The 72089-nt window shown below is 33.0% G+C and overlaps 6 protein-coding genes, 1 long non-coding RNA gene and 1 pseudogene across 9 annotated transcripts; 1 reads left to right on the top strand and 7 right to left on the bottom strand.

The window, feature by feature from the left end:
• Positions 1–927: 927 nt before the first annotated feature.
• LOC112491582 (loganic acid O-methyltransferase-like) lies at positions 928–3276 on the bottom strand. The gene is made up of 3 exons (XM_048474126.2): positions 3100–3276; positions 2024–2680; positions 928–1529 (listed from the first exon to the last, which is right to left on the bottom strand). Exons 1-3 carry the CDS (start codon positions 3259–3261, stop codon positions 1203–1205), a joined length of 1146 nt encoding a protein of 381 aa, XP_048330083.1. The 5' UTR covers positions 3262–3276; the 3' UTR covers positions 928–1202.
• Positions 3277–17267: 13991 nt separating this feature from the next.
• Positions 17268–18059, bottom strand: LOC125422624 (loganic acid O-methyltransferase-like). The gene is made up of 2 exons (XM_060815026.1): positions 17947–18059; positions 17268–17702 (listed from the first exon to the last, which is right to left on the bottom strand). The coding sequence occupies exons 1-2, from the start codon at positions 18019–18021 to the stop codon at positions 17289–17291; spliced, it is 489 nt and encodes a 162-aa protein (XP_060671009.1). The 5' UTR covers positions 18022–18059; the 3' UTR covers positions 17268–17288.
• Positions 18060–19385: 1326 nt separating this feature from the next.
• LOC112491558 (loganic acid O-methyltransferase-like) lies at positions 19386–21739 on the bottom strand. The gene is made up of 3 exons (XM_048473727.2): positions 21470–21739; positions 20496–21158; positions 19386–19788 (listed from the first exon to the last, which is right to left on the bottom strand). The coding sequence occupies exons 1-3, from the start codon at positions 21542–21544 to the stop codon at positions 19462–19464; spliced, it is 1065 nt and encodes a 354-aa protein (XP_048329684.2). The 5' UTR covers positions 21545–21739; the 3' UTR covers positions 19386–19461.
• Positions 21740–26557: 4818 nt separating this feature from the next.
• LOC125418283 (uncharacterized) lies at positions 26558–31637 on the bottom strand (annotated as a pseudogene).
• On the bottom strand, positions 31261–34842 carry LOC107418641 (loganic acid O-methyltransferase-like). 3 transcript variants are annotated; one of them, XR_007241002.2, is made up of 4 exons: positions 34621–34842; positions 33684–34346; positions 31576–32059; positions 31261–31399 (listed from the first exon to the last, which is right to left on the bottom strand). XR_007241002.2 is itself a non-coding variant. In XM_048473867.2 (3 exons), the coding sequence occupies exons 1-3, from the start codon at positions 34693–34695 to the stop codon at positions 32697–32699; spliced, it is 1065 nt and encodes a 354-aa protein (XP_048329824.1). In that variant the 5' UTR covers positions 34696–34827; the 3' UTR covers positions 32491–32696. The 3 variants fall into 3 exon arrangements, 1 of the variants encoding a protein (XP_048329824.1); XR_007241003.2 differs by having other exon boundaries at positions 31272–31411; XM_048473867.2 differs by lacking the exons at positions 31261–31399; positions 31576–32059 and adding an exon at positions 32491–33023 and having other exon boundaries at positions 34621–34827.
• A 10319-nt stretch (positions 34843–45161) lies between these two features.
• On the bottom strand, positions 45162–48546 carry LOC107418639 (loganic acid O-methyltransferase-like). The gene is made up of 2 exons (XM_016027338.4): positions 48395–48546; positions 45162–45596 (listed from the first exon to the last, which is right to left on the bottom strand). The coding sequence occupies exons 1-2, from the start codon at positions 48452–48454 to the stop codon at positions 45162–45164; spliced, it is 495 nt and encodes a 164-aa protein (XP_015882824.3). The 5' UTR covers positions 48455–48546.
• A 56-nt stretch (positions 48547–48602) lies between these two features.
• Positions 48603–50883, top strand: LOC112491597 (uncharacterized). Its single transcript, XR_007240737.2, has 4 exons — positions 48603–49212; positions 49298–49373; positions 50225–50258; positions 50630–50883. It is a non-coding gene; the product is annotated as an uncharacterized LOC112491597 (long non-coding RNA).
• Positions 50884–70204: 19321 nt separating this feature from the next.
• Positions 70205–71118, bottom strand: LOC107418638 (loganic acid O-methyltransferase-like). The gene is made up of 3 exons (XM_060814989.1): positions 70888–71118; positions 70753–70824; positions 70205–70477 (listed from the first exon to the last, which is right to left on the bottom strand). The coding sequence occupies exons 1-3, from the start codon at positions 71116–71118 to the stop codon at positions 70205–70207; spliced, it is 576 nt and encodes a 191-aa protein (XP_060670972.1).
• Positions 71119–72089: the final 971 nt, after the last annotated feature.

The raw sequence follows: 72089 nt of genomic DNA, 5'->3' as shown, positions 1-72089 counted from the left end.
GTTTGACTCTTTAGATTTGGAGAGTCAAAATCCTACTTTTTATTTTAATTTTTCAATTTAAAAAATGCATCAGAGTTATTGAAAAGATGTTTAACTCCTCAAAATAGAGAAGAAAAGGCTTTTAAAGAGCATGTTGAAAATGCTCTTAATAAGTATTGTTAATTGAGTTTCAAAATAATTGTGTAATTGTTAAATGAAAAACATCGCTTTTTTGATCGATTATAAAAATAAAAACTAACTTTTTTTTTTTTTTTAATTACAATATGGGTGTGGGGAGACTTTGACCTAACTCACAATTTTAACTTTGGATCTGGAGTTGTACTCGTAGTGGTTTCACAGTTAGGCCAAGCCAATAATGAGTACATACAAATAACTTCTATACCGAATGTATTTAGCTAGAGTTAGAAAATATTGGAAGATACCTACAAAGTTAAATTTTAAAAATTTAAAATTAAACAAAATAACAATTAAATTAAAAATAGGAATTTTAAAAAAAAAATCTAAAACTAACAAATTCAAATTAAAGAATCAGAATTCAAAAAATAAATAAATAAATAAATATTAAGCATGAATAATTGTCAATTAATGCAAATTAAACTACGAATATGAATTAATATATAATATTTAAAGGGATAAAGTCTAAAATTTAGAATAAATTTTACAATAAATCCAAATTTTTGTAGATAAGTTGATATGGGTGGAGGAGGGCAATTATCCATTTAATTAGTGCACTTAAGTAGATCAATTAATTAGTTATTTAAACTTAATCATTGGAAATTGTTTTTAAAGGCGGTTGTTTCGTTGAGCAATGATTTGAATTCCCCCACCTCCAATATAAAGATAAATTAAAAGAAAAATGTATTAGATGAATTAACACACACTATTTATTATATAATTTCTCATTATGGGATAACTAGGAAGTTCATATGTAACAACAATGGAGTTTATTCAAATTCAAAGAAGAAAATTTAATACTAATTGCACCTCACACTTTTATTTAGTGCCTTGAACTGCCTAAACATGCTAAAAGCTGGACTCCTTGTTCATCTTCTCTTCAGCTTAAAAGCCAATTCAGGCTGAATCTGGACTGGAATATATATATATATATATATAGCTTTCATGAACTCGAAATCTTAAAAATACAATCGCACTAATATTAAAGAACTTGTATCTCCTTGTTCATCCCCCAAAACCCACATTTTCTAAATTGCTTTGCGTTTGAGTAGAACAAATAGAGAGACATTTGTTTCCTCAGGATCAATGATAGAGAACGAATCTTCAAATCTCTTGCATAATAGATCAAACAGCTCGTCTAAAATCTCAGGTCCAAAATGTCTCTCTATCAGTGGTCCTAAGCCAGCTCTGAGTACAGAGGAGAAGACCATAGGTGATGGCTTTTCAAAAGGTAAGGTCTCCATTATTTCTATGCTGAAACATCCATTTCGATCCAGAATTTCTTCCACTTGTTCAAAAGTTGCATTGTATTGTGGTTGGTTAAAACTGTCTATTTCCTCTTCACTGATAATACCCTGTTTCAGGAAGTTAGCAACATAAATATCAGGAGAGCCAAGTATTTTTCAAACATAAAAAATAAAATGAAAAAAAAAAAAAAAACAAATCACAAAATAAGAAGATCTACCACTTTCATAGACATTAGAAAGACATGCAAAAAAAAAAAAAAAAAAAAAAGTTTAAATGTTTAAACGATGCTAAATCCAAAAGATACTCTTTTTTCCCAATAGTTTGACTAGCTGTTAAAGAAGCATTATGATTATTTAGGAAGCAATTTGTTTATCAAATTTACCAAATATAGTAATAAATATATTATAATAGTTTATATGTATTACAAGAAGTTTTAAGTTTCCTCTATTATAAATTGGACCTAAATCATGTAAACAAAGGAGACACTTGGCATATTTGTTTGGAGAGAATATTAGTTTCAAATAATTAATAATTTTAAAAAAAAAGTTTAATCGAGAATATATGAAAGAAGGTAATCATAATTCATATAAATATTCCTTACTCTTTTGGCCACGTCCAAGAGGCAAAGCCCAAGAAGTTCAGTCGTTTTGTTGAGAAAAACTTGAGAATGAGGGGTTCCATTAGGGCAAACAGGAAGAATAAGAGCCATCATGCCCCCACGCAAAATCTCATGGGCCCGAGCATTAAGAAACCTCTGCATGTCGTTGTAAAACTGAGCCTCATAAGATTTTCGAACTTCGATAGCAGAGTTCGAGTAGTGAATCCTCCCTTTGTTCCAAGCAGGAGAGGTCTTGTCCACCAACTCTTTTGGAATTCTTGAAAGCCATTGAGCGGCATAGGAAGAGTGGACAAAATGCAGAGAAGAAGCCGGGAATAGTCGATCATGGAAAGAACCCGGCACGCCTGTAGCATAGTATCTCCTTTTCTGAGGAAGCGTGGTGAAAAGCTGGTTGAAATCATTGGAGGCATGATCGTTAAAGAAGACTTGGAACTCGGGAAGAAGGTAACCGAGTCCTTGGCGTTTGTACTTGAGCTCCACGGAATCAACTATGTTTTCGACGGCTAGGAATGTGTTCGGTCCAACTGAGCAACCCAAATCGGCCACTCGAAAGGCCTTTGATGAAGGAAACTTGCTGAGGTCAAGCTTCTCAGCAATTCCTTTGTTGATCAGTTCTGCAGCGAGCTCAACTCCCTTTCTCTGCAAATACACAACCATGTATATCAAACTAACAAATCATACATATTACACGTATCAAAACTCCTATGTGTCATCGCGTGTCAATCTATTAACAATGAAGGAAAGAAGTCAGATGTTAAACATGCGTAAATATAGGGAGCATTTGAGATCTTTGTACCATTTTTTCTTATTCAACCGGTGATATGATGCCACCCCTTATTTAAAAAAGCATACAGATTGATACAGTAGTTTAAGTGAGATGACATGTTATATGACCGGTGGAAAAGGATATTGAGGACAAAAGATTTTACCAAAAGTCTAAACTGATAAGGAGCGAGCATAATTATATATATCATGTTAACAGATTACAATATAAACAAAGGTATTCAAATGATTCATGGTTTTTGAAAGAGAAAAATGAACTAGTTAAAGAGATGTACTTGAAAGGTGGAGTTTCTGCCGTAGCTATGGAGACCAGATCCACCATTCATTGGAAATATTGCCAGTTCTGCCATCTCTCTCTCTCTAAAATAGATATGTATGGTTTCTTTGAATGATGATGAAGAAGAAGAAGTAGCTTGATACCCGAAGTCCATGGCCATCTAGCTATATATATACACATAGACAACTTGCATGCATCTGCATGAATGATTGAAGATATTTTTCTTTCTTTCATTAAATTTATTTCTTAATAATTTGAGTAAGACTAACTCTCACATTAATTCCGCGAAGAATTATTGGCTCGCGTTTTTATTTTGTTCAACATTTTGACCATGCTAATAATAAAATCATGTACCAGGTTAGGTCACATGTTCCATTAATAATTATATGCATTCAAATAGAATAAGAGGATATATAAATATATATATATATATGTATATATATATATATGTATATAAAAATATTCTATTAGGCGATGTATTACATTGTCAAACGGCCCGTTAATTACATATAATTTATCCATAAATTACATATTATTAGCCCATTAATTATTTATAATTCATCCATAAATTTCATATTATTAATTATTATCGAATAAGATAATGTCTTTGATATCACCTAGTAGAAAACAATTATGTATATCTCTATTATTCGCTTTTTTTTTTTTTTTGGCAATACTATTATTCAATTTTATATTCATATTTAAAGTACATAATATATATAATACTATAGAAGGCTTCTTATTATAATCTTCACTTGTCATTTGACCCCAAAAAAAGACATGATTTCTCCAATGTTTTTCATTTGTATTTCTCCACTTTTGCTCTAATGATCTTGTGTTGATCTTTCATTCAACATGAAAGAAACATTCAACATTAAAAAATTTAAGATTTGGCTTATGAGTTAACGAATATATTTTTTCATATTGAATTAAACATTGTTACGGAATTGGGAGAAAAACAAATAGCAACGGAAACAAAGAAAGCGAAGAACAAACACACAATTTACGTGAAAACCCTTGACGAGAAAAACCACGGGCAGGGAGAAGCAAATCCAATATCGAAAAATTAGTACAAAGGTGAGTAAAATTGCGCGATATTTTAAAACCCCAATTACAGCCGAAAAACCCCAAAAGCATCAAAATATATATTATACGGAAGACACCTTAAAATTGAACCGGTCCGCAGAGCCCCAAATTTTTCTCCAAAATTAGTTTAACCAAATGGGTCGCACCGCGAGCTTTTCGGGTCGGGTCAACAAAAATTCGGATCACTAACTCTAACAAACATGAATAATAATATTAAAGCAAAAGAAAGAAAATCGAAAAAGAAATCATGTTTTTTTGGGTTACATGACCAGTGAAACTCACATTAAGCATTTTGTTTACAATAAGAAGCTTGCTATAGCAAAACTCATATAAATAAATACTATTTCTCATTACTTGCCAAAGGAAAAAAAATAGTAATAATAATAACTTTAATATATCATATAACCCAAACTTCCACTTAGTATGGTGTCATTCATTTCGAGAAATGCCACTCGGAATCAGGATCTTCTGTCTCATTTGTCTATCCTATTTATGTCCCACTAATGGTATGATGTAATTTAAAAAGCAGTACTAAGAAAGACCCCGAAAAAAAATAAATAAATAAAAAATAATTGTCTTTTAAATAAATAGACAATATATTATGCTTGGAAATGAGAACACAAAAGTTGGACAGAATCCATAAATAAAACTCAATTAAAACAAGTTATTAAATATTCGAGATCATTACTTAGTGTCGGGTATTATTAGTAAACTTATTTCTCTCTCTCTATCTCTTTCTTCTTAACAAGTTTCTTCTTATAACTATGGAGTAGATGACACGCATTTTTTATTTTTTATTTGTTTTTTTATCAATTTTTTTAATATTATAAATTATTCTAAATCTTTTATCCCTATAACTCGAACACATGCTTTTATGGTATAGGCAGAGGTGCTCAATCATTAGAATTATTTTTTTCGTCTATTATTTTATCATTAAAAATTAGATCTACTGATAAAATAAGAATTTTTTTGTCCTTTCTATCCTACTAGTGATAAAATTTTATTTTAGTTTTCATAGTTATTTTTTAAAACCTCATTTCTTAGTACAATATGATTGCGGAACATGAATACTAGCAATAAAAATAAAAATAAAAATGAGAAGAGAAAATGCCGATCCCTGTCAATGGAGAAATCCGTTAGTGTTGGTAGCGTAGCAGTTGAAATGTTGAGGCATGTAAAAAGAAACAGTTTAGTACATAGAGAAAGATATTTGATTCAAATTCACAACTATCATTTTGCTAAAGGAAAAAAAATATTTTTAAAAAATATTATTTGCAGCCATTATTAATCATTATTCATGGAATCCATATATGATATGGTAATTTAAGTGGTTATCTAATAACATTTTCAATAGTGAATATACAGTACTGTCTATGTGGCATAAAATTTGAAAGTATTGATATTTAGATTGTACAAATTTATATACTTCATTAGGTAAAAGAAATTAATATTTAAAAAAAAATATTAGTTGTCATCACTATTAGCCATTATTAGTAAGATTTATATATCACCTGCTAATTTAAGTGGCTGTTAATAGCACTTTCAATGATTAATGTGGATTATTATCTATGTGGTAAAAAAATTAACAGTGTTGATATTTAGGTTATATTAATTTATAGCTAATTCAAAAATTATTCTCCAATTATATTGTGTAAAAATTCAATTAATAATAATTAATTAATTACATAATTACATATTTTATTATTATTTTCTTTTAGAATAAATTAACTTTTTTTAAAAAAAAATATTGCTTTTAAATAAAAAAGCCTCTATAAGTAAACATTGTCTAAGTCACATTAGTTTGACTTTTATTATAAACATTAGCATATTACCAATCACGGTATTACTAATCATTATCACATGTTATAAAATAGCAAAACTCATAGTTTGACTTTATCTTTGTTTTGATGTTTAGTGGCAGCAAGAAAGTTACCAGCAATCTCTGTTTCTCTCACTTTTTTTTTTTTTATTGAAAAGTATTACCATAAAGTCTATTAAGTAATATTGCCAAACGTGTACGTAATACAAAAAATATTTTATAACAAATTTTAAAACTTTTCATCAAGATAAGACTTTTTTTAAAAATAAAAAATAAAAAAAGAGAACCGTAGTCAAACTCATATTTTAACTACTTTTTATCTTTGTTTTGATGGTTGTGGCGGCAAGAAAAGCAACAGCAATCCCTGTCTCTCTCACTTATTATTGTTATTATTTCTTATTGAAAGTATTAATATAAAGTCTATTATAGTATTAAGTAATAGAGCCAAATACAAAAAAAAAAATATTTTATAAGAATTTTTATGTAACTTTTAAATTACTAAGGAAAAACAAAACAAACAAAAGGAAATGACGTCTCCAGATATCCAATTAACTTTATAAAATCAGAATCTAGCCAAAAAAAAAAAAAAAACTTTATAAAATTAGAAATCAAAATTCAAACTTGACGGCCGCTACTGTTTTCGTCAAAAAAATAATAAATAAATAAATATAATCGAAAGAAAACAAAAGAAGACGAAAGGAAAAGAAAATTACTGCTACTGTTTGGTTGCATGGGTAAGATAAAAATACAGAACTTTCATTCCAAAGCCAGGAGCGTATCGAGTATTATTAATTACCAGATTGTGTGACGTGGGTAAATTATTACTTTTTTTAAAGAAGATGTATCATTATTTTTTTTAATATTTTGATTATTTTTGAGTTTTTAAATATATATATATATATATATATATTTTTTTATTTGATATTGAGCAATGTTCTAAAATGGTTTTGTGATTTTCATAATTTAAGTTTAAAAACTAGCATCTAGAGCCAAACACATTGTCCAAAACTATTGCTTATTATTTTCATAATAAAAATATATATAGAGCCTAGCATACCTGTCAAAATTTTTTTCTTATAACACAAAAATAATCACATCTAAAACAAAAATAATCTAAAAAATTAATATTTACACTTTCAAACTGCAACTTTTTCATGTCATCAATTAAAACGGTTTTTATTAGAGACATTCAAATGTGGAAAAATTACCCCCCCACGCCCCCCCCCCCCCCCCCTCCCTTTTTGTTTAAACAATGATTTTATATTTAACTCTTGATGTCCGTTATCAATAAAAAAAAATATGTCAACCGGAAACCAAATAATAAAGATTGCTATTGATCCAAGATATAAATCTTATCTTCAATTATATAATTTTTATTAATCAAAATCATTATCATACAGTCTAATTTCATGCTTCGTATTAGACAAGGCTTTAATTGCTAGTTGCAACTGAGTTTTGGATGGTCGGTTGGCAGGAATTATTAATGCATATTCCAATTCCACGACCCAACTAATTGGGTGATGGCGATGTCTACGGATGAAGATCGATAAATTAAAGCATGCATGACGACAATTAGTTTACTGTTAAATTCGAACTTTTTTTTTTTGGTAATAACTTTCACCGTTTCAAACCTTTTTGGGTTATAGCTTTGCTGTTTCGAACCTGGAGAAAATTGTTCTATATGAAAAGTCTAGATATCAAAATAAAATAAAATAATGTTATAAATAATAATAAAAATTTGAAGGAGAAAATAGTTTATTGTATATATCTTTTAAGTTTGAATTTTGTCTCCCTCAATTGAAACATTATAGTATTTTTCTATACATAAAGAAAGCTTCAGAGAATCTCGGATGATTTTGTGATAAAATATATATTGCTTTATTTATCATATACATATATATATATATATATTTGATTGAGCAAGTGGGATTTAATTATTTTTTTATTATTCTTGGTGATTTATATTATGTTAAATAATAATCATATTGTACAATCATAATTCCATGGACATATACTGCTATGGTCAGTGGCGGCTTTTGAAAAAAAAAAAGGAAAGTCAAAATTATTAATATTGACCAAATAACGTCTAACAGCCTTGCAATTGCATTATTAATTATTGGGTCAAATTTAATTTTATTAGAGTATTTTTTATTTATAAAATTTTACAAGTTAGATTTTTGATTTTTGTATGTTGTAATTGAAACTTTCAATTTTTAAATTTGTAGATTGATTTAATTGTAAATTTTGATTAAACAAATTGATAATGGTTATGCTCTCTTTTCATTGGTCAACATGGTATATATATATATATATATATAATTTTGCTATAAAAAGAACTAAATTTATTTTATAAGATAAAAATCTAATATCAAATATCATTTTGAAATGATTAATTTGTTTTAGAATGAACTCTTTATCATACAATAAATTAGATTTGTCTATTTTGAATAACTAACCATTTTAAAATGATGTTTGATATTATAAAATAAAACAATCTTTTATATAACAAATCCGTATATATATATATATATATATAATTTAAAAATCAATATAAATCCTAATTGTGACCATAAGCTGTGACAAATACCTTTACTCGGTAGGGTAAAGAAAATGTTAGGTATTTTGTTTTTAGAAAAAAACTCCCACCTTCATTAATGTAACATCAATTATTGTACCGATACCAAGTGAGTGTTTGCATTTAAGAAGGGAACATCAAGAGCACGACTGCTTGCAATGCTTGCAAGCAGATCATATACGTATATACATAATAATTAATGGAGTCACAGAGCCGACAATTTTGAAGGATTGATGCTAAATATTAATGGAGCAATTTTGCAAAGACTATTATTATTGTTATTATTATTATTATTATTTTGAAACAGAAAAGGCTACTTGAAACACTGATAATTGTGATCTTGTACTTACATCAGATTATAAATTGGATATGTTATAGCAAAAAAAAATATCATAAATTGGATACACACTCGTATTATCATCATTGACCCACTGTCATACAGCTGAACACTTGAAGTTACTGGGTTAATGTGATTTTAAAGAATTTGAAAATTATAGGCCAATGAGAGCTGGACAATATTGTGTAACAAAAACATATTCTAGTCACAAAGCAAAAAAAAAAAAAAACATAATCTAGTCGTGCAAAAAGAATTACTCCCAATAAAAATGGACATGATTTAAAATAGCCCAGTTCATTATTTTGCATATGGAACAGCCACAACCATTCAGATTTCTGGTGTCATTGGTTTGGCCCACTTTCTAAGCCCAAAATCTACTACAAGTTTCTCATGGGGTTTCTTTCAGGCCTAAAATGTTGGGCCTCCAAAATTGGATAGACCTGTTTTTTTTTTTTTTTTTTTTTTTTTTTTTTTTTTTTTGGGGATAAAATTGGAAAGACGTTGGAAAAAATGTGTAATTTTAGATGATCAAATTTTTTAAATAAAATTTTGATATTGAGTGATTTTACATTATTTCATTGGTTTTCCCTTTTATGAATGTATGGTATTATTAATTTAACAATTATTAATAAACTATCACATCATTAATTATCAAAATTTGGTTATTAAATTTGGTACATAACATTATCTATGGCAGTTAGTTATTTATTTTTTTTCAATTTTCTTTTTTCCTGAAAATTTTCCATGGTAATTGAAGATAATTAATTAACATTGATATGAAAAAAATTCATTTTAAAGGACTTGCAGTGATATATTCTTTATAATGCATTTTTTGTTTTCTTCGAAGTACTACTAAAGCACATGGTTTATTCATCTTTTATTTCAAAAAAAAAATAAAAATAAAATAAATAAAAAAGAAAAAGTAAAAAAAATAATAAAGCACATGGTTTATGATTAATAAGAAAGAAAAATCTTATTAATCTACCTAATTAAGCACAACATTTTTTTGTAGCATCTCTATCATAACAAATCCAAATCTTTAAATTGGTTCTACATCTTTTGTTGTTGGTCTAAAACACTAAAATCACATCACCAAATTGTTTCTTTACCAGTCCCTCTGTCTCAGTTGTTATATTTGCGTTTGAGTAAAACAAGTAGATAGCTTTCTACCTCTCGCTCAAAGCTGGATAATAATTCTTCGCATTTCTTGCAAAATAAATCAAACAGCTCTTCTAAAATCTCAGATCCAAAATGATGCATTATCATGCTCTCCAAGCTAGCTCTAAGGGTAGATGACATCATTTTGGGATTCGCCTTCTCTTGAGGTAGGCTCTTCATTATTTCTATACTGAAACATCCATTTCGTTTCACAATCGCTTCCACTTGTTGCAGAGATGCATAGAAAGTTGGTACGTTAAATGAGTCAACTGTTTCTTCACGTATCATACCCTGTAGTCTCATGGAAAAAGAGCAACATGAACACATGTGTATGAGCCAGCTTAAGTAGCATATCTTACACACATTTTGGTTTTCATCTAGTCCTTAAGTTCAGGATTTGGTATGGACCAACATCCCGCAACATGTTACGAGAAAAAATTTATCCCATAACATGTTGGATGACCTTGATATGCACCAAATCCTAAATTTAAGGACCTAATCTAAGCATGATCCATCTTATACAATACTTTACCTGTCAGGACCCGTCCAGAATTCCTTCCCCAGAATCCTAGACAAGCCCTGATCCCAGGGAAAACCCTACCGAACCCTCCAACGGAAAATCCGACAGAGCCTCCCCTAAGGGATTTACTTACCACAAATTACCTGCACTGAAAACACACTTCTATAATTGTCCCCTTATTTCTCCCACAGTACTACATGTTGATTCCACAAATTTCAGCACTTCAAAAGAAACAACAGCAGCAACTCAGTGCATAAAGAACAACCACACGTCCAATACAGTATACAAAGCATTATACAGTTACATGCGGAATTTATAAAATGACAGATACGGAAACAATACAAGATAGAGAGGAAAAAGGGAAGAAAAACTTCTTGAACCTTCGGCAACGAACTGAGACGTCGGGCTCGCCCCGGACAATCAACGTCTCCAACCTGGACCTAGGGGAACGAAATTTAAGAGTATGAGATGCTAATCATCTCAGTGAGTGACCCTATCTACTATACAATATAATATCACGGTAATAAGTATATAAATAATAATTAATTGGAAATAATAATTTCTCTCAAAACCCTTACAATTCTCTCAGTTGGAAAAGTTCCCCTTTTAAAACCTTTTCACAAAACCCTTTGTTCGTATTCCCCGAAAACCAAGACATCAAATAAATACCAGAACAGTAATAATTAATTTTAATTCCAATACAATTTCCAAACATTTATTTTTAAAACACAGTTCCGAAAACCAGTTGATGCACCCACTATATACCAGTGGCGCCAACAGTACCCAGCATCCCGAGGTACCGCCAGACAGGAGGTTATAGAAAGAAACCGGCATACGGTCGCGTGGCGTCCCACTGCGCCGCTGCTAACCTGGTGTCCCGGCCATGGGGGGTGGCCTACCCTCATCCGATGGCAACCACAGGACAACCTCGTAATATCAACCGCGCGCTACTCACACCCACCTGCGCGCTAATCACAACCGCGCGCTACTCACACCCACCTGCGCGCTAATCACAACCATGTGCACACTAACCATATCACATATAAACAGAACACCAGTACGTGCACGGTGCATCTAAAAATCATAAAATCCACAAATTTAAATTATAAAACAAATTTCACATTTTTCATAAGCATAGCGGGCATAAATATAGCTGGTATATTCCATCCGCTTGAACCAGGGAAATTCTCCACAATTTCTTTATAATCAATGCCGTAAATTCCATGATTTTCAAATCCACCAACTCCCAAATCCATCAATTCAAATATCCACATTTTTCCAAGCATAAATAATTTCTCGAAATATCATAATCAAATCTCATAATATTCCATGGGCATATTTTATAAAAATTGAAATCACCAACATAACCAAATATTTTCTTTGAAATATTTGAAAATCAATTCATGCCCAATTTAATATTAAAACCACACCAATTTCAAAATCCTCAAAACCATGAAATAATTTCACATGGCATAATTTTGTAAAATGCCCATTTTCTTAAATCCAATAAATTCACAAATAATTTCACAATAAATCAAATAAATATTTGGCACATAGAAATTAAATTCTAAATATTTAAATCACACATAATATATTCACCAATTAAATTCCCAAAATTAATTTGAAGGTGGGTCACTCACCTGGAGCACGCAATTAACCTACGATCCACTACGGGATCAATTTCACGACTCACCGGTGCTCCTAGAACAAAATTCACAGACAGTCAAATAAATTAATATTTTAATCGGGTAAATAATACCCGGTACCCGGGGGGTCAAACACAAACTTTAACCAAAATAGGCGAATAATATACCGAATCGAAGCTCGTGGAACGAGGATCACCAATCCGGTCTCCATCGACCCCAATTCCGCCGGAGGTGGCCGGAATTTGATCGGGAAGTTTCGGCCGGTTTTGATCTTGAGGGATCTTTCAAACGGTGGGGATTTTGGGCAAACTAACCCCGAAAATGGACTCAGAGGGGTCGAAAATAGTGGGATAGAGGTATGGGACGGGCTGGGTTGGTCGGAAACGGCGAGAATCGCCGGAAAAATTTCACCTCGCCGCCGTAACTTCGCCGGCCCGATCTGGGCGCGTCCGGCGGCGGCTGGCCGGGAGATTTGGTGGCTGAGTTCGCGGCGGGACGGGCTACACCGGTGGCCGGCCCGTGTAGCATTCCGGCGACTGAAATCCGGCGAAACGCCGGTCAAACAGAGAGGGTGGAGAGTCAAAGGAGAGAGAAAGGGAGAAAAAGCTTGCTGCGTGTTTTGATGCTCGGGGAAGAAGAAGGAAAAAAGAAGAAAAAAAAAAGAAAAAAAGAAAGAAAAAGAAGGGTGTTTTCCCACGTGGGGAAAAAGAAAAAGAAAAAGAAAAAGAAAAGAAAATAAAATAAAATATATAAAAATAATTAAATAATATTAATAATAATATTATTATTTAAAATAATAATAAAAATAATTTGATTTTAACACATGGTTGACATGTGGCTTCTCAACATGGTGACACATGGCCACCTTCATTGAGTCACACGTGGCACATCGTTATATGTTCAAAAATAATATTAAAATAATACAGTATTTGAAAAACTTTACACGTCCATAACTTTTAAACCACATGTCCAAATCGGACGTGCCACTAGTCTGCGGACTCGTATCGACGAGCACTTCACAACCATGCATGAGTCAAAGCTCAACCTTGCATGAATAAAAAGTCAACTCCGGCACCCCTTGGACAGTTTGGACCTCAACTCGTTTTGCTCAAAACTTTCAAACCGTAGCTCTGTTTTCAACGTGCTACCAGTCTACGAACTCGTGCCAACGTGTACTCCGTAACGGTACCTCAGTCAACCTAGAATTCCAACCGGATCAAAAAGTCAACTTTTGACCCCTTCGATCAACGGTCAACAGTCAACGGTGAACCTCGGTCAACGTGCAAAAATTTCCGACATGGTTCGGGACGGGGTGTTACATTACCTCATTTTTTTTGTTTTTTTTTTAAGTTCTATTCACTGCTTATATTTTCTTTTGCTTTCACTTTGTCTAAAATATGGTCATTCTTATAGCTTGATTATCATTTTGTAAAATTAACATTTGTTTATGAACATGTTTTATATTACTGCAAATTTTTTAGTGACGAATTGTGTTATTATGGCTAAAACCATTGTAACACCCCGTCCCAAAGTACAACGAAAATTTTTCAACTTTGACCGAGATTGACCGTTAACCGAGATTGACCAAAAGGGTCAAAAGTTGACTTTTTGACTCGAATGGAATTCTAGGTTGACTGAGGTACCGTTACGAAGTACACGTTGGCATGAGTTCGTAGACTAGTAGCATGTCGAAAACGGAGCTACGGTTTGAAAGTTATGGGCCAAACAAGTCGAGATTCAAACTGTCCAAAAGGTGGCAGGAGTTGACTTTTTATGGTTGTAGAATTTTGGTTTGACTTTTGTATGGCTGTAAAGTGCTCGTCGATATGAGTTCATAGACTAGTGGCACGTTTAAATTGGACATCTGGTTAAAAAGTTATAGACGTGTGAAGTTTTTCGACTACCGTAATATTTTATTATATCTGGCTTAAGTGAACATTGATGCCACGTGTCGACATCTGAGAGGTCCACGTTGGTGAACAGTGTCACCCATGGTGGCTTTTATTTTGGCAAAACGGCAGGAGAGGAAAGAGAAAGAGGGAGAGGAGAGAGAGCTAGAGAGAGAACCGACCTGCCACCGCCACTCAACCATTTTCTGGCCGAATCTTGCCACACGCGTTGGCTAGGCAGGAGCGCCTCTCCATTCCTGGCCAACCCCCAAAATTTCACAGCCAACCGACCGGCGACGCGCCCGGATCGGAGCGTTTTCTGACGACGGTGATTTTTCCCCTCCACCACCGGCCACTGCCCTTTAACCCATTTCCGGCCACTTTCAGGCCACACGCACCAACCACCCCTCACCATCTCTTCATTTTCGGCCAGCCCACCAAATTTCAAGGCTACCGGACCTCCGACATGCCTGGATCGAAGTATTTTTCGGCGAGGGGCCGAAAATCTTCAAACCCAGATCTCTTCGCCGTCTGGCCTCCATTTGCCTCACCGCAGGCCCCGTTGGAATCCTCTCCCCTTGATCTACAAAACCGCCAAAAATCTCAGCCATTGGCCACCGGTCGCGCCGCCACCGGCGACGGTTACAGGTGACCGCTGCAACTCGCCAGAGAAATTACTATTCCGGCGAGTACCCAGTTGCACTGCCGGTCCCTCCCCACTAATTTCGACCCCTGAACCCAGATTGGGTGTCCTTTTCCTCCAATTCGCGATGGTTTGAGAGAATCGAAGAGTTGAATCCCAAAAGCTTTCCAGCGAGATTCCGGCCACCTCGGGTCCGATCTCCGGGAAGTAAGACCGGATTCGTAATCCTCGTCACTCAAGCTTCGATTCGGTATATTACTCGTCAATTTTGGTTAACGTTTGTGTTTAACCCTCCGGGTACCGGGCATTATTTATCCGAATAAAATATTAATTTATTTGAGTTGTGTAATGTTGTTGTTCTAGGAGCACGGGTGCATCGTGGAATTGATCCCATAAAAGATCTTGGATTAATTGGATGCTCCAGGTGAGTGACCCACCTTTAAAAATTATTTTGGGGTGATTAATTATATTTATGTCGTGTTAATTTGATATCTAGAATCATGCTCATGTGGTGGAATTGAATTATAATTGTGGAAAAAATATTATTTTATATATCTTTATATACCCTTTGATTCTAAACGGAATTTTGGGTTATTAAGAAATTGCCGATTATTATTATTGTGATTTAATTGTATTTATTATGCATGAGCAAGGTATTTTCATTTATTAATTGTATCTGGATTTTAATATTATTTTTGGGCATGATTGGTTTAAATATTTCAAGGAAAATATTGGTTTAAATTAGTGGTTTCAATTTTTATAATCATGCCCATGGAACATTATTTGTTGGACCTCGTGTTACGAGAAAAATTATTTGTATATTGTTATCGGTGGTTTTGTACCGGAAATGTTAAAGGAAAATGTGGAATGATGAATATGAAAAATGGTATAATTCCCACGGAAAATTTTTGAAAAATTGGGTTATTTATTTTAGACGCACTCATACAGTATTGGTGTTCTGGTTGTATATGTGGATTAGCGCGCAAGTTATTATGTCTCCCGTGAGTTGCCATTGGACCGAGGGCAGGCAAGTTTGATATTAGCCATAGCCGCCCCCCCTCCATGGTCGGGATAATGGTTTCAGCAGCGGCGCTGTCGGGACGCCGAAGTGCCATATGCAAGTTTCTCTCTTTAACCTCCCCGCCAGTCGATGCTCGGGACGCTGGGTATCGGAGGGCATCACTGGTATATGGTGTGGTGCGTCAAGTATAAATTTTCAGATAGAAATTTCAAACCCTAAAGTGTTTTAGAATTATTTATTATATTTTATTACATTTTATTTATATTTGGATTATTTAATCATTATTTATTGAATTAATGATTCCTTGATTTTGGGCATACGAACAATCGGGTTTTGCAAAAATGCTTTAAAAGGGGAACATTTCCAACGGAGTGAATAGTGAAGGTTTTGAGAGAAATTATTACTTTCAAATGTTTATTATTATTTATTTATTTAACTGTTTGGTATTGAGTAATTAAATCCCTTTATTTGTTATATTATTAATATTAAAAGTGTACAGTAGATAGGGTCACTCACTGAGATGATTAGCATCTCATATTTTTAAATTCCGTTCCCCTAGGTTCAGGTTGGGAGACGTTGATCGTCCGGGACGAGCCCGACGTCTCAGTTCATTGCCAAAAGTCCAAGGAGCATTTCTTCCCTTTTTCCTCTCCATTTTGTATTACTTCTTTATCTGTCATCATATTAATTTCATATTTATTTGTATAATGCTCTGTATACTGTATTGGACATTTAGTTATTAATTATGCACTGATTTACTGTTATTTATTTTGAAGTGCTGCAATTTATGGAATTGTATTGCAGTAATGTAGGAGGAATAAGGGGATGAATATAGAAGTGTGTTTTCAGTGCAGGAAATTTGTAGTAAGTCTAACCCTTAGGGGAGGTTCTGCCGGATTTTCCATTGGAGGGTCCGGTAGGGTTTCCCTAGGATCAGGACTTGTCTAGGGTTCCGGTGAGGAATTTTGGACGGGTCCTGACAATTTTTTGACCACAACGGTTAGATTTATGTACGAAGAATTGTTCTAGCTAAAAGTTTTTAGCTACAGGGTTTTTGGCCCCAACATGATAACAACAGTTCTTATGATTAAGAACTTTTGGCTACAACATTGGTTGTAGTTTGACACCCTAACTTTTTGCAGTGAGGCTTCTTTAATGGTGTCTTTCATAACCTTTAGGTTCTCAAAATCTAGAGTAGCACTTGAAAAAGAGGGTCATCTTTGGTTACCTTTTTGGCCATTTCCACTAAGCAAGATCCCAAAACATGTACTTTCCTGTTCATAAGAGCTTCAGAATAGTGCGTTTCATTAGGGAAACTTGGAAGAATAAGGGCCAAAAGTCCTCCATACACAATCTCTTCTGCACTAGCAATTAGAAACCTCTCCATGTCCTTCACATACTGAGCTTCATAAGCACTGAGCTTCATAAGCCCTGAAAACCTCATCTGAAGCTTTTGAGTAGTGGATACTCCCTCTATTCCAAGCAGGAGAGGTCTAGTCCTCCACGTCTTTTGGCACTCTAGAAAGCCAGTGGACAGCATAAGAAGAGTGGAAAAAGTGTATAGATGCCTTCGGAAACAAGCGACCATGGAAAGAGCCTGGCACGCCCATGGCAAAGTATCTCCTTTCTGGAGGAAGAGATGTGAAAAGCTGGTTGAAATCATTGGAGATATGATCATTTAAGAAGACTTGGAACTCAAGAAATTGCTGAGAATCGAGACGTCTTTGGCTTTGATACTTGAGCTCCACAGCATCAATTACATTTTGGACAGCCAAGAATGTGTTAGGTCCAACTGAGCACCCCAAATCAGCCAATTGAAAGGTTTTTAAAGAAGAAAAGTTATTGATTTCAAGTTTCTCAGCAATTGCCTTGTTGATTAGTTCTTCTGCAGCCTCTATGGCTTTTCTCTGCCAATTAAACAGAACATTTGGTTTACTATTAGGCTTTTTTGAATATGGAAATCTAGAAAAAAAGGAAGACCATGATAAATTATTTCTACATCCAAAATCAGGAAACCCGAAAGAGACAATTAGATTTCAACATTTCAATGTTAAACATGAACCTTGCTTAGATTTTTTATTTTTTTATTTTTTCAAAGTCTAAATAACTTGAAAAAATGAGTTGGATTGGAGTCTGTAATTCAATATAAACCTGAATGGCTGAGTTTCTGGTGTAGCTGTAGAGGCCAGATCCTTCATTCATTGGAGCTGCAACCATTTCATCCATCTTCTCTTTTCTCTCTTGGTACCCAACTTTTGGATCTGTTCTCCGATAATTAGAATCAACCAACAAAGTCAATCTGTCGCTTTAAATATAAATATAAGGAAAAATATTCACCTTAATTTTGTAAATTGAGAGAACAAGTATAAAGCAGCTAGGATCAAAGTTTGTTGTTGTTGGATTTATTTTCTTTATTTTTTTTTCCTATTATATATATTTATATTTTACAATTCAGATGCCATGTTTTACTATTTGATCCAATTAATATATCAATACTGATAAAGATTCTGTATATAAAAAACAAAACAGAAAGGAATAAAAAAAATTTCTGCTTGCAAGTTGTGATAAACTATTTAATTTTTCAAATAATACAAATACAAATCAAGACCGTATGTACATAAGACAAACAAAACACCTGTATTGGTTCACTTATTTTGATAAATTATACAGTCAATATTATGTATATAATTTAAACAGGGTAATAGTACAAAAAAGATCAATTAAATTTGCCAAATTGTCGATATCAAATAAATGACCGTGTGATAACGATTAAATTTAAAATTAACTACATTATAACGAATTAAGTGAGAGAAAATATATGCTGTTATAAAACTAACCAATACAAGAGAGTACAGAAAGGATATATAGATTTTTATAATATTATGGTTATCTTTTCTTCATCTCAAAGCCTCTATTAGGAAGCTCATTCATCGATATAGGTAACAAAGATGACTAATGATAAATCAATGACAAAGTTGAGTTTCACATTTGTTGCTAATGATGATAAAGTATGGAGTGCGTTGAGTTTTGCACTTCTAAAAGAAACTATTGAGCCATATCTGATTTTTTTTTATTTTTTGATACAAAAGAATGCTTTATAGGGATTTAGATTGATCTTGAACCGCAAAATTTCTTGAGTGATTCTACATTATTTCATTGGTTTTCCTCACTTGAATGTATGGCATTATTAATAAATTGCCACATCATTAATTAACAAAAATTTTGTTATTAAATTTGCTACATATAACATTGTCGGGTAAAAATTATCCAAGGCAGTTATTTATTTATTTATTTATTTATTTTTAAATTTTCTCTTTTGTTGAAAATTTTCCATGGTAGTTGAAGATAATTAATTAACATGGTTATGATATATTATATAAGAGTCATCTCAAAAGACTTGCAATGATATATACCTTGTAATGCATTTTTGTTTTCTCCAAAATACTACTAAAGCACATGGTTTATTCATCTAAAATAATAATAATAATAATAATAAAGCACATGGTTTATTATTAGTAAGAAAGAAAACTTATTAATTTACGTAATTAAGCACAACATTTTTTGCAGCGTCTCTATCATAATAATAAATTGGTTCTGCATTTTTTGTAGATGGTCTAAAACACTAAAATCACATCACCAAAATATTCCTTTACCAGTCCCTCTGTCTCAATTGTCATATTTGCGTTTGAGTAAAACGAATAGACTGCTTTCTATCTCTGGCTCAAAGTTGGATAATAATTCTTCGCATTTCTTGCAAAATAAATCAAATAGCTCTTCTAAAATCTCATATCCAAAATGCTGCATTATCATGCCCTCCGAGCTAGCTCTCATGGTAGAAGATAGAATTTTGGGATTAGGCTTTTCTTGAGGTAGGCTCTTCATCATTTCTATACTGAAACATCCATTTCGTTTCACAATTGCTTCCACTAGTTGTAGAGAGGCATGGAAAGTTGGTATGTTAAATGAGTCAACTTTTTCTTCACTTATCATACCCTGTAGTCTCATGGAAAATAAGCAACATTAACATGTGTATGTGCCAGTTTAAGTAGCATACCTTATACACAGTCTGGCTCTCATCTGGTCTTTAAGTTCAAGATTTGGGTCAGGCCAATATCTTGCAATATGTTACCAGAAAAAATTTGTCCCACAACATATTAGAAGACGTTGATCCGCATCAAGCCTTAAATTGAAGGATCTGATCTAAGCCTGATTCATCTTATACAATATTCAACTTCACTGCTTTTTATTTTTTAGGTTCAATTCACTCTTTATCTTAAACATATATATATATATATATATATTTAAAATGAAATGTTAATTTTCTTTTTCTTTCACTTTGTCTAACATATGGATCAGTCTTATAGCTTGATTATCATTTTGTAAAATTAACATTTGTTTATGAACAAGTTTGCAAATTTTTTAGCCACAATAAATTGTTATGGCTAAAACCATTTTTTGACCACAACAATTAGATTTATGTTCGAAGAATTGTTCTTGCTAAAAGTTTTTAGCTACAGGGTATTTGGCCGCCCCAGCATGATAACAACTTCTTATGATTAAGAACTTTTTAGCTACAACATTTGTTGCAGTTTGATACCCTAACTTTTTGTATTGAGGCTTGTTTAATGGTAACTTTTCATAACCTTTAGATTCTACAAAATCTAGATTAGTACTTAAAAAAGAGGGTCATCTTCGGTTACCTTTTTGGCCATTTCCACTAAGCAAGATCCCAAAAGATGTACTGCCCTGTTCATAAAAGCTTCAGAATAGTGCTTTTCATTAGGGAAACCTGGAAAAATAAGGGCCAAAAGTCCTCCACACACAATCTCTTCTGCTCTAGCAATTAGAAACCTCTCCATGTCCTTCACATATTGAGCTTCATAAGCCCTGAAAACCTCGTCTGAAGCTTTTGAGTAGTGGATACTCCCTTTGTTCCAAGCAGGAGAGGTCTTATCCACAACCTCTTTTGGCACTCTAGAAAGCCATTGCACAGCATAAGAAGAGTGGAAAAAGTGTAGAGATGCCTTCGGAAACAAGCGACCATGGAAAGAGCCTGGCACGCCCATTGCAAAGTATCTCCTTTCTGGAGGAAGAGATGTGAATAGCTGGTTAAAATCATTGGACATATGATCATTGAAGAAGACTTGGAACTCAAGAAATTGCTGAGAATGGAGACGTCCTTGGCTTTGATACTTGAGCTCCACAGCATCAACTATGTTTTGGACAGTCAAGAATGTGTTAGGTCCAACTGAGCACCCCAGATCAGCCAATTGAAAGGTTTTTAAAGATAAAAAGTTATTGATTTCAAGTTTCTCAGCAATTGCCTTGTTGATTAGTTCTTCTGCAGCCTCTATGGCTTTTCTCTGCAAATTAAACAGAACATTTGGTTAACTATTAGGCTTTTTCTAACCCTCAAGAATATGGAAATCTAGAAAAGAGGAAGATAATGATAAATTATTTCAACATCCAAAATGAGGAAACCTGAAAGAGACAATTAGGATTTCAACATTTCAATGTTAAACACGAACCTTGCCTTAGATTATTTAGAGATTCTTTTTTTTTTTTTTTTTTCCAAAGTCTAAATAACTTGTAAAAAAAGTTAGTTGGATTGGAGTCTGAAATTCAATATATATATATATATATATGTATAAACGAAAATGTAGAGAATATACACCTGAAGGGCTGAGTTTCTGGTGTAGCTGTAGAGGCCAGATCCTCCATTCATTGGAGCTGCAACCATTTCTTCCATCTCTCTCCTTTCTCTCTTGGTACACAGCTTTTAGATCTGTTCTACGATAATAAGAATCAATCAACAAAGTCAATCTTCCTTTTATATGTAAACATAAGAAAAAAATCTTCACCTTAATTTTGTAAATTGAGAAAACAAGTATAAAGCAGAAAGCGTCAGAGTTCGATTGACAAGTGATCTGAGGAAGAGCTGTTGTTGTTGTTGTTGTTGTTGTTTTTGTTTTTCTTCCCTGCTTCCTATTATATATATTTATATTTTACAATTCGGATGCCATGCTTTACTTGTTGATCCAATGGATGTATAAGTATATCAATACTGATAAAGACTCTATATGCAAAAAACAAAACAAAAAGGAATAAAAAAAATTTTCTGCTCACAAGTTGTGATAAATTATTTAATTTTCCAAATAATACAAATACAAATCAAGACCATGCGTACATAAGACAAACAAAATACCTGTATTAGTTCACTCGTCTTGATAAATTATATAGTCAATATTATGTATATAATATAAACAGAAAAGACTATTATTATTATTATTATTATTTTGAAACAAAAAAGACTACATGAAGTACTGATAATTGTGATCCTGTATTTACATCAGATTATAAATTAGATATGTTGGAGGAAAAAAATATCATAAATTGGATATACACATGTATTCATATCATCATTTAAGACGGGTTTGGTATAGGGATTATCATGCATCCTATTTTTCTTTTTCTTGGGTAATAGAATCCCGCATTGTGTTGGATTATTACAAGTCTAATACAGTTATTAGACTAATTAAAAGGTCTTCTACGACTTTTTTTTTTTTTTTTTTTAAAAACAAATCTTAAAATCCCTATACATACCATGTGACTGAAACCTATACTTTTATAGACACAGATATAGATACTTATCCATTAAAGTTATCCGCTTTGTTAAAAGGGTTTCTACTTAATTACACGACCAAAATCTTCTTTACACTATAAAATTTTTCATTGATATTCGTTTGGAGTCTTATAACGAAATATTAATACCTGTTTGGTGCCCACTGTCACATACCCGAACATTTGAAGTTATTGGGTTAATATGAATTTAAAGAATTTGAAAATTATAGCCCAATGAGAACTGAACAATCTTGTGCCAAAAAACGTATTCTAGTCGTGCGAAAAGAGTTAGTAAATTTGGACATGATTTAAATAGCTCGGTTCATTTTACTGCATATGGAACAGCCCCAACCATTCAGATTTCTGGTGTTATTGGTTTGGTCCACTTTCTAAGCCTAATATCTATGACAAGTTTCTCATGGCGTTTCTTTCGGGCCTAAAATGGTGGGCCTCCGAAATTGATAGACATTTTCTTTTGGAGAATTTGGCCCAATGCCTTCATCAGGATGAGCTTAATCATTGATATCCCTTTATTTGCTTTTTTTTTTTTTGTTTTTTTTTTTATCCTTCAATATCCATTTTAATCTTAAAATAATAAAAAATAACTTGGGTATCCTTATTTTACTTTCCCAGTATCCATTCTACTACACGCTAATATCACTGAGGGCTGATGCCCACAAGCAGCAGCAGTAAGAAGAATCTGGGTCTGCTCAACTTTCGAGTGAAGTGAAAACTACTTCTTTACTCGCAAATCAGGAACAAAGGAAGTCTTTGAAATTTGGGTTTTCTTCTAAAGGTGGCACTTCCAAGGTATAAGTTCAAGGATCTTAATATTCTGTATAACTCTAATAGTTTTGTCAATGAGTTTTATGTCCATAAAATATTATTTTCCTTGCCATACAGAAATCATCTGGTGCTACAAAGAAGCCAAAAGTAGCCGTTGCCTCAGTTTTCAACAATGATAGTGATGAAGAATAGTGAGGCCTATTGTTGTAAACTTGGCATGACCACTGTATTCTATCAGCAGCTCCAATTGGCTTCTGGGTTAGCATTTATGTTGTACAAGTTAAACTATACGTGCAGTAGTGTTTTACACTTTGTAATGGATAGAGTTTGACCATCTGTTTATAGGTTTTGCTATCCATCCACGCAGAATAATCGAATATTAACAGACTATATATACTGTTTTGAAAGTTTGATTTTTATGATGAATGCTTAATTTTTTCACAATTCTTGTTATCCTATTGGTTTTTATTGGTTTCATAATCAGGATGATAGTGAAACCCATGCAGCATCCAAGGGGCGTCTTGAAAATTTTATAGATTTTAATATTTGCCTTGCCTGTTCACTGGCGTGCCATCGCCATATATTTGTCCAGATTTTGAATTTCTATTTGAAAAATATTTTGAAACTAACTGAAGAGGTAATGCTAAATGAAAGCATAATGTGTCATGTTCATGTAAAACTCCTTATTATACAAACTCATTGAGCAAATTGTGTTGAAATCAAAACTGAAGAATGGCTCCATACATTTTAAGATACATCTGTAATTTGATCCAAAAAACTACACATACAAACCAATTTCTTGCTCTCTGATCAGATCAGTTCAGACGTAGAAATTTTATTTATTTCGGATCAATTTTAGGGAAAATATCATTTGCACCTTTTTAATATTATCTTAATCATATTTAAATCTATATTTATAAAAAAAATCATATTCAAAATTTATTTGTCAATTAAAAATCATGTATAATAAATATTAAGATGGTTTATATAAAATTTATCCTCTACACACAAAAGTCCACATATTTCTTCTTCATCATCTAAGGTTGACATATACTAAAAAATAGAGAGGAAACTTTACCATTTAAATTAAACTCCACCATAATTTTCTTTTACAAAAAAAAAAATAAAATTATGCCCATGTTTTGCATGTTGTTGCACAAAACACATATTAAGGGACTTGTGGGAGTCAAAAAATTTGTCAACTATAATTACCGAAGGCCCTTTGGTAATTACCGATGAAACTTTCGTTAATTTTTCCAGCAAGGACAATTTGATTACCAATGGTTTTATCGGTAATTACTGAAGGTCCTACGGTAATCAATTTTTTTTAGCAATTCTAGAACTTTTTCCGAACTTTATGGGGATTTTGCTGTTTAGGATCATTGATGAATGTATATTTTGCATGTTCTTGTATGAAACACACATTAGGGAACTTGTGGAAGTCAAAAAATTTGTCAACTGTAATTACCGAAGGCCATACAGTAATTAAATTTTTTTGGCAATTTTAGAACTGTTTTCGAACTTTATGGGGATTTTGCTATTTAGGATCATTGATGAATGTATATTTTGTATGTTGTTGCACAAAACTCACATTAGGAGACTTATGGGAGTCAAAAAATTTGTCAACTGTAATTACTAAAGCCCTTTCGGTAATTTTCGATGAAACCTTTGGTAATTTTTCCAACAAGGGCAATTTGATTACCGATGGTTTCATTGATAATTACCGAAGGCCTTACAGTAATCAAATTTTTTTGGCAATTTTAAAATTTTTTCTGAACTTTATGGGGATTTTACTATTTAGGATCATTGATGAACGTATATTTTGCATATTGTTGCACGAAACACACATTAGGGGACTTGTGGGAGTCAAAAAATTTGTCAACTGTAATTACCGAAGGCCTTCGGTAATTACCGATGAAACCTTCGGTAATGTTTCTAACAAGTTCAATTTGATTATCGATGGTTTCATCGGTAATTACCAAAGGCCCTACGGTAATTAAATTTTTTTGGCAATTTTAGAACCTTTTCCGAACTTTATAGGGATTTTGCTTTTTAGGATCATTGATGAATATATATTTTGCATGTTGTTACACGAAACACACATTAGGGGACTTGTGGGAGTCAAAAAATTTATCAACTGTAATTACCGAAAGCCCTTCGATAATTACCGATGAAATCTCCGGTAATTTTTCCAGCAAGTTCAATTTGATTACCGATAGTTTCATTGGTAATTACCGAAGGCTCTACGGTGATCAAATTTTTTTGGCAATTTTAGAACTTTTTCTGAACTTTATGGGGATTTTTCTATTTAGGATCATTGATGAATGTATATTTTGTATGTTGTTGCATGAACACACATTAGGGGACTTGTGGGAGTCAAAAATTTGTCAACTGTAATTACCGAAGGCCCTTCGATAATTACCGATGAAACCGTTGGTATCGATAATTACCAATGCACCATCCGTATTCATTTTTTTTTTTAAATATTTTCACTTTTTAAGGTCTATTTCTCTCTTATTTGGTTTCGGATAAATACTATTTAAATGTTTTCATTTCTTAATGTCTTTTTTGTCTCTTATTTTGTCAACGGTTATCATTAATAAAGCTAGATTTAGCATGTTCTTGATGGAAACACAAACTATCAAAGCTGTCGGATGGAATTGTGGTGTTTGGGGAGTATTACGATAAGAATCTGAACATGCTTCCCAATTTAGATCCATTCAGGATGACTATGATCAAAGATGCACCCCACCAAAATAATGAGTATAAATGTGTCTGTCATTTGAAATTAACTTTTATTGATGTTCTGTTATTGTGCTTACATGTGAAAATACACATGGTTGGTTTTCGTTATCAACATATTTGATGCCATTTCATTAAATGTAATTCTACAAGGGTGATTGTGATGTCTTTGCTTTGAAGTTCATCGAGTACAGAAGTAGTGAAGAGGATGTTTTATTTGGCCCGGATTACATAAGTTGGTTTAGGAAGAAATACGTTGTTGATGTGTATTTTAATAAATTTTCAATGTAGATCGTACGTTTGTGACTTCGACATCCAACTAATGTTATGTTGCACATCTCTAACCTAAAATATAATTGCGGTATCCTAGGTATTCATTATGTTGGCTGAACTTCCATTTCACAACTCATAACTCAACATACATTGCAAGAGTACAAACACTTTGAAGCAATCAGTCAAAAAATAAAAAGAACAAAATAATAAAAACAGCATAAATCCATTGCACAATGCATCGCTGGGAAAGCATAACAAGCAATAGGAGAAGAAAAAAATTAAAGGTTCGAAATTATAAAAGCAAAATTATGCCACTTGCAAGTCACCATTTGAGAATGTATGAAAAAAGAAATAGATAGCTCCATAAACATCAGTAAATTATAGGAAATTGTCACATACAAAGGCATAGATGAACTCTCATCAATCACCCAATGGCCTAGAAAAGGGCCACTTCTAAATAGAACTGAATACAAATGCTAAAAAGTATTTACTTTACAGGACCATATCTCAGCATCAAACCTTGAGCAGGTTCATCCTTAGATGGCTGATCCTTGTTTGGTGTAGACTCGGATGGATAAGCTTGAGCATAGTTTTATGCCATTTTTCTTCTATGTGTTCCTATTCAATCACTTTCCTACGTTCTCCTCAATCTTCTGGCTGGTTTCACAATCTTATTTAAAGCACCTACAACCCAAGAAGCTCCAGAAAATAAAACATTCTTCGTTAAGGCAAAACCTGCACTAATAACTTTTATGCTCTGCAGTTGCAAAGGCTGTTCAATTTTTTTTTTCTTCTTTGAACACCTGAAATTTCTGATCCACTTCAATCACCATCACTTATTTTGTCAGTGAACTTTTTTTTTTTTTCTATTTTAATCAAAAGAAGGCAACATGTTGAAGACAATAGGTGTCTGTCATCAAAGTTGTTTGCTTTGTTGATTGCAATTTTGCCTAAGACAGAACTCTTTTCTAGCATGTTGCTAAGAGCTAACCACATCTTCTGCCTTTCAAAATGTAAAGTAATCAACTCTAGGAGGCAGAGCTTTATTATCAATTTCCTACATATACTACTGAGGTTAACAGGTTGGCAACATTACCATGTTAAGTGTGAAAGATTGAAAATTTTATTAGAGAATCTTACATGAAGTTATTGTGAGAGACATATAGTTCAAAGTGAAACTTGTCTGCATAAGCCAACTAGTAAAAGCATGCAAATAAATACATTGTTAAAGATGCCACTTAATAGGATGGGCCGCTCATTGCAATATAAAAAATCCTGATGTTGCCTACATATACTCCATAAGATGCCATTAGAATTGGTTATTTGAGCTTAACTGGAATAAATATTTGAGATTACACTTTGAACAACACAAACACCAAAACTGGCAAGATAGAAGGAAGGAATTGTTGAGGATATCAACAACAGGTTTGGGATTCTAGAAGGATGTAGGTAATCCTCCAAAACTAGGATAGTAAGAAATATCTGCAATGGAAATCTGGAAGTTTCTCCTTAAAAAAATTCATACAAGTAGCAAAAAAGACGCAAAAATTAGCTTCATAATATAATAACTTAAATAAATTTAAAGAAAAGAATTTAGGCCTTACCATGTCAGGGTCCAATGTATCAATTGCATGAAGTCCATATCTGTCTTCAAGTACAAGAATAGTTGTTTTTGGATCTAAAGACTCAATTTTACCTGTTTCATGTATGAAGTATTCAATTGAAAATCATAAATTTCATTAAAAAAAAAAAAAAGCTTTAAATTAAAATATAAAATATTCAAGTGGTCTGACAATTCAGAGCATTATTAGAAGATCAAAATGACACACTAAAAAAGAGACAATGTTACAAAAAATTACGTCAATTTTCATATCCTAGCAAATATTTAAGCAATTTCTTCATGCCATCACGGGTATTCTGCACGCATCAATTGAAAATAGAAAGCTGTCCAACCATTTGGATTATCCTCATAAGCAAGTGAGTTTCGAGAGGTATATTTGCAGCTTGTCAAGTGCATTGGACTATTAACCATATAGCATGAATCAAGAAGCTATTTGCATGTCATTTAAAATTTAAGTAATAGCAAGTATATAATTTCAAAGAAAACAGATGCTCTTCATGGAAACAAAAGCTCACATAGAGGCTGCATATCACAATAAACTTTTTTCCTAAACTTATCCAACAAATTCAAGTCCAGAAATGCTATGCCAATACATGAATATATTTCATATTGTACGCACATTATATATACTTTCAACCTTCACTCTCACACACTCACAAAGTAGCAAAAGTTTGTTACGTACAATTTATGCACATAGGGAACCTTTAAAAATACTTCAAAATTTATTTCTTTCTCTTTCATTTCTATAAGGACCCTTTTGTGTTAATAAGAATTTAAAAGGAAATATGGCACTAGATGGATAGTTACCTCTCTACATGGATCATAATCTGGAATCGTTTCTACAGCACGTAATTTATGAGGACATAAAATTGTAGAATCTATATAATAGAAGGCATTCAAGTGTGCTTCTTTTTTTCGCAAAGGTGGCAAAGGAAAGCAATGATAATTTGGAAATTTCTCCATGAAGTTTCAGCTTATATACATATAAGATTCAAATTTTGATCTTGTCTTCTTAGTCTGACATTGATAATTACATGTGGAAATAAACTGTCTTGAGGAAGTTGTTGTTTGTTAGGAGCATTATTAACCATCACATTAATATTGAATATCGAAGCAATTTCCCCAACTTATTGCCATGCTTGGAGTTTGAATTTTATTAAAAAAAAAGGATAAAGAAAGAGAAAACAATTCCTAACACGTTTTCGTGAAAAAGTTAAAATTTCTATTATGTGTACATTTCAATCTCATTTTAGAATATGAACTTCTCAGTAATATTAGCTTGAGCCTCTTGACCAAATGATGGAAAGAAAAATATCTGATATTCTCCACATATAGAAAAATATTTTATTCTCCACATATACCTTTAGAAATCCATTAAAGCAGGGGTCTTATGGAATAAATTAGCTTTTACAAGACACTCAAATGGACTAATTGACATATGGATATTAAAAATCACAAAAGAAAAAAGAAAATTAAATAATTGTAATATAAATCCCATAAAAGACTCTTATCTTTTGACCACTTTCAAACCAAATAACGTCCAAAAAATTTGATGAGTTTATGAACAATAAATTCATATATAATCAATGACCAAACCATCATTTTGCAGATTAATCATGTGTAGGTAACCAGCTGCATCAATAGATGTGGAATTATACATACATATGCTAAACTTATGATGGTGGAAATTAGAAAAACAAATAAATAAATAATGTATGTCAAAAAAATTACTATGGAATTGGGAAAAAATAAATCATTCAACAAAGTTTTCTTTTAGCAAGCTGTGCATGATAAGATCCATAAAAATTTACTAGAATCCCAACACAGTGAAAAGCCATGCCTTATCTAAAGATGAAAAATGCAGAGTAAATTACTACAGGAGAAATATTAAAGGAGCCTACAGGAACACACCTACACCAAGAGTTCCAACCAGAAAACCAACAATGTTCACATCCTTTGCCTTCTCTTGACCAGGTAACATCACCTTTTTAGTAAAACAGATTGTACATTAATACAAGTAGGGGAGTGGATTTTTAGAAAGGAGAAAAGAGAGTACCATTATTTGAGACCATACCTATGCTTAAGAATTCTTCTTTGTTGAGATAAGTCTGTCACCATGCATTTTGACTTTGCATCATATCTGATTAAAACCAGTAATACCATAATTAAAGAAAGATTTATTAATTTAGAGAAAGAGAGAGAGAACTAGCACAAGGACTTGCATATACTAGAAGAATTTGGCAAAAGGAAAAGTAAACTTAATAACACAATAAATATCTCAAGCAATATTACATGCACACACAATAAATTTCATACAAAACCAGGTAACTTATATGTATACCTATTTCACAACCATTTAACGTCAGTACAACACTTGCAAATGCAGCATTTCCACAACCAATCCAAAAAAACAAGTAGTCCTCCATTTTGTGTTCCTCATGTAATTCCAGGACCAAGCCTCCAATGGTATATCTATTACCAACTACTGTCCTGATACATTTATCATCAGAGAGACACTAGCTGCTTCCAAGCTCCCATTGGAGATCTTACGAGATTCTGATGGATTCATGTCCGAAGACATAGTTTCAGCAAATTGGATTTCTAATCTAGAGCTATTCATACATGCTTCTACCACTTCATCTCTTATATGCTGTATCAAATGTGCATATTCTCGCCCAAAGGGGACCTGCATTTAGATTGAATGAACTCTGTTGAGATTGGATAGCTGAGATAATTTGTTTTGGCTACATGTGAAACGACATGATCTCAGTACTAATCCTCCTAAAGGTGAAAAAAAAAATTTAAGAAAAAAAAAAAAGCATGCTTAGTGCAAATTTAGTAAAGCATAGAAGTTCATAATAATAATTCTCTAGTAAACCACTTTACCAGGACAGGTTTGCCGTTTCTCACAGCATGATCTGATAAATTTTTTACACAATTGGACACACCAGTTGAAGCTTTTCCAAAAACAAAGAATGCTGGAAGAATTGTAGTCCTGCCAATAATGAAAAAGAAAAGGCTTTTGAAACTATGAAACCAAAATTAATTGTTGCATAATATACAGAAACAAAATAACCACTTTTTGAGTTCAAAAGGTCAAAAAAGAAGAAGAAGCTTCATTGGCTTCAAAACCTAATCTTGATGCCAAAAAAGAACGCAAACAGATTGAGACACAACAATTTACAGCTAAGACAAATTTTCTCAGAATAATGTCTTATCAATTTGGTACAAAAACTCATTGATTTTTTTTTTTCCTTTAAAACAAACAATCCTATAATATAGTTTGTAAAAAAAAAAAAAAAAAGGCTTTAGTAAAGGTATTATTAATGAGAACTCACGGGCTGAAGCACGCGTGGCCGTGGTGCACGGCATAATCAGCATTGATGTGCGATGCTCCGACCTCATCCACGCAACAGCTACTGTACGCTGTGTCGGCCATCATAAACAAAGATACATCTTTTACGTTGCCATTCCAATCGCTATCGAATTGAGATTCTCGTAGACACCAAATCTTGTCCAGTAAAACACTCCCAACTATCACCGACTCATTTAGGATCTCATCTGGGAGATGAACTTTACAAACTTGGTTAGTTTAGTTCTATTCACAAACCAAAACACAATCGCCCTAAAAACTTAGTAAAAATGCGGCGCAAAATAATCTATTTCTGCTACTTCATATGTTTTAGTTTTTCCAACGAAAAAAAAAAAAGACATGAGAATCAAAGAGGAGTAATCACCTGTAAAGCGACTCTGGTGAAGCCGCCACTGCTAATGAACTCAGCGGTCCGAGTGATTTCATAATTCGATTCCAAGCCTATGGTCGAAGAAAGAAATCAGTAAACTAATCTCACAAAAGCTCCCTGCAACTCTCTCTCTCTCTCTCCACTGCTTCAGAATCAATGTCGTGTGTGTTATGGTCCACCATTTGGACGCCTGAAATTAAGCATAAAACCTCCTTCCACAGCTTCAAGATCGTCCTTCGAATCCAACATCAGAAAGCACTACGAGAAGAAAGAAAGAAAGAGGGAAATTGGATATGAAATGCGGTAGGTGGGATATTGATAAGAGTGAGAAAGAAATTGTACGTGGTTTATACAGTAAGGGTAAGGTTGGAATAATGAAAAGAGGGTGGGTAGATAAAAAAGATTTAAAAGAGGGAGGGTATTTCTCATTAAGGTGTTCAAAATAAAGGTATCGGACCAAATTCCCCTTTTCTTTTCCCTGAATAAAATTGGAAACACGTTGTTGGTAAAATTGTGTAATTTTAGAGTCATCAAATTTTTTAATTTGATATTGAGTGATTTTACATTATTTCATTGATTTTCCCTTGTGTGAATGTATGGTATTATTAATTCAATAATTATTAATAAACTGTCAAATCATTAATTGTCAAATTTTGGTTATAAATTTGGTACATATAACATTATCCATGGCAGTTAGTTATTTTTTTTTTAATTTTCTATTTTGCTCAAAATTTTCCATGGTAGTTGAAGATAATTAATTAACATGGTTATGAAAAACAGCCATTTTAAAGGACTTGCAGTGATATATACCTTATAATGCATTTTTTTGTTTTCTTCAAAGTACTACTAAAGCACATGGTTTATTCATCTTTTATTTCAAAAAACAAAAAAAAAAAAAAGAAAAAAAACAATAATAAAGCTCATGGTTTATGATTAATAAGAAAGAAAAAAACTTATTAATTTACCTAATTAAGCACAAAATTTTTTGTAGCATCTCTATCATAACAAATCCAAATCTTTAAATTGGTTCTACAGCTTTTGTTCTACATCTTTTGTTGTTGGTCTAAAACACTAAAATCACATCACCAAATTGTTCCTTTACCAGTTCCTCTGTCTCAGTTGTTATATTTGCGTTTGAGTAAAACAAGTAGACTGCTTTCTATCTCTCGCTCAAAGCTGGATAATAATTCTTCGCATTTCTTACAAAATAAATCAAACAGCTCTTCTAAAATCTCAGATCCAAAATGCTGCGTTATCATGCCCTCCAAGCTAGCTCTAATGTTAAATGATAGCATTTTGGGATTCGGCTTCTCTTGAGTTAGGCTCTTCATTATTTCTATACTGAAACATCCATTTCGTTTCACAATCGCTTCCACTTGTTGCAGAGATGCATAGAAAGTTGGTATGTTAAATGAGTCAACTTTTTCTTCACTTGTCATACCCTACGCTCTCATGGAAAATGAGCAACGTTAACATGTGTATGTGCCAGCTTAAGTAGCATATCTTACACACATTCTGGCTTTCATCTAGTCCTTAAGTTTTGGATTTAGTGTGGATCAACATCCCGCAACATGTTAGGAGAAAAAATTTATCCCATAACATGTTGGAGGACGTTGATGTGCACCAAATCCTAAATTTAAGTACCTAATCTGAGCATGATCCATCTTATACAATATTTCATTTTTTCATTTTTTTTTTTAAGTTCAATTCACTACTTTATCTTTTGCTTTCACTTTGTCTAAAATATGGTCACTCTTATAGCTTGATTATCATTTTGTAAAATTAACATTTGTTTATGAACATGTTTTATATTACTGCAAATTTTTTAGTGACAAATAGTTATTATGCCTAAAGCCATTTTTTTGACCACAACAATTAGATTTATGTACAAAGAATTGTTCTAGCTAAAAATTTTTAGCTACAGGATTTTTGGCCCCAACATGATAGCAACAGTTCTTATGATTAAGAACTTTTAGCTACAACATTTGTTGTGGTTTGATACCCTAACTTTTGCAGTGAGGCTTGTTTAATGGTGTCTTTCATAACCTTTAGATTCTCAAAATCTAGACTAGTACTTAAAAAAGAGGGTCATAGTTGGTTACCTTTTTGGCGATTTCCAATAAGCAAGATCCCAAAAGATGTACTATCCTGCTCAAAAAAGCTTCAGAATAGTGCTTTTCATTGGGGAAACCTGGAAGAATAAGGGCCAAAAGTCCTCCACACACAATCTCTTCTGCTCTAGCAATTAGAAACCTCTCCATGTCCTTCACATAGTGAGCTTCATAAGCCCTGAAAACATCGTCTGAAGCTTTTGAGTAGTGGATACTCCCTTTGTTCCAAGCAGGAGAGGTCTTGTCCCCCATCTCTTTTGGCACTCTAGAAAGCCAGTGGACAGCATAAGAAGAGTGGAAAAAGTGTAGAGATGCCTTCGGAAACAAGCGACCATGGAAAGAGCCTGGCACGCCCATGGCAAAGTATCTCCTTTCCGGAGGAAGAGCTGTGAAAAGCTGGTTGAAATCATTGGACATATGATCATTGAAGAAGACTTGGAATTCAAGAAGTTGCTGAGAATCGAGACGTCTTTGGCTTTGATACTTGAGCTTCACAGCATCAACTATGTTTTGGACAGCCAAGAATGTGTTAGGTCCAACTGAGCACCCCAAATCAGCCAATTGAAAGGTTTTTAAAGAAGAAAAGTTATTGATTTCAAGTTTCTCAAGAATTGCCTTGTTGATTAGTTCTTCTGCAGCCTCTATGGCTTTTCTCTGCCAATTAAACAGAACAGTTGGTTAACTATTAGGCTTTTCTTCACCCTAAACAATATGGAAATCTAGAGAGAGAAAAAAAAAAGAAAAAAAAAAGAAAAAGGAAGACCATGATAAATTATTTCAACATCCAAAATGAGGAAACCTGAAAGAGACAAGCAGGATTTCAACATTTCAATGTTAAACATGAAACTTGCCTTAGATTTTTTTTTTTTTTCAAAGTCTAAATAACTTGAAAAAATAAGTTGGATTGGATCCGTAATTCAATATACACCTGAAGGGTTGAGTTTCTGGTGTAGCTGTAGAGGCCAGATCCTCCATTCATTGGATTTGCAGCCATTTCATCCATCTTCCCTTTTCTTTCTTGGTACCCAGCTTTTAGATCTGTTCTGTGATAATAAGAATCAACCAACAAAGTCAATCTGTCTCTTTATATATAAATATAAGAAATAATATTCATCTTAATTTCGTAAATTGAGAAAACAAGGATGACGCATACTGATAAAGACTCTGCATATAAAAAACAAAACAAAAAAGAACAAAAAAATTTCTGCTCACAAGTTGTGATAAACTATTCAGTTTTTCAATAATACAAATGCAAATAAAGACCTTATGTATATACGACAAACAAAGTACCTGTATTGGTTCACTTCTTTTGATAAATTATACAGTCAATATTATGTATATAATATAAACGGGGTAATTGTACAAAAAAGATCAATTAAATTTGCGAAATTGTCGATATCAATTAAATGACGTGTGATAACATTTAAATATAAAAATTAACTACACTATAAGGAATTAAGCGAGACAAAATATATACTGTTATAAAACTAACCAACACTTATAATAATAAAGAATACAAAAGAGCAGAGAAAGAGTATATACATTTCAGGGCCCCTTTTAGGAAGCTAATTCATCGATATAGGTTACAAATATGACTAATGATAAATCAATGGCAAAGATGAGTTTCACATTTGTTGGAGTTTTGCATTTCCAAAAGAAACTGTTGAGCTATATCTTAATTTTCCTTTTTTTTTTTTTCTCCTTTTGATAGAGAAGAATACTTTATAAAGATTTAGATTCATCTTGAACCGAAAATTTTGTGTTTTGTCTTTGTTGTTTAGTTTAGATTTTATAGCGATAGGTTGTCAAAATCCAACAGAGTTGTTATGATGTTAATGACATTGAGAGTTACAAAGAGACTTTCTCAAGTTCGTCAAAACTATATCCAACTGCACTAAATAATTATCGTAACTAATTTTTAAAATCAATTATGTTCTTCTTTCAAGGTTGTCTAAATTTTTGTAAAAAAGCAAACATTATATTTTGCAGTTTGCCAAGTTATAAAAGTTAGTAATAGTTAGTGGATACTTGACTTCAACAACATGAACAACTAATTTTTCCTTAATTAAACTAAAAGAACACAACGAAGCTTTCCTTGATTATTCCCAAACACCACATTTTTTACCTATTCAGTTGTCATATTTACGTTTGAGTAAAACAAAAACACTGATTTCTATCTCTGGCTCAAAACTAGAGAATGATTCTTCACATTTCTTGCAATATAAATCAAACAGCTTCTCTAAAATCTCTGATCCAAAATGTTGCTTGATCATTCCCTCTATGCCAGCTCTCATGGTAGACGAGAATGCTTCGGGTTGTGGTTTCTCTTGAGGTAGGCTCTTCATTATTTCTATGCTGAAACACCCTTTTTGTTTTACAATCGTTTCCACTTGTTGGAGAGATGCATTGAAAACTGGTAAGTTAAAGGAGTCAAATTTTTCTTCACTTATGATACCGTGCAGTCTTATGGAACAAGAGATCATTTTGTTTCTAACCAAATTTAACAAGAGATCTTTTTAACGAAACACTTACAAGTAGATCCGTTTGAGATATATGCTGAACTGCATCGGATTTTGGTATGAACTATTTTCGGTTTGATCCAACAAAAATATAAGATAGTCGAGTCCAATCCGACATAGTCCAGTACCCCCAACGGGCATATACTAGTGTTTTTTTTTTTTTTTTTTACTTTTGGGTACTCTTTGACAAAATAGCTCAATCTCAGGCTCAATCTCAGCCCAATCTCAATCATGCAGCTGATCAATCTCAATTATGCAGCTCACCCCTTGTTAAACACCAGCAAAGCAATGACAGCAAAGGCAACGGCTAGTAACCAATTATGCAGCTTACCCTTTGATAAACACCAGCAAAGCAATGACAGCAAAAGTTATTAATGAACGGTTAATGGAGTCAACCAGCAACTATGGAAAGAAATGATAGTGTCAATCCTCATTCTTAGAAACAAAATAAATCATTTTCATTGTATTCTCTGCAACATTATTTTACCTTCTTTTCTTAGCTCCTCTGTTTTAGGAAATTAATCAATATTCCATCCCAGCGTGTACTTTATATATGTATGCATTTTTTGTAAAAGTTAAGTAAGCCTTGAATGAATGATATCAATATTCATCAACTTCTTCATGGTATCAGAGTATTTTGCCGTTCAAAACTATATTTCCATGGAACCCCAAAACAAGAAATCCTCTCAAAACAAGATAAGCCACAACTAGCTGCAATCAATCAAACAGATCCCATTCTCACAATTCAATCCTTTCACCAATGCACGAGCCTAATTTCTGTAAAGCTGAGTGTATCTAATTTTCTGCTATGGCGGTCTCAAATATTACCATTGGTTTGAAGCCTTGGCATAAGCCATCACCTTACCAATGCTGGACCACCAGACGAATTTCTTCAAAATGAAGAAGAGATCATTGTGATAAACCCAAATTACAATACATGGGTTAATAATGATGGACTACTCATTACATGGCTCCTAAGCACCATGACTAATGAAATTTTAAGTTTGAATGTAGGGATTGACGATGCTCATTCTCTCTGGAAATCCATTGAAGAACAGCTGTTGCCCTCTACAAAAGAGCAAGAACATCTTCTAAAGGATAAGCTTGCATCTCTCAAAAAGGGATCATCATCCATTGACGAATATACACGAAAATTCAAGCAGGTTTGTGATAATCTTGCTGCTATAAATGTACCTGTTTCTGACATTGATAAGGTATTTTTCTTTGCCCAAGACATTGATAAGGTATTTTCCTTTGCCCAAGGACTTGGCCCAGATTATAAGGAATTCAAAATAGCCATGCTTTCAAAACCTCCATATCCATCTTTTCATCAGTTTTCCTTAGCCCTTCAGAATCATGAGCAATTAATAGGAACTAATGAACAAAAGTATGAGCTCGATCACAATCAAGCTTTCTTCAGTCAACGTGGACATGGACGAGGAGGCTGAGGTGGTCATTTCAACTCAAGAGGAAGGGGTTTTACTCTTGCTAGCAGGTTCAATGAAGCTGTTGGACAAAAACAAATTGAACACAAACCACGTGAACCTACTACAAGCCAGGAAAAACAACAGAAGGCAAAAATTGAACGAAAACTCATATGCCAGATTTGTGACAAACCGAATCATAGTGTAATAGACTGTTGGCATAGGTTTGATTATTCCTATACCAACAAGGAGGTTCCAGAAGCACTTGCTGCATTGAATATAGCTGACAATACAGATCCAAATTTCTATGCATACTCTGGTGCAACCTCACATATGACTAATGATGCAGGTAAGGTCTCTAATCTGATTCCTTATAATGGTATTGATGGAATTTTCGTTGGTGATGGAATTTGTTTAAAAATTTCCTATACTGGTAATACAAAAATTAAAACAAAAAACAGATCTCTTAAATTAAACAATATTTTGGTTGTTCCTCAGTTAAAGAAAAATTTGTTATCTGTAAGTCAAATGACTCAAGATAACAAATGCATTTTTGAATTCTCATCTTTTGATTTTGTTATTAAGGACTGCAATTAAAAAATACTAGCCACAGGCCATAAAAAGGGAAAGCTATATGTGTTGGATGAAGGAAGCCATCAAGCTTTAAATGCAATTAAAGCTTCTTCAAAACTTTGGCATCAACAAATGGGCATCCAAACTCCAACATGGATTTACATTTAAAAAATAATATTAGTATTTCTGCTTGGAAAAATAAATTTCATATTTGTGACAGTTGCCAAATGGGAAAGAATTGCAAACTTCCCTTTGGTGTTTCAAATAGTTTCTCACCTATGCCTTTATATAAGATACATTGTGATTTATGGGGACCAGCCCCTATTATGTCTACACAACATTTTCGGTTTTATGCTATTTTTATTGATGAATTTTCTAGATTCACTTGGTTATATCCTTTACATAAAAAATCAGATTTCTATGACTGTTTTATCAAATTTCAAAGAATCGTGGAAAAACAGTTTGATCACCATATAAAAATCTTTCAAAGTGATGGAGGAGGTGAATTCACTTCCACAAAATTCAAAACTCACTTGCAGGAACAAGGAATTGTCCATCACATCTCTTGTCCAAGTACCCTTGGGCAAAATGGATTAGCAGAAAGAAAGCACAGACACATAGTTGAAATGGGACTTACCATGATTTTTCATGCTAATGTACCACTAAAACTATGGGTTGAAGCTTTCCAAACGATTGTATATCTTATCAACCATCTACCTTCTAAACATTTACAAAAGGATACACCTTTCTTCCGTTTATATAAACGACACCCTGATTATGGTCATTTACGTGTCTTTGTATGTAAATGCTTTCCATACTTAAGAAATTATGGTGACCATAAATTTTCTAAGAAATCGTATCCATGTGTTTTCTTAGGATATAGCCCTCATCATAAAGGTTACAGGTGCTATTATCTAGAAACAAAAAGGGTTTATATTTCCAGACATGTAGTTTTTGATGAATCAAGTTTTCCTTTTTGCAAAATTACTAACACTGTTTTGCAGGAACCTCTTGAACTTATGAGCTTTCCAAAACATGAAAACTATATACCTTTAAACAGAAATTCTTTTCCAGACACCACTTACAACAACAACATTCCAGAATCACATTAAAACAATGAAGAAGTTATTGAAACCAATAGCACCAGCAGTAAAATTAAAGAACAAAAAGAACCAGAAACTGGTGCCTGCGTGAACAGTGCCTATGTAACAGTACCTACGTGAACAGTATCGACAGCACTAGCAGCAGTAAGCATGAAGAGCAGACTGAGCCAGGAAATGTTGAACCCGACAGCACCAGCAGTAGCAAGCATGAAGAGCAGAATAAGCCAGGAACTAGTGAACTCGACAGCATTAGCAACATGCATGAGGAACAGAATGAACAAACAAGTTCTCATTCTATCACTAATTCTTTGGAAACCAGCATCTCAAATCAACAAAGAGATATTGATCCTTCTACATCCAACATTGAGCAAAACCGTACCAGTCAATCACAACTAGAACAACCAAGCCAATATGAAAAACAGTCATATCTTCCTCTTATCTCAGTTCACGATCCCAGAGGTATTCAAGATAATCTAACAATTGATTTACAGGTCTCTCCAACCAATATCAATCAAACAAATTCAGAAAATCTCAATGGTCATCCAATGATTACAAGAAGAAAACTTTAAAGTAAGCCCAATCTTGCATCTCAATTGGCACTTGTATCTGCTAAACCAAAGAATTTTCGAAAAGCTCTTCAAGATCCATCCTGGTTTCATGCCATGCAAGAAGAAGTTACTGCTTTTCATAACAATAATACTTGGATACTTGTTCCAAGACCTCAAAATACAAATATCATTGGATCCAAATGGATGTACAGGACCAAATATAAAGAGGATGGTACAGTGGATCGACTAAAAGCACGGCTGGTGGCACAAGGATATACATAGGTTGAAGGGATTGATTTTGACGGAACCTTCAGTCCAGTAGTCAAGCATACCACTGTCAAAGTAGTCATCTCCATTGTTGTTATATCAAACTGGACAATTCGACAGCTTGATATTAAGAATGCTTTCTTACATGGACATCTGAAAGAAACCGTTTATATGGAGGAACCCCCTGGTTTTATCTCTTCAACTTATCCTAACCATATTTGTTTGTTAAACAGATCATTTTATGAACTCAAACAAGCCCCTCGAGCATGGTTTGACCGTTTGTCTCAATTCTTACTTTGTCTTGGTTTTAAATGTAGCAAATTTGATTACTCTCTCTGTGTTTTCCAACAAAATAATATTGCTATCCTATTATTGATCTATGTAGATGACTTACTTTTAACAGGAAATGATCTTGCTATGATCAATAGTTTAATAAGCAGATTAGGTATAGAATTTGCTACAAAGGACCTTGGAAAGGTGCATTTTTTTCTAGGAGTTGAGGCACGGTATTTTCAAAGGGGCATCTTTCTAAGTCAAGAAAAATATACCAGGGATCTTCTACTTCGAGCCAAGATGCTAGAAGTTGCTAAAATTAAGACTCCACTGGCCATAAAAGTGACACCTCAAGATGATGATAACCAGCCTACCAATGCTACAGAATATTGAAAACTAGTTGGCAATTTACAATACCTCACATTCACTCATCCAAATATAGCCCATGCCGTTAGTAGAGTATGCCAGCATTTCCAAAATTCTACCCAATCCCATCTCTATGAAGTCAAATGCATACTTCGTTACCTCAAAGGAACAATCAATTTTGGGCTAAGATTCATTCAACAAAGTTCTTTTAATTTAATTGGTTTTTGTGATGCAGATTGGGCTAGATGCCCTTACACCCATCAAAGTACAAGTGGCTATTGTGTTTACATCGGTGCCAACTGCATCTCTTGGTCCTCAAAGAAACAACCAACTATTGCATGATCAAGTACAGAAGTAGAATATCAAGCAATGGCATCAACAACTGCAAAACTCATGTGGATCACATTCCTCTTACGAGATACTGGTGTTCTTCTTGTTAAACCTCCACAGCTTCTTTGTGACAATCTCAGTGCTTTGCATATGACAGTGAATCCAATTTTCCATGTCCGTACCAAGCATGTCCAAATTGATTATCACTTTGTTAGGGAATGGGTTTCCACAGGATAGCTTGTCACATGTTTTCTTCCTTCTCACCTTCATATTGCAGACATTCAGACAAAACCATTGACCAGTGATTTGTTCCACAATTTTCGAGGCAAGCTTCGGGTTCATTCCATTCCCCCCACTAGCTTGAGGGGGCATGACAGAATAGCTGAATCTCAGGCTCAATCTTAGCCCAATCTCAATCATGCAGCTGATCAATCTCAATTATGCAGCTCACCCCTTGCTAAACACCAGCAAAGCAATGACAGCAAAGGCAACAGCTAGTAATCAATTATGCAGCTCACCCTTTGATAAACACCAGCAAAGCAATGATAGCAAAAGTTATTGATGAACGGTTAATGGAGTCAACCAGCAACTATGGAAAGAAATGATAGTGTCAATCATCATTCTTAGAAACAAAATAAATCATTTTCATTGTATTCTTTGAAACATTATTTTACCTTCTTTTCTTAGCTCCTCTGTTTTAGGAAATTAATCAATATTCTATCCCAGCGTGTACTTTATATATGTATGCATTTCTTGTAAAAGTTAAGTAAGCCTTGATTGAATAATACCAATATTCATCAACTTCTTCACTCTTGTAGTTAAGCATGTCTAGTGGTATGTGTTTTGAGCACATTCAGATTTCAAAATCAAGATCCTTTTGTTCCATGCAGGAGAAATTTTGTCCATCACCTCTTTTGGCACTCTAGAAAGCCATTGCCCAGCATAAGAAGAGTTAACAAAGTGTAGAGAGGACCTTGGGAACAAGCGACCATGGACAGAACCTAGAATGCCCATTACAAAGTATCTCCTTTCTGGAGGAAGAGACATGAAAAGCTGATTAAAATCATTGGAGGTATGGTCATTAAACGACCTGGAACTCGAGTAGTTGTGAACCGCAATGTCCTTGCGTTTGATACTTAAGCTCCACAGCATCTATAATGTTTTGCACTATGAGGAATGTGTTGGGTCTAACTGAGCAACCCAAGTCAGCCACTCTAAAGGTTTTCAAAGAAGCCAAGTCATTGATTTCGAGTTCCTCTGCAATTGCCTGATTGGTTAGTTCTTTTGTAGCCTCCATTGCATTATTCTGCAAAATGGAACATTTGGTTACGTTTTAAATTTTCTTTTTCCCAAAGAAGAATAAACTCTAGAAATAGGAAGAGTGCCAAATGAATTAAACACAAACCATGCCTTGGATTTTTTCTTTTTTCTTTTTTTCCTTTTTAATATGAAACATTCAAAGTGTAAATAACTTGTAAAGATCAATTTTTTGGATTGAAGCCTATAATGCAATACATATGAAATTGAAAATGGTAAGAGTGTAAACCTAAAAGGCAGAGTTTCTGGTGTAGCTATAGAGGCCAGAACCTCCATTCATTGGAGCTGAAACCATTTCTGCCATCTCTCTCCCTCTCTCTCCCTCTCTCTCTCTTGGTAGCTAGCGTTTAGATCTGTTTGATTATGTTATAATTTGAATCAACCAACAGAATCCATCTCTCTCTCTCTCTCTCTCTCTCTCTCCCCTTTATACATATATATATTATGTAAGAAAAATTTCCCCTTCATTTTTTAAACTGTGGAGTAAACAATTATGCAACTCTATGCACCGGAGCTTGTTTGATGGAGGTTTTGAGGATGTCTTTGTTTGTTTGTTTGTTTTTTCATGATTTTATCTTCACAAATCAGATTCCATGTTGAAGTAGTTAGCTGTTAGAACTGTTTGTGTTTGTTTCTGTGTAAACTGTGTAGTAAACAATTATGCAACTGCATGAACCAGAGGATGTTTGGCGTTGGATTTGAGGATGTGTTTGTTTTTTTATTATTATATCTTTACAAATTCAGATGTCATGTTTTATTATTTGAAGAATTAATGGTATTTTGATCCATTCCACGTTTTAAAAAATATGAATACTAACAAAGAAATGTGTACATATGATTAAAAAAAAAAGGAAAAAAAAAAAAGAAAAAAAGAAAACCAGTTCCAAGTTCCAATTACAATTGTTGTGATATAATTTATGTATCGTACTAATCAAGATAATGAGGACCTTATAGTACTAAACAAACCACTTCCATGTTTATAAAATGTTAAAATAAATAGAAAAGAAATGAGGACCAGAAGCACCCCTAATTAATAACATGTCACATAATATCACATAACTTGCACATAATCACTAAAATCCATTATATTTATTTTTTTATAAATAATGTTATTTAAAACTCATAAGCTTCAAGCTTATTAATTTACTTCCTATCCCAAAAAAAACAAAAAAAAAATAAAAAAAAGTTCTTTAACTTACTAGAAGACATATAGTTTAAACACAATTGTAAATAGATTTTTTTCTTTTAAAAAAAAGTTACTTCTTGCTTTTTCGAAAAAAATTTGTTGCGTTACAAACTCTCAATGTTTCATATAATATTGTAGCCAAAAAAAAAAAAAAAAAAAAAAACAGTTGGATCCAAAGCTTGATAAAAGAAAAAAGAAAATGGCATTTATTTTAAGATCTATTAAAATTCTGGGTTTTGCTTTAATAACCATAATTATCTTGTAAGTAGGAAAGATCCATAATTATAGAAGACTTGTCTCTTGGTGTGGATATATTGAATAAAATAATTACTTTTTGATTTTAATAAAATTCACCAAGAGAAAATTATATTTATGCTTATACGGGCAGTTTTATTTATTTATTTATTTATTTATTTTGTGGGTATCAAAAAGTCATCTTTTAAAATAGGAAAAAAAATGTTGAATAAAGGAAAGTAAATGGTGTATTTAGACTAAATGAGTAGAAGTCAAAGGTTAGAATCAAAGCATTAACAGTGGTCATATGTGAAACTCATGTGACATTAACTTAACGTGGAATAAGTATTCTTCATTGGATTAAAGCCCTATTTGGCAGGGCTTTTAGGAAGCTCAAGAAATCTTAAAAATTGTTTTTGGAAGTGTTTAAGTAATTTTCAAAAAGTACTTTAACCTTCTACAAGCATTTCTAATCATATTAATGAAGAATTACTCTTTCAAAAAGCATTTATGAAAAAGTAAAAAAAGAAGTTATGTCAAACAGAACTTAAATAAGTAAAGTGAATAACTAGGATTTAAGACAAGCATAAATGAGCACGGAAGAAAACAAACAAAGGACCCTCGTTTATTTTTATATAACTCCAAGATGGAGAAGAAATATATCACAAAAATATTATTTGAACTGCTAGTTTCTATATTATTACATTTAATACTTTACGGAGTTTATTGAGAATGTGAAAAGCTACGCTCACAAGTTACACACAAATTGCCAGAAGACAACTGAATGAGAATGTCAAAAGCTACGTTCACAAATTACACACAAATTGCAAGAAGACAATTGAATTTTATAAGCAGACCTAGAACGAAGATAAGAATCCTCTGTTTAATCCCAAGAACCGTAAAAACCATATTGTCTAATCACTTGTGATATACCCGTTTGAGTAGGACAAAAAAAGCAACTTCTATCTCGGACTCACAGCTAGGGAATGATTCTTCAAATTTTTTGGACAGTAAGTCACACAGCTCGTCTAAATTCTCATATCCAAAATGCTGCTTTATCAATCCCCCCATGCCAGAAAGCATGGTAGATGAACAAATTTTGGGTAGTGGCTTCTCTTGAGGTAGGCTCTTCATTATTTCTATGCTGAAATATCCATTTTGTTTCACAATTGCTTCCATTTGTTGCATAGATGGATTAAAAGTTGGAAAGTTAAAGGAGTCAATCTTTTCTTCACCTATCATACCCTATCTCATGAAACAAAAACAAAATGTTATATTTATAGAATATATATCATTTTTGTAAAAATTTAAGTTCTGTTTTGAGCACTTTCAGAGCCCATTTTGAGAGCTCTTGTCCTCCACCTCTTTCGGCACTTCAGAAAGGATTTGGAGAGAGTAGGAAGAATGAACAAAGTGTAGAGAACTATTGGGAAATAAGCGATCGTGGAATGAACCGGGCACGCCCATTGCATAGTATCTTCTTTCTGGAGGAAGGGATGTGAAAAGCTGATTGAAATCATTAGAGATTTGATCACTGAAGAAGACTTGGAACTCAGGAAGTTGAAAACTACTTTGTCCTTGGGTTTTTTGATACTTGAGCTCGATAGCATCAATAATGTTTTGCACTGCCAAGAATGTGTTTGGTCCAACTGAGCAACCCAAATCGGCAACTTGAAAGGTTTTTGTAGAAGAATAGTTGTTGATTTCAAGTTTCTCAGCAATTGCCTTCTCTAATAGTTCATTAGCATTCTCTATAGATTTTCTCTATACAGCATAAAACGTTGGGTCATAGAAATTTAAAAGAAACATTACTCAACATTGTCCATGTAACTAATAGAAATTTAAGTTTTTTTTTTTTTCAAAAAAAAAAAATATTAATTTCATGAGGTTTCTTAAGCTAATTTTATTTTTAGTCTACTTCATTCTAATGAAACACATACGATCTAACATAAAGGTAGGGTTACATTAACTCGGGAAAAAAAAAAAAAAAAAGAATGATTAGTAATTTGAGTATTTTGTGAATTAGGTGAGAAACGTAAAAACACATGATAATTAATTTGAATAGTGTTTGGAGAGACGATAAAACAGATACAAATAAAAAAAATAACTACTCTAATAGTCATTTATAATGAGAAAAAAAAAAATATATATATATATATATATCAAAATGAGCCTAGTTAACTTTTAAAATAATTTAAAATGATTTTCAATTTGACTTCCCCCCCCACCAAAAATTCTTAGCCAATTATATAACAATTGACATATAACCTTTAAAAAATTCAAGAAAACAAGAAACCAAGAACGTAAAATACTTACTCCTCATATGGTATCTACATAAACAAATAAAAACACTTGTTTATGAACAATAGAAAACTGCGAAGCTTAAATAAGGACTTAGCTTTAAAATGTTTTAAACCTCCATCTTAATAAAGTTTGCTATTTGTCATCATCAGCTATGATCATCCATAAGATTCAATAAATTGCATCAAACATAGAAATTACTAATTAATTACATTTAATTAATTATATTTTTACCTTTGAGATTAAAAATTGGGTAAATATTAAATACACCTGCTGAGATTTGGTAAAGTCTTAAATAGGTTCTCTGGGTTTTAGAAACGTCAAAATATCATCTACTGTTATCATATCTGTTACATTCACAGTAGAAGACTACTTTGTTAATTACACAGTGGGTTACGACATGGCAGTATATTAAGCAATAGGAAAAAAAAAAAAAAAAAAAACACAGATGCAACTGTGCACCAACCTAGCTGTTGTGACTAGCCAATTGTAAATAGACACGTCTTATATTAACAAAAAAGTATAATTTTTATTTGTTCTACGCCTTTTCTCTCCTGTTTCCTCTCTCTTCGTCTCCGTCTCACTCCTTTCTCTCCTCACTCACGATCTCGCTCCCCTCCACCCTCCCTTTTCTTCTTCTCTAATAAAATTGAAACTAAAATTTCTTCTAAGAAAAAGTTTTTTTTTTTTTTTTTTTTGGTTGGTATTGAAAATCTAAAAACTGAAATTTTTTGTTAAGCTGATGTCTCTACCCCTTTTCTTCTTCTCCAATCTGACAATCCTGGGAATTTTTTTTATTTTTTATTTGGATCTCCAATGGTGGGTCTGAAACAATTGGGAATGGACTAGACTGGCGTTCGCCAAGCACGGCAAGTCTCTGATCGTGGGACTATCCTATCAAGGGTAAATTTGATATGATTTTTGGTATGTATATATATGTATATGTATTCTTTATCTGGATCAATATTTTTGGGTATCGTTTAGTACAGTCAAAGAGGTTGAATAAAGATTAAGCTTTATGGTGATTGATGTACGTTGACAATGGTGCTTAACAGTAAAAGCGAATGGGTATCCCAAAAAAAAAAAAAAAAAAGAGGGTGTCGGGTATATGATTTTTTTCACTTTCTTTTTCAAATTTGATAATCATGATTTTCTTTTACGTTTTAAGAAATATTTGTTATGTAATATGATTATTTGTAGTTTAGGATAAACTTTTTAAATATTATAATATGTAGCTATTGATTATGTATACAAATTATAGTATAATTACTAGATATAATATCTTATAAAAAAAATTATAGATATAATAGTTAAATTAGCAAGTTTAATATTTTCATATTTTCAGCAGGCCAGATAGAGAGAGGAGAGACAGATAGAGAAGCGGGGAGAGAGAGAGAGAGAGAGAGAGAACCGGATGGTGATCATGTGAGAGGGAGGAGCTAGAGAGACATATACAGAGAGGAGACAGAGAGAGGCAGAGGGAGAGCCGGATGGTGATCATGTGAGCGAGAGGAGAGGCACAGAGAGAGAGAGTGATAACCTTTTTTCTTTTAATCTTGTATTTCCATTTTTTTGGTTTTTTATTTTTGGTCTTTTAGTGTTGTACTACGGTAAACTTGGGAATTTTATTTTTCTTTTCGCTCTGGTGTTGTAGTGATTTTTTTTCTTTTTTTTTTTTTCGTTTGGTGATTTGGTGATCTAGTTTTTGAGAGAAGAGAGAGAGATATCGTAGAGAGATAGACCGTGAGAGAGAGATGTACTGGTAAAGAAAGGAAGGAGAGAGAGAGAGAGAGAGAGAGAGAGAGAGAGAGAAAGAGAAGGATAGTTTTGATATTTCAAAAGAGTTAGGGTTTGTGTCCTTTTACAAGTAGGAGAGAGCGTCTTTATGGATGAAAATTAACCGCCTTACTAATTTTAACGTTTTACAAACATGGAGAACCAACTCTTAATAACCCCAAATCTCAAGGGGTTTTGACACAATATTCTTTTAAAAATTCAATTTAGAAAAATATAGTTTTTAAGACAACTATTTAAATTTCCATATAGTATATGAATTTTGTTAATTATTTACTAATTATATGAATCTTGTCAATTATTAATATAGATCATCATAATACTAATTATCTTTTGATGAGATATAAAATAAGATAGATAATGTTTTAATTTGTGACAAATCATATGAAATATGATCTTAATTTATGACAAATAACAATTTTTGATATTATGCTAGAAACAAAAGTGCAGAGAGACAATGTTTGAACGTGAAAGGAGGAGTTTTTGCTGTAGTTGTAAGGTCCTGAACCATCGACCAGTTCCGCCATCGCTCTCCAACACTACACTTGTAAATCGAGCTGTGTTTTGATAATTTCTTTAATTTTATCAATAACTAAGCACTTCAGTCAGACTCTGTATATATATATATATATACACAAAAAGAAAGAGAGAGAGAGAGAGAGAGAGAGAGAGAGAGAGAGAGAGAGAGAGAGAGAAATTAATAAAGAAATGAAAATGTGGACATCACTACAACATATCTATGATTTTATAACATATAATTATAGCATATTTGAAGAATGTTGTTGATATATAAAATAATAGTATTTTTAATTAGATTAGAATGAATTAGATAATACTTTACTTTTTAATAGCATTTTTAAATATTTAACAGCATTATCAAAAATAAATAAAAAAAAAGCAGAGGATATGCACACCTTGTAAAATACATTAAAAATTAAACGCTTATTTTTAGGATTTGAGGATTAGGATACTAAAATATGATGTTTCCCACAAAAAAAAAAAAAAAAAAAAAAAAAAAAAGCAAAGTCTTAGATACAGAGATTCACTGAGAGTCCATCTACCGTCTTTCTCTTTCTATCTTTGTGTCATCCTCTTTTTCACCACTACCGTCTCTTCACCATGCAGCTTCAATGGGGTGTAAACTCATGTGTAAATACATCGTCGAGGTAGCTAATCCATCGTTGATTAGCGTTCGGACCAAAAACATAGAGAGTGCTCTATTCGTTGCAGCTATTAATAGAAACAAGGAAATATAGCTATTAATGGAAGAGACTCATTTGTCAATGTAACTTCGTATATATATAAGTATATTTTAGCATCATTTATTCTCTTAGTTGTTGATCTATATATTTGATTTTTTATTTTGCAAGGTATTGTTGCGAAAGCTCAAGGAAAATCCAATATCAAATCTCCAATCTGAGGATAGGAAGAATGTCGTTCAAAGCTGTATGTAAATTATGCATTTTTATTTCTAATTAAAATTATATTTTAGCTCTCTTTTTTATTAGTTAGATCCTATGATTTTTTAGATCTATTATTCTGGTTACGGTACAGCAGGTAGCAAATAAATTTAATTTTATCAAAAAAGCAAATCAATTTAATTGGTTGCACTCGTTTTTTTTTTTTTGGATGGAATTCAATCATAGTTAACTAAATATAATAATATTAAAAAATAATAATTTTTAGTACAGAAAAAATGTACAAATTTATTAGTAGGTAACAAATAAATTCAATTGCTTGCAGTCATTTCCACTTGGATTGATGGATTCTAATCACAGTTAGCTAATAAAAAATATTAAAAAAAAATACAATAATTTTTTGTAAAGATAAAATATAGAAATTTATGATTATTGTCCCACAAAACCAAGCTAGTCATAATCTTTTGTTTTCATAGTGAAAACTAGCAAATTAAAAAATGAACAAGAAGGAAGCACAACCTCTGATGTAGAGGATAGGGATACAGATTAGCCAACTCCTTTAATTACCTACCAAAGGGTGTTAATAGAACCAATAAAAACACTTGGAATTTTGTTAATATCAATATATATTTTCTACAGGATCCCAGTCAACAATTCCTAGCAATGAAATGCAAGGTATAACTTGGCACCTATCAACAGTAAATATATTGTTTGTGCACTAGATTTACTAACTTATTTCCATGGCTAGTTTGGTACCTGGTTCTTGACTTATTTCATGAGTTATTTGTTTTTTTATATATATATATATATATATATATTTTCCCTTTATTTGTTTATTTATTTTTAATACAAGTTTTCTATTTTTCTTTTCTGCAACAGATTCAGGGTATTTCTCAAAAGCTATTTTATCTACGTAAGATTCTCAACTTAAAATTATTCATTGGGATTCCAAAGCCAACAATGTCCTGTTAAATGAAAATGTGAATCCCAAAATCTCATATTTTTATCTAGCAAAGCTATTAAATGGAACCCAGTCTCAAGGCAATACAAATAGAATTCCTAGTTTGCTTTGTAAGTTGGAAGAGATTTCTATGTATGTATATGCTTCATCCAAATTGCTTTTCAAGAAAAAAAAAATAAAAAACTCGTTACAAGTTGGAAGTATTAGCGCTCCAAAACTGGACAAATTTTCCAGGTCATGTAAGTAAATAAATTCTAAGTTAATTTACTATGATTAGTATTTGATGATTAATAAATATATTTGGATGATTGGATTTGTAACAGGCATGGAGACATTGGAGGAATGAAACAAGTTTGGAGCTAATGGACCTAATAGAGGACGTCAATGGCTAGACATGAAGCAAAGTCGTCCAGAAGAAAAATATTGTCAAATAGTTTTTTTATTTTTATTTTTCACTAATAACATTTAGTGACATTTTTTATTATTTACTTTAAGTGTACATTTCAAATGTTACTATATCATATGATTAGTTTCATCTAGTGATTTTTTTTTTTTTTTTTTAATCTTGAGATTCTAAACTGTCATTAATAATATTTTTTAATTACCTTTGTAAATGTCACTATAATATTTAGTTACATGGATATTGTCACTAGTGTATTAAATGTCATTAAAAATATTATTTTGTGACATTTTGAAGTGTTATTGTGTTATAATTTTTATAGAATTTTAAAATATTATAAAATATATTTAATATAGCATTTACAATTACTATCAATTTATTGATTATAGCATTTAAAAATGCTATGAAATCTAGCTAATATAGCATTCTCAGATACTATAAAATATATTCAACGTAGCAGTTAGAATTGATATTAAATTGAGTTAATATAGCATTTATAAATGCTATTAATATACTAATTATAGCTTTTATAAATGTTATTAATATACTAATCATAGCTTTTATAATTGCTATTAAAATGAGTTAATATAACATTTATAATAAATTTCAAACACATAATAGCATAGGATAAATGCTATTAAAAAGTTTTTTTATAACATTTAGTATGATATTTTAAAAATGCTATGAAATAGTACCAATTTTTATAACATGGTCTGTCATAGTATTTTTAAAAATGCAATTATATACCATTCATATCATTTTTCATATGCTATAAAAAATAAAATATGTTGTAGTGCATGAATTTGTGAAGTAAAAATGTCGACACCAGAAGAACAAGTATTGGCAATGCAGGAGTTTCTTAGCTTTGACTAGGACTCTTAGATACAGCCGGCGGGTGTGACTGATTAAAACCATCGTTCGAGAAAGTAGCAGCACTTTGCCACTAGGTGTTCGCAAGGACATTTTGGAGAATCTTTGATAAATAAACTATTCTGTCTGATTTTAGAATACCCAATGATAAAGAGTAACTATATGACTCTAATTTTAGAATTATATATTAGTTTTGATTTTTTTCTTCGTCATGAAGAAATTATTATATGATATCATGAGTTGCCATTAGTCGAGAAGGTTTAGATTATTCAAATCTAATTACTCCACGCTATCCTAACATCCATCAATTGGTCAAAGCGAGTGCACTGTTATAATAAAATATTCTATATTGAAGTATTAGTCACGTAATTCTAGTTTGATTTCAACGGATTCATTGCCAGTTTTATAATCGATATGCATGGCTACAACAAATCATGTTAAGGGGACAATATAAATTTTGTTACTATATATATATATATATATTAGATTTTTGTTACTACAATTTATTTATTACATAATTTGTAACGACAATATTGCTGCTATATCTCCATTATAAAAAGTTTTTTTTTTTTTTTTAACAACAAATTACTAGTAATTTTGTGACAAAATAAAATATAATATATATATATATATATTATAATTTTCAGTGATGGATTTTGGTTATGTTGTTGGAATTTACAGCTAAAAATAAACTTCTTTTGCAGGATATACCTCAAAATTCTTGTTTTATGTCTCTTTGCTTCTTTAACTTGATCATGTTAGGGCAATTTTTTTGTGTGGCTCTTTTCAAATTGAAGTATGTCGTAGCGAATGTTCCTAAATTGTACAAGTTTTCTTTCTTAGGAGGCCAACTCTATTATGTGCCGCTATAGTAAGAATTTGTTTGGTGCAGAGTCATTAGAAGGAAGGAAAAGAGAGAAAGCAGAGCAGGACAACAAGGCAATGCATAATTGGTAAAAGTTTAAGCACACAATTTGTTTATGCCTCTACGTCGGCATGAAGAGAATTGTCTTTGTAGAAACAAGTAGTTTGTATTAACATATTCGTTTATTTTAAGAATTTAAATTTAAAAATAAAAATAAATACTATGTCATGTGTTTTTCACATTCTTTTATCATCATCATTATTATTATTATTATTAAAAGCTTAATAATTACCCATTATTGGATGAACCATGGTTTCTTCTCTGGCAATGAAGGCGATTTATGGTTTTAATGGCATTTGTTTTGCTTAACTTCAGTCATCATTCTCATGCATATTATAGATTCAAGTACAACTGTAGATATTGCTTTGCAAAGTGTATATCAAACTATGAGTAGTATTTCCTTTGCATAGGCTTTGGAAACCCTAGATAAGAACCCTAACGTCCAAGGCAAGCAACATATTGAAGGTGAGGTTAAGGTTCCTGTCTATAGGATTTTTTCCAGTTTATATTCATACACTTTTGATAAGTTTGCTTCTTCTTCAAGTGTTGAGTCTTTGTAAAAGGATGGCAAGTGATGTGCAATAGCAACTACGTCTATGCTCCCATTGATTTTTCCTTTAACTTCAGAAATTATTCATGAAGGTGATTTGATTCCTATTTGGTGAACCAAATTGCTTATCAAGACTCGTTGAATCTCTATAAATTTTCACTTCTTGCATGTGTTATTTTATCTCAAGGGGATTCTCCATGGTAGCTAGTTGATATTAAACAGAAGCTAACTAGTATTTGAAGCATGAAATTTTTGTCTCATCTCCTTTGGTAGGGGCTACTACCAAGTGTTGCTTTTCTCAAAAATAGATAAAGCTACCATATAGGCTCATGGTGCTATAATGTTAAAACCAAGTATCCTAAGATTGGAAGAATCGTCCTTTGAGTTCAATCCTTTATAGCAAAATCCATTAATCCTCAAGTTTAGATTCGTCTTCATAATCTTAAGTAGGAGTTTTGGCATTCTTAGATTAATAAAGGAATAGGAGTTCCTATAAAATTCAACAATTCCACCATGAATGGTGATTTTGGGCACTATGCTCATATTTTAGTTGATGTTGACTTGGCCAACTCTCTCCTAGATCTATTACTATTGAAGCTGATGGTTACTGTCATGAGATTGAGGTTTCTTACGAGAATTTACTTGCTTTTTGCATTGCCTATAAGAATGAAGGTTATGATTTTATTGTTTGCCATATTTTCAATTGCATAAATTTTGATAAGGCTCAACCCCTTCCTACTGAAAAGAATCTTTCTAATAAAAAAGCTTAGCAAGTTTTTGTCCATAAGAAATCTATTAAGGATACAAGGAATATGAAGTTCCACATCGGTTGGAAAGGGGAACGAAGCATGCCTTATAAGGTAGTGTGGATATCTTTTCCATACGACGTGTTCCCATGAGGAAAAGTAAAACCGTGAGGGGTAGGATTAGGCTTACCACCTAACTGCCAAAGCGGACAATATCGTGATTGGGCCTGGGAGGTCCGTGCCAGTGGGACTAGTAGGTAGGGGTTGTAAGAGGATTCCCCCTAACCATTACGACACATTTTGACAAAACCTTGAGGACTGGGTTGTAAGAGAATTCTCCAGGCTCAAAGAGGACAATATCAGACGCGGGTGGTCTAGGCTGTTACAAGGAAATCTAGGGAAGTTGTAACACCCCGTCCCGAACAACATCGAAATTTTCTTCATGTTGACCGGGTTTGATTGCCATTGACCGAGAGGGTCGAATTTTGACTTTTTGTTTCGAGGGTAATTTTGTGTTAACCAAGGCACCGTTGTGAAGTCCGTGTCATCTTGAGTTCATAGACTAGTAACACGTCAAAAATGGAGCTACCGTTTGAAAGTTACGAGCAAGACAAGTTGAGGTCCAAACTGTCCAACGGGTATCGGAGTTGACTTTTTGTTCGTACAAAGTTGAGCTTTGACTCATCCATGGTTGTGAAGTACTCGTCGATACGAGTTCATAGACTAGTAGCACGAACAATTTGGACACATGGCTTGAAAATTACGGACCTGCAAAAGTTTCCAAATACCGTGATATTTTAATATATTTTGACTTAAGTGAACAGTGTGTGCCACGTATCATGTTTTCAACCAATCTCGTGAGTGAACAGTGTCATCTAGGGGTGGCTTTTATTTTGGTCAAAACGCATGTGGGCCCGGGGGGGGGGGGGAAGAGAGAGAAAGAGGGGAGGGGGGAGAGAGAGAGAGAGAGGAGAGACCACCACCACCGGCCACCTTTTTCGTACACGCACACCCCACCACCTTCGCCTCCTCATTTTCAGCTAGCCCACCAAATCCCAAGGCCAGCCAACCACCGACGCACCCGGATCGACGCTTTTTCCAACGACTGCATCGATCACTTCAAACCCAGATTTCCCCATATCCCGGCATCCATTTGCCTCACCACTGGTCCCATCCGTTCACCCGTCCTTCGATCTACATTTCCTCCAAAAATCACAGTCAGTGGCCACCGGACGCGCGGCTGGAAGTGATGGTTTTCGGTGACCACGGCGGCTCGTCGGGAAATCAATTTCTGATGAGTTCCCAGTTGCACCGCCCATCTTCTCCCACTAATTCCGACCCCCTGATCCCAAATCCAATGTCCAGTTTCCCTAATTCTTAACAGATTGTGAGAATTGAGGGCCTAAAATCTTAGAGATTTCCGACGAGATTCCGGCCACCACGGGTCCGATCTCTAGAAAGTAAGACCAGATCCGTAATCCTCGCTTCGCAAGCTTCGATTCGCTATATCATTCATAAATTTTGGTTGTCGTTTGTGTTCGCTCTCTCGGATAACCGTTTGTGAATTATCCAATTAAAATATTAATATATTTGATTTTATGTAATGTTGATATTTTAGGTGCACGTGTGGGTAGTGGATTTGATTATGTGGAGCAGCTTGATTGATACGCGTGCTCGAGGTGAGTGATCCACCTTCAAAATTATTTTTGGGTGTTAAATTAATTATATTTTGGGATATGCTAATATTTGAATGTTTTTATTCCATGTTGATTATGTGATAAAATGTGAATTAAATTTTGATACCAATATTTGAATAATTTGAAGTAATTGTGAATTTGATATTATTTGATTTATTGTGGAATTTTTTTATGAGGTTTAAATGACATATTTGATTCAAATTGGTTTTTTTAAAGATTTGAGGAAGAAATATTGATTTAAATAATTATGTTTCAAAAATATTTATGCCATTGGAAAATTTGTATATTTAAATTGATGGAATTGATAGTTGATGGATTTGAAATTTATGGAATTTATGCGATGGATTTATGATGATAGTTTTAAAAAGGAATGGGAAAAATTTATGGGTTTAAATGGATAAAATAAACCCAGTGGTATTTCATACAAGTATTGATTTTATGATTTACGAGTTTTTAGATGCACTACACATGTACTGGTGTTCTGTATATGTGGATATGATTAGTGCGCACATGGATATGATTAGTGTGCAGATGGGTATGAGTAGCGCGCAGGTGATTTATGGGTTGTCTCGTGGTTGCCATCGGACCGAAGGTCGGCAAGTTGATATCGGCCGTAGCCACCCCCAGCCATGGCCAGGACGTCTGTTTGCAGCGGCGTGGTGGGATGCTACGCGACCGTATGCCGGTTTCTCTCTTTAACCTCCTATCTGGCGGTGCTCGGGATGCTGGGTATCGTTGGCGCCACCGGTATATAGTGTATGCATCAAATGATTTTCACGACATGATTTTCAAATATGAAATATTTTAAAATCTTATTTTAATAAAAATGTATTTAACGGTATTTTATTATTTATTCATTTAAACTTAAAAGTTACACAATTTTTATGAAAATGTTTTTACGAATTTATTATTCAAATTGTTTTGGTATTTTGAAATCAATTCTAATATATTATATTTTCTTTCATTTTATTTTATTCTTATCATTTATTTTTAAATGGGTGTTTTATTCTGATTAAATTATTCCTTTACTTACTTGTTTAAATAATTGATTTATTCTAATTATTTGATTATTTCCTTAATTGTCCTAATATGAGTTTCATTGATGTTTTTGTATTATTGGCTTATGATATGTTAGTAATCTTTTAGCAATTGTTATAAAAGTTTATTTTCATTTCTATTATTATTTCCATTCTAATTTCGGATTCCTAATTTGTTATGTTTTATTTGTAAATTATTTGACTAATTATTTTCTGAATTTTTGGGCATAAAATATCGGGTTTTGTGAAAACGTTTTAAAAAGTGAACATTTCCAACTGAGTGACTGTGAGGGTTTTGAGAGAAAATTATTTTCAATTATTATTACTAAACCATTTATGTAACACCCCGTCCCAAATCACACCGGAATCCGTGCACGTTGACCGAGGTTGACCGTTGACGGAGTGGGTCAAAAGTTGACTTTTTGTTCCAGTTGGAATTTCTAGTTGACCAGGGTACCATGGCGAAGTGCATGATGCCCCGAGTTCGTAGACTAGTAGCACGTCGAAAACGGAGCTACGGTTTGAAAGTTATGGGCAGAACAAGTTGAGGTGCAAACAGTCCAAAAGGTGCCGGGAGTTGACTTTTTCTCGTTGTGTAATTTTGTTTTGACTCTTGTATGGTTGTAAAGTACTCATCGATACGAGTTCATAGACTAGCGGCACGCTTAAATCAGACATTTGGTTAAAAAGTTATGGATGTTTGAAGTTTGCCGAATACCGTAATATTTTATTATATCTGGCTTAAGTGTACAGTAACACCACGTGTCATCACCTGATTGGTCCACGTGGATGAACAGTGTCACCACGGTGGCTTTTATTTGACAAAAATCTCGGAGAAAAGAGAGAAAGAGAGAGAGGAGAGAGAGAGAGAGAGAGAGAGAAACTGACTGGCTACCGGAATCTTCAAATTTTCTGGCTGATTCACGTTGCACGTGTCGGCCAGACGGAAGCCTCTCCCCATTTTCGGCCAAACCCCAAAATCTCACGGCCGTTGGTCGCCGGACGCGCCCGGATCGAGGCGGCGAAGTTCGACGGCGATTTTTCCCTCCACCACCGGCCATCGCCGTTTGCCCTATTTCTGGCCATTTTCAGGCCACACGCGCCAGCCACCCCTCACCACCTCCTCATGTCCGGCCTACCCACCAAATTTCACGGCCACCGGACCTCCGACGCGCCGGGATCGGAGCGTTTTATGGCAAGGGGCCGAAAATATTCAAACCCCGATTTCTCCACCGTCCGGCCTCCGTTTGCCTCACCGCCGGTCCCGTTGGAATCCTCTCCCCTCGATCTACAAAACTGCGAAAAATCTCAGCCAACGGCCACTGCACGCGCTGTCGCCGGAGACGGTTGCCGGTGACCGCGGCGGCTTGCCGGAAGTTAATGTTCCGGCGAGTACCCAGTCGCACCGCCGGTCCTTGTCCACTGTTTCCGACCCCCTGAATCCAAATCCGGCATCTTTTTCGGCCAATTCGCGATGGTTTGGAAGAATTGAGGAGTCGAAACCCGAAAGCTTTCCGGTGAGATTCCGGCCACCTCGGGTCCGATCACCGAAAAGTAAGACCGAATCCGTGATTCTCATCACTCAAGCTTTGATTCGGTATATAACTCGTAACTTTTAGTTGTCATTGTGTTCGCTCCCTGGATACCCATTTGGGAATTATCCGATTAAAATATTGGTTGGTATACTGTGGATGTTTAGGTGCGCGTACGAGTAGTGGAGTTGATCCTGCGGAAGATCTTAGCTGATTTACGCGCTTAAAGTGAGTGACCCACCTTCAAAAATATTTTGGACAATTAATTATGTTTAATTGGTATTTAAATTATGCTCATGTGGTACAATGTAGTTATGGTTTTATTGTGATTTAATTTATTTATTATGCATGAGCAAAGTATATTTCGGTAATAGTCGTACGTGGTTTTAAGTATTATTTTGGGCATAATTGGTTTAAATATTTTATGAAAATATTTGTTAAATTGGTGGTTTAATTTAATAATTATGCCCACGGTATTTTATCTGTTGAACCTCGTATTACGAGAAAATTATGGTTTATTTGTTATCGATGTTTTCGTACCGATTTGTTAAATAAAAATATGTGGGATGGTAAGTGTGAAATTTTGATATATTTCCCACGGTAATATTGGAAAACGGTACAGTTGGTTTAATAATTATTTTAGACGCATTCATACAGTATTGGTGTTCTGGTATATGTATATGTGGTTCAGCGCGCAAGTATTATTATTTCTCCCGTGAGTTGCCATTGGACCGTGGGCAGGCAAGTTTGTTATTGGCCACAGCCGCCCCCCTCCTTGGCCGGGATGATGGTTTCAGCAGCGGTACTGTCGGGACGCCGAAGTGCCGTTTGCAAGTTTCTCTCTTTAATCTCCCTGCCAGTCGGTGCTTAGGACGCTGGGTATCGGAGGGCATCACCGGTATATGGTGTGGTGCGTCAAGTGTAATTTTTTTCAGATAAAGTTTAAAACCTCAAAGGTGTTCAAAAATTATTTTTTATAATTTATTACATTTTAATTATATATTGGGGTATTTATTTATTTATTGTTTATCAAATGGTTTGATCCCTTGGTTTTCGGGAAGTACGAATATCGGGTTTTGTGTAATTGTTTTAAAAAGGGAACATTTCCAACGGAGTGATTAGTGAGAGTTTTGAGGGAAAATTTTTATTTCCAACTGTTATTATTATTTATTTATTAATTGTTGGTATTAATTCAATTCCCTTATTTGTTATATTATTATTATTATTATCATTAAAATTGTTCAGTAGTTAGGGTCACTCATTGAGATGATTAGCATCTCATGTTTTTAAGTTCCGTTCCCTTAGGTGCAAGGGGTGGTAGACGTTCTTCCGGAGCGAACCAGTTCGCCGCCGCTGCGTGTTTCGAGAAGTACTTTTGTACTCATTCCTTTCAGTTGTACTATTTCTTTCACCTTTGTTGTATTTCTGTTGATTAGCACTTCATAAAGCTCTGTATACTATTTGGACACTTATGCTTTATTTATGCACTGGGCTGCTGTTATTGTTGTGAAGTGCTGTAAATTGTGGAAACAATTTGTAGTTTTGCGGGAGGAATAAGGGAATGAGTATAGAAGTGTGTTTTCAGTGCAGGTGATTTTTGGTAAGTCCTACCCTTAGGGGAGGTGCTGCCGGATTTTCCGTTGGAAGGTTCGGTGGTATTTCCCTGGGATCAGCACTTGTCTAGGGTTCCTGGAAGGAATTCTGGACGGGTCCTGACAATTTATGTATTTATTTATTTAACTATTATTTATTTATTTACTTATTACTAAATTATTTAATTATTAGTAGTTAGTAGACTAGGTCGCTCGCTGAGATGATTAGCATATCATATTCTTAAATTTCATTCTCTTAGACTCAGGTGGTAGACATTATTCGATCAGGGTAAGCTCGACAATTTGATCGTTCCTGGAAATCCAAGGAGTTTTCTTTTTTTCATTTATTATTATGTAATTTTCTTTCTACTCTGTTTGTATTAATTATCATACTTAGAACTTTATTAACGCTCTATATACTATGTTGGATGCATTATTTAATTAGTTATGCACTGATTCTCTGTTATTCATTTGAAGTGCTACAAATTCGTGGAATTAAATTGTAGTAAGGCGGGAGGAATAAGGTGGTGTATATAGAAGTGTGTTTTCAGTGCAGGGAATTTGTGGTAAGTCTAACCTTTAGGGAAGGTTCTGTCGGATTTTCCATTGGAGGATCCGATAGGATTTCCTTGGGATCAGGGCTTGTCTAGGGTTCCAGTGAGGGATCTTGGACGGATCCTGATAGATGTTCCCTCAGAAAGAGATTCAATCGACGCATTCAGTTTGAAGTTTGGCAAAGATTATCATATGCCACTTTTAGACTTTTTAAATCATAGAATTTCTCTAATTCTTTTGAAGTTCTTGCTTCCATCGATGAAGAGGTTTGTATGGTTGACACTTACAGGAGCTCTCAAAATATTCCTGATTTCAAAATTAAGTTCATAATGGAGTTAGATGCTAGTCCTCGTGATAAGATATCTAAATCTTGGATTGATGCCGTTGAAGAGGATGATAGAAGTCAAAAGGATAATTCAAAATTGGAGGATGAAGTTCCTCCCCATTCTCAGGCTTTAGAAGTCGAGGTCTCTCTGAATAATTAGAAAAATGAGGTGATTGATGTTTCTACAACTTCTACTGCTACAATGGTTTTAGCCACTGAACCTGAGTAGTCTTTAAGCGAAGTGCCAACTTCTAAACCTTTAGAATTGTTTCCATTAGCTATGGGTGTAGCTCATCGAAGCTTGAATTGAGTAGCTTAATATGAAGGGCTTCATGAATTGATGGATTTGTTGGAATCATACAGCGGATGTTAGGAATCGCACAGTTGAACAAAATATGTGTAAATATATTTTTATTATCTATTAATAATCTATAGTAGTGTAGAAATATCTTCTTGAATCCACAGAACCTTTCAAATTATTTTTTACAAGACAAATCTATGTGTGAGCGCACTTAATCACAAATGAAATAAAAAGGTTAATTTGAAAAACATACTGAAACCTCATAATTTTTATTTTTCTCTCAAAGTATTTGATTTTCAATATCTTGAAAATAATATGTAAAACCTTATGTGACTGGAGGCTAGTAAGCAATATATTTATGGAATGTTAACCCTAATTCTAATGAGATTTTATAACACTTTGGGCCCAAAAAATGGGCTCATTCTTTTATCTTAATAAAGATCCTAAGGTCTCAATTTCATTCCATGACTCAAGAATACCAACACCTGAACATCCAATTAGATAGATTACATGGTAAACCCGTTTAGCCTAAAGCTCAAAATTGGGATTTTTCAATATCTTGACAATTGATTGAAATGGAAAGTTATAAGCAAAACAAGTTGAGGTTCAAACTATCCGGGATGCCAGAGTTGACTTTTTATTCTTGTAAAATTGAGTTTTGACTTATGTATGGTCGTAAAGTACTCGTCGATACAAGTTCATAGACTAGCGGCATCCCTAATTTGGACATGTGGTTTGAAAGTTATACACCTGTGAAATTTTTCCAAGATAGTTGTTACTATTCATCGATCTGTGAGTGTGCGTGAACAGCGATACAACGTGTAACATTATAAAGGGTGCCATGTGTCATGTCAAAAAAATGCCACATATCAGCCATAATTAAATATTGCAGTATTTTATTATTATTATTTCATTATTTTATATTATATTATTATTTTAATATTATTTTATATATTTATTTTTTTATTTTTTCTTTTCTTCTCCTCGACGTGGGAAAATACCCACGGGACTCTTTCTTCTTCTTTTCTCTTCCTCTCTCCCTCCCGTTGGTCTCTTTCTCTCTCTCTCTCTCTCTCTCTCTCTCTCTCTCTCCTTACTGCATCTCTTTCGATCGCCACATGGTCACACGCGCCAGACAACATGGTGGCCTATGGCTAGGTGAGCCTGGGCACCGTGTCGCCAATCGGTTGGCCCACAGACACACCGGGATCGACACCCAAAGCCAACGGCCGGCGAGGTGGTGGTTGGTCAATTTTTTGGCGGCCATGGGTCCCATAGTTGGTCCTCTCCCATAGTTTTCAACCCCCTGATTCCAAAAATGACCTCAATTTGTCCAATTTGTAAATGGATTGTGAGATATGTGGAGGGGGAACTCGGCTGAAACTTTGCGATCAAATTCCGACCACACCAACGAGTTTGTGGTCAATGGATGTTAGAATTGTGTTCCTTATCTCATTAGCTTTCCATAGGTACCTCATTTGCGAATTATGTGGAGTATTTTGAAAGATGTCATTTTTGAATAAAATATTATTATTTTAGTGTTAGTCTAAAAAATATATCTGTTTGATGTTTAAATAATTATTATTTCTATTCGAGATGTCAAATTTATGTTGATTGGAATAAATATGGCTTTGAAATAATATTTCTGAAAATTTAGGAAGCTGTAGCTTTAAGCCGCTATTAAATTATTACTAATCTTACTGTGAGATTATGACACCTATTAGAATATCTTTTTATACTTATTTATATGTGAAATTGTATATGGTTTTACTGATATTTGGCATGAATTGATTTGAAGGTCGAGGAACTAATTGTATCAACATTACCGCAATAATAGAAATATGTTTATGTGTTTGATTATTTACTTATTTATGGAATTGAATTATTGTAGAAGAGATTAATTTTATGAAATTATGATTTAAATCTTATTAAATTTATTATTGATTTAAATGTTGAAATTTTGATGCATAAATAATGCATTTATGTGATTTTAATTATGTATGAATTTTTATATATTTTTTGTTATATTATTTTGGTGTAAATTGATTTCATGGATTTGAAGAAAAATACTTATCTAAATTGTAGTATTTCCAAATAAAAATATATATTTATGCCTTAATTAATTAATCAATTTATTTATTATTCATAAACTTGATTTTTATTTAATTTTATCAAAACTCATTATTTTAATATTACTATAAAAATTTATAGTTTTTAGATGTACTATACAAGTACCGATGTTCTGTAGTTGTGGATGTGATTAGTGCATGGACGGAGTGTAATGAGCGCGCAGGTTTATACTTTCCCTTGGTTGCCATTAGATCGGGGGCAAACAAGTTTGATATTGGCCATATCCATCCCCCTCCATGGCCGGGATTGAAGATTATAACATCGGTGATGCTGAGATGCCAGAGTGGCCTGGATGCAGGTTTCTCTCTATAACCTCCCCCTCAGACGGTGCTTTAGGACGTTGGGCACCGTCGGGCATCATTGGTGTCTGGACTCGTCAAAGATCCCTCACCAGAACCCTAGATAAGCCCTAATCCCAGGGAAATCCTATCGGACCCTCCAATGGAAAATCCTGCAGAACCTCCCCTAAAGCTTGGATTTACTACAAATTCCCTGTATTGAAAATACACTTCTATATACATCACCTTATTCCTCCCACTGTACTACAATTTAATTCTACAAATTTATAATACTTCAAATGAATAACAGGAATTCAGTGCATAATTAATAAATAAACGTCCAAGACAGTATACAGAACTTTACCAAGATACAATTAAATATGAAATTTAATACAATAAAATATAAAAGGAATAATACAAGGTAGGGAGCAAAAGAAGGGAAAGCTTCTTGGACTTTCAACAACGAACAAGGACATCGAGCTCACTTCCGAACGATCAATGTCTACTAACTTGGGCCTAGAGGAACGAAATTTAAAAATATAAGATGCTAATCATCTCAGTGAGTGATCCTAACTACAACACGATGATAATAATAATAATAATAATATAAGGATAAAGATGAGATTGATTAATTAATAATAAATAATCAAATAAATAATAAGTAGTTGAAATATTGTTTTCTCTTAAAACCCTCACAGTTCACTCAGTTGGAAAAGTTTTCCTTTTTAAAATATTTTTACAAAACCCAATAATTATACCTCAAAAATCAAGAAATAATTAATTAAATAAATTATAAATAAAATACATTAAATTGAAGATCTAGAATATATAATAAGAAACAAGAATAATTTTAATAACAATTATTAAATTGTACACAAAATGTCATAAACAAAATAACAAAATCATAATAAATTTGCATTAAAAATAATCAAAGAAATATTAAATTAAATGGAATGCAATAATTTAGAATGCACATAAAATACAAATATTAATTTAGAATTCAATATATACATTGAAAACATTTAAAAAAAAATCCAAGTATTAAATTTAGAATAAGATATCATTAGATAAAATAAATAAAATCATAAATAAACTTGGATTGAAGGAATTTGGCATAAAAAAAATAAACTCAAAATATAAATTACAAAATTTATTAGTTAAATCCATGGAATAATCAAAGAAAACTTTTAATTAATTTTAAGCTTCAACTTGAAATAGATTATGAAATATAAATAAAATTCATGTTAAAATCTTGAATTAAAACAAATAATAAAAATGTGGTGTATTAAACAATCAATCTAAAATAAGTAAAATAAATCATTTAATTAATAAAGAAAATATTTAAATCAATTTAATCATCTATTTGAAGTAAATGGTAAAAATATAAAAGAATTTATTTTAAAATGCCAAATCCATTTAAATAGTAAAAATTAAGATAAAATGCATTTTAGAAACATTGATTTAAAATAATTAACATAAAATATGAATAAACACATTTTAGAAAATACTAATTGGAAATAGATGATAAAACAAATTAAATACACTTAATTTAAATACGACTTTAAAACTTTAGGATTTGAAAAAAATACTTGACGTACCACACTATATACCAGTGATGCCTTACGATACCCCGCGTCCTGAGCACCGTCTAGTGGGAGATTAAAGAGAGAAACTTGCATACGGTCGCTTCAGAGTCCCGACAGTGCCGTTGCTTAAACCGTCATCCTGGCCATGGAGGGGGGGCGGCTATGGCCAATATCAAACTTGCCTACCTTCGGTCCGATGGCAACTCAAGACATTACAACTTGCGGCTCATTCACATATATAGTACAGAACACTAGTACTATATGAGTGTGTCTAAAATCAATTACTAAATTTATTATTAAAATGCCAAGTTTTTTCAAAATTCACTGTGGTAATTATACCATTTTTCAAATTCGCATTCCCACATTTTTCTTTAATATCACCAGCATAAATCCATCGATAATATATAATTTTGCCCATATCGTAAAATTAATCAGATAATATTTCAAGTGCATAAATATATATTTTGAAAGCACCATAACTTAAACCAATATTTTTCTTGAATCATTAAAACCACTATGTCAAAAATAATATTAAAACCACATGAAATTTATATATCCTTAAAATCTTGTAAACGCATTTATTATGCATCATAAAATCAAAATCAAACTCAACAATAATTTATTAAAACCTTAAACCATAATTCCTTTAAAATCTCAAATATATTTTTGGCAACAACACATATATTAAAACCATCATAAATTGGCATTGTAAAATTAAATGAAAATTCCTTCAAATGTTAAACATATATTAAAATTCATATAAAAGCATTTCTAATTACACAATATTCCAACAATAAATTTAACAATTATTAAAAAAAATCCCATATCCATAAAATTCTTGAAATCAAAATATTTCTTAATGCACAAATAATTATAATTCATTCAATTTTGACATCAAAATTTCAAATGTAAATTTACTAAATATTTAACACATAAGATATAATTTCCAAATATATAATCAACACAAAAATATATACAATTTATCAACCCAAAATAATTTTGAAGGTGGGTCACTCATCTTGAGCATGCAATTCAACCAAGATCCTCCATAGGATCAATTTTACAATTCACACATGTTCCTAGAACATTGACAATACACAAACCGATTAAATTAATATTTTAATTGGATAAATTATACACGGTTATTCAAAAGATTTAACATAAACATTAACCAAATTTCACAAATAATATAATAAAAAGAAGCTTGCAACACGAGGATTAAGGATTGACCCTTACCTTCCGGAGATCGGAGCTGAGGTAGCCAGAATCTCATCGGGAAGGTTTCGGTCTTTAGGTCCTCAAATCTCACAAACCGCCGTGAATTGGAGGAAACTGACCTCGGATTTGGTTTAGGGGGTTTGAATTAGTGGGAAAAAGTGGGCGGTATGATCGGAAACTCGGAAATTGCCGACAAGCCATCGTGGTCATCGGAAACCATCACCACTGGCGGCCCATTCGGTGGCCATTGGCCGTGATTTTTGGAGGGAAGCTAGATCGAGGGACGGGTAAATGGATGGGACTGATGGTGAGGCAAACAGATTCCGGGATAGGGAAAAATCTAGATTTGAAGCAATCGACACCACCACCGAAAAAACCTCGATCTGAGCACGTCAGCGATCGGCTGGCCATGGAATTTGGTGGGCTGGCCGGAAATGACGAGGCAGAGATGGTGGGGTGGCGTATGTATGGAAATGGTGGTCGGAATGGAAAAAACGAAGGTGGCTGGTTGGTGGTGGCTCTCTCTCTCTCCTCCCCACTCTCTCTCTCTCTTCTCACACAGCTCACACACGGGTTTGAGCCAATAAGAAACCATCCCGTGGGTGCCACTGGGTATTCATGGGAGTGGATGAGATTTTGACACGTGGCACGTACAGTGCATATGTTTTACACAAGCATAAAATAATATAAAATATTACAGTGTTAGAAAAATTTTACAGATCCATAACTTTTCAACCAAATGTCTAAATTAGGCATGCCACTTGTCTATGAACTTATATCGACGAGTACTACACAACCATGCACGAGTCAAAGCTTAATTTTATAAAAATAAAAAATCAACTCCGACACCTTCGGACAGTTCGGATCTTAAATTGTTTTGCCTATAACTTTCGAACTGTAGCTCCGTTTTCATCGCGCTATTAGTCTACGAACTCGGATTAATGCGTACTTTGTAACGGTGCCTCAGTCAACCTAGATTTGTTGCCAAGTCAAAAAGTCAAGTTTGACTATTTTCGATCAACGACGGTCAAACCCTATCAACTTCTATCAACTTAAGAAATTTCTAGCATACTTCAGGATGGGGTGTTACAATCGGTATATAGTATGTGCGTCAAGTATTATATATATATATATATATATGTTATATTTGTATCTATCACACCGTACAGGGATGACGATCCGATGTGGTTCATGAATAGTTAGCCTTGTAATTATGTTGCCTACAAGCCTAGGGGACCGGACGGTCAATCTAGGCAACCATCCTGGACTGTATTGGTAGCAAAGTACCGGCGACAGCTGGAATTATGGATCGCACAACATATTAAAAGATATCGTTCGTACCTCTGATGCGAGTGTATATTTTATAATATGTTTCAAATTTTAAATATTTGTTCTACTTATATTATCTTAACTATTCATAATATGATTTTCCTAACATTATATTTAATTACTTTTATTGTCATCATTACTGTTAATATTATTCTTGTTATTAATACTGTTACTAATATTTATCATGATTTCGTTGACTACCATTTTTATTATTATTATCATACGGAATCTTCAGATAAGTGTCATAGTCTACGAGCAAGAAAGATAGCCATTGGGCAGGTGGGATAGTCCTTGGGACAGCTGTGGTTATGTGACAGCCCTTGGACAGGTGATTACCTTTGGATAAATATGGTAGCCTCGGACATGTATGATAATATGATAGCCTTCAGGCAAATTATATTAATACTATTTTTATCATTAAATTGGCTACTATTATTATTATTGTTGTTAAGGTGATGGTTTTACCTTTTGTTTTATATTACACATTGATATGTTTGTAAGATGATATTTTAAATATATGACATTTAGTGAGCAGTGTGGGCGGACGTGAATAATTAAAGGTATTTTGTGTTTTTAAAATTATTTCTAATACATGTACCTATAGATAGCTTGATATTGAAGTGCTGTAAAGTGTGATATTGTTAGAAGTGCGTTTTCATGCAGGTAAATTTTGGGCATATCTACCCATAGGGGAGATGCTGTCGGATTTTCCATAGGACGGTCTGGTAGGATCTCTTTGGGATCAGGATTTGTCTAGGGTTCTAAGAAAGGATTCTGGATGGGTAATGATAGGACCACCAATTCATCCAGATAAAATGGCAACCAAGGTTCATGGAATTCATCGAATTTCCCCACTTTCCGACGAAACTAGGCTAGCTTATGGTAAGATATAGACTTCTACAAGCTCGTGTGGTCACGAGCTATCCAATGTAGTAGTAGTTCAAAGTGTATGGCTCAAAATTAAGAAAACTGATGAAGATGGTTTGGCATGGGTTTTTTTCATGGGAAAGAAGCAAAAGAAATTTTGTTTTTTCAAAAATAAAACCCTACTTACAAAATTAACAAAATACCTTGACCATTTTTTAATCGTAACATTGAACCGTAGCTTAGAATGAGGTATGCCATCTGGCTAAAACCTTATATTGACTAGCTCCATAGAGCGGTATGTTGGTTAATAATAGCTTTTGACCACAGAAAATGTCAATCTTTGGGTTCACATCCCATTATCAAATTCAAACTTGGTCAAAAATTCAAATTTTGACTATTTTCTCAGTATTTTTGGAATGTTTGTCAGACATTATTAAATTTCTTTGAAAGCAAATTTTTTTTTAAAAAAAAGAAAAAAAAAACTTAATAATATATATATATATATTATTAATTAACAACTATAAATAATATTTTGTACATTATTTTAAGAGAACAATTTTAAAATTATTTGTATATTTATGCCACCTAGTTTAGATGATGTCAGTTTTTATACTACATTGATAGCAATTCACATTCATTATTAGAAATACTCTAATGATATAAAAATACAACATTAGTTAATTGGACAAGTAGTAACTCTTTTAGCAATTACCATGTCACTACGTCCAATATAAGATGGAATTTACAGTAAAACCTCTATAAATAAATATTAATGAGACAGTGAAAAATTATTCATTTAAAAAGGCTATTTATTTATTGATAAGTGAATAATTTATTGATTTATCGATAAATAAATATTTATTAATTTAAAAAAATACAATTTTTGAGAATTAATTATATCAATAAAGGAAAAAAAAATCAATTTGGCTAATATCAAATCTACAATCATATGATTGATCACCACTCAATCAACAAATAAACAGAAAAGAATTAATAAAGAATTTTACCATGTATTGAAGTTTACCTATGGAAAGAACCTAATTGATAAATGCAAAAAAGACCATTGTCAAGTTGGCTAATTATTTGGCTTCTATTTATAGAAAACTACCTCTGATTATGGATTAGTTGATCAATTCTTATTTCAAATCTAATTTTCTTTTCCCATACATCTTGATAAAAGCAAGAAACAACTATTGATGCATATTTTGGAGAGGAGGGAAAAAAAATTGAAAAACATAAAAGCTATTAAGTAAAATTTTCTTATTATATGAGGCAAAAGTTTATATATGTTATTCATTTGTTTACAAGTTTAATCATATATTAAATTATATATTCAATAAGTCCTAATTTTAAAAAAATTATTATCTTATGCATTTAGGGAATTTATTCATTTAGTATATCAATCCAAGTTTGGACAGAATAATTTTATTTATTTAGTGAGATTATTTATTTATCGAGTATTTATTTATCAAGGTTTTACTATATGTTCCTTACAAACAAAAATTGTATATATATATATATATACAATATTTCTCTAGCTAGAGAAGATAGGACTTTATTAACTTAGGAATTCTTATGTTGCAAGTGTTAATGGTTACCATATCCCATTTTAGATTTCTAAATATCTAAAACTAAATAATGACAAATATTGCAACATCCAAACAATAATTATTTACCTTATAAGTATTCTGAATTAAATTAGAGTAGGATTTTAAGATTTATCACATAAATATTCTGGATTTAATTAAATAGGATTTCATCACAAAATGGGGACTCTATATATAATTCAAATTCCCATAAAGAAGTGAACATTACAATAAACTAAATATAAACCACATAGTGATTCCCATAAAAACCATATATAATTTTATAAGAACTTGTTTTTAATCAAAATATATATATATAATCACTTGTTATATTTGCGTTTGAATAAAACAAATAGAGAGATTTCTATCTCTGGCTATAAGCTAGAGAATGGTTCTTCGAACTTCTTGCTTAATAATTCAAACATCTCGTCTAGAATCTCATATCCAAAATGCTGTTTTATCATTCCCTCAATGCAAGCTCTCATGGTAGATGATAACACTTTTGGTTGCGGCTTCTCTTGGGGCAGGCTCTTTAATATTTCTATTCTAAAACATCCATTTCGTTTCACAATTGCTTCCACTTGCCCGAGCGATGCATTGAAAGTTGGTATGTTAAAGGAGTCAACTTTTTCTTCACTTAACATGCCCTGCAGTCTCAGGAAACAGAGTACAACATCATGTAGCAGTATATATACATGTCAATTAAATGAACGTTACTCCTATATATCTTTGATATGATTTGTAAACTTTACATTCTACTTTTGTAACAAGTTTAACAAGATATTACTTTAACTATAAATCGTCCAGTCCATACTTTGCAGCCCAGCATCCCAAACGAACCAGCATCGTAGTTAGATTTGTGTGGTGTTGTGTTTTGAGCACATTTAGATTTCAAGATCCATGCAGGGTGGCATTTGGTTACCTTTCTGGCCATGTCAACTAGGCTAGATCCCAAAAGATCTATTGTCATGTTCACAAAAGCTTCAGAATGAGACTTTCCATTAAGGCAACATGAAAGAATAAGGGCCATGAGTCCTCCATGAACAATCTCTTATACTCTTGCATTTAGAAACCTCTCCATGTCCTTCTCATATTGGGCTTCATAAGCTCTGAAAACCTCATCCAAAGAATTTGCATATTGAATTCTCCCTTTGTTCCGAGCAGGAGAGCTCTTGTCCACCACCTCATTTGGCACTCTAGAGAGGATTTGGAGAGAAAATGAAGAGTGAACAAAATGTAGAAAACCATCAGGAAATAAGCAACCGTGGAATGAGCCAGGCATGCCCATTGCCCGTATCTTCTTTCTGGAGGAAGAGATGTGAAGAGCTGGTTGAAATCATTGGAGATTTGATCATTGAAGAAGGCTTGGAACTCAGGAAGTTGAAAACTACTGCTTTGTCCTTAGCATTTTTTATACTTGTGCTCTATAGCATCAATAATGTTTTGCACCGCCAGGAATGTGTTTGATCCAACTGAGCAACCCAAATCAGCTACTTGAAAGGTTTTTGTAGAAGAAGTTCTTTAGCACCCTCCATAGCTTTTCTCTATAGAGGCCATACAATGTTGGATTAGATAGTGACTTACAATAGGGAAAGTCAACAGGAATTTAATTGTTGGCCAAGAACATTGTTCGTATAACTTACATGTGTAGAAACTATTTTTTAAAAAAAAAAAATTTATTTAACTTCTAAAGAGTTTTATTCTACTTTACTTCATTCTAAGTGAACAAATACGACCAACAAATTGTATGATTGGCTAGATTAGATTTTTTTTTTTTTTAAATCATTTATAGTAATTTCCTCTATCTAATATTTCAAACCCACAACCTTTCTATCTAATATTTCAAACCCACAATCTTTTACGCACGTATAGGTGTAAAATGTCGACACCTGAACAACAAGTTATTTAACTTACTAGAATAGATATCTTTTAAACATAATTGTAAATAGATGTCTTTCTTTTAAAAAAAAGTTACTTCTAGCTTTTTCACTAAAATTTTAGTGCACTACAAACTCTCAATGTTTCATATAATATTGTAGAAAAAAAAAAAAAAAACAGCTGGATACAAAGCTTGATTAAAAAAAAAAAAAAATGGCGTTTGTTTTAAGATCTAATAAAATTTATGGGTTTTGCTTTATTAATCAGAATTATCTTATAAGTAGGAAGGATCAATAATTATGGAAGAACTGTCTATCAGTATAAGATATATTAAATAAAGTAATTACTTGTTGCTTTTAAAATCATAAAATTGTTTTTTTT

The sequence above is a fragment of the Ziziphus jujuba genome, chromosome 2 (genome assembly GCF_031755915.1).
Source record: "Ziziphus jujuba cultivar Dongzao chromosome 2, ASM3175591v1".
In the NCBI taxonomy this organism is placed as follows: domain Eukaryota; kingdom Viridiplantae; phylum Streptophyta; class Magnoliopsida; order Rosales; family Rhamnaceae; genus Ziziphus; species Ziziphus jujuba.
The sequence above is the reverse complement of the archived record's forward strand: the minus strand, read 5'-3'. Positions and strand labels throughout refer to the sequence as shown.

Coding starts and splice junctions, on each gene's coding strand:
- LOC107418641 (XM_048473867.2), bottom strand. CDS start 34,695: ATGGATGAAATGGCTGCAAATCCAATGAATGGAGGATCTGGCCTCTAC. Junction 34,347..34,620: donor CCAGAAACTCAACCCTTCAG/GTGTATATTGAA, acceptor TTTAATTGGCAG/AGAAAAGCCATAGAGGCTGC. Junction 33,024..33,683: donor TATTGGAAATCGCCAAAAAG/GTAACCAACTAT, acceptor ATGAGAGCGTAG/GGTATGACAAGTGAAGAAAA.
- LOC107418638 (XM_060814989.1), bottom strand. CDS start 71,118: ATGGGCATGCCTGGCTCATTCCACGGTTGCTTATTTCCTGATGGTTTT. Junction 70,825..70,887: donor AGAGGTTTCTAAATGCAAGA/GTATAAGAGATT, acceptor CTTAATGGAAAG/TCTCATTCTGAAGCTTTTGT. Junction 70,478..70,752: donor TAGTTGACATGGCCAGAAAG/GTAACCAAATGC, acceptor CTGAGACTGCAG/GGCATGTTAAGTGAAGAAAA.
- LOC112491582 (XM_048474126.2), bottom strand. CDS start 3,261: ATGGCCATGGACTTCGGGTATCAAGCTACTTCTTCTTCTTCATCATCA. Junction 2,681..3,099: donor GCAGAAACTCCACCTTTCAA/GTACATCTCTTT, acceptor GTGTATTTGCAG/AGAAAGGGAGTTGAGCTCGC. Junction 1,530..2,023: donor TCTTGGACGTGGCCAAAAGA/GTAAGGAATATT, acceptor TTCCTGAAACAG/GGTATTATCAGTGAAGAGGA.
- LOC107418639 (XM_016027338.4), bottom strand. CDS start 48,454: ATGGCGGAACTGGTCGATGGTTCAGGACCTTACAACTACAGCAAAAAC. Junction 45,597..48,394: donor GCAAAAACTCCTCCTTTCAC/GTTCAAACATTG, acceptor TATGCTGTATAG/AGAAAATCTATAGAGAATGC.
- LOC112491558 (XM_048473727.2), bottom strand. CDS start 21,544: ATGGAAGAAATGGTTGCAGCTCCAATGAATGGAGGATCTGGCCTCTAC. Junction 21,159..21,469: donor CCAGAAACTCAGCCCTTCAG/GTGTATATTCTC, acceptor TTTAATTTGCAG/AGAAAAGCCATAGAGGCTGC. Junction 19,789..20,495: donor TAGTGGAAATGGCCAAAAAG/GTAACCGAAGAT, acceptor ATGAGACTACAG/GGTATGATAAGTGAAGAAAA.
- LOC125422624 (XM_060815026.1), bottom strand. CDS start 18,021: ATGGATGAAATGGTTGCAGCTCCAATGAATGAAGGATCTGGCCTCTAC. Junction 17,703..17,946: donor CCAGAAACTCAGCCATTCAG/GTTTATATTGAA, acceptor TTTAATTGGCAG/AGAAAAGCCATAGAGGCTGC.